Source organism: Gossypium raimondii, chromosome 3 (genome assembly GCF_025698545.1).
Source record: "Gossypium raimondii isolate GPD5lz chromosome 3, ASM2569854v1, whole genome shotgun sequence".
Classification (NCBI taxonomy): Eukaryota; Viridiplantae; Streptophyta; class Magnoliopsida; order Malvales; family Malvaceae; genus Gossypium; species Gossypium raimondii.
In genome coordinates this window covers 39,786,116-39,858,204 of record NC_068567.1, presented here as the reverse complement: position 1 = coordinate 39,858,204, position 72,089 = coordinate 39,786,116, and the positions used below count along the sequence as shown (strand labels likewise).

Here is a 72,089-nt window from a genome sequence, read left to right as displayed (position 1 = left end):
AAAATTTAATAATTTGTGTTGCCCAAAAAGTTAAACCGAGAAGTTTACAAATCAAATACAGGTATGATACCCAATTTTTGCCCGGCCCAAAAAAATGTCCAGACCAATAAGACACTCCATTTACAAATAAATTAAAAATTAATTTGGTTCAAATTAAATAACCCAATACCATTCGACCCAATAGTACTAGCTCGAATTTTCCAAACACAGAAACCCTAGTAGCTTCCCTTCCTTGGCGCTGCAGCAATTCCCCCATTGCCCCACGTCGCAAAGAATCACGCCCACGACAAAGAAATTTCAAGACTCAGACGTTCTCCTCCCACGAATGCCACATACGTCTTCCACGTACCTGCAACGAACCACTAATGGCAAATAATGGCAGAAAATACGACAATAATGTAAAAAGGGTTTTTTTATGTTTTTATTTCGGCTATATAAAGCCAAAATTAAATCTGTAAAGGGTTCAAAAAAAAACAATCATCTGAGGCAATAAACGGCAAAAAGTATTGAAGGTTTTTTTCGATATTGAAACCTTTTTTTATCTTTTTTTTTTGCTCCTCTTTTGGAAATATAAAATAAGAAAAGAAGTGATTAAGAGGTGAGAAAATTACTTGGTGTTGTCGGATCTTGGTCCACTCCGTCACAGTTGACGATCAGGCGAAGTTTGGAGGGTCTTGGAACGGCGGTGATGGCTGAATATTGGAGCCCTAGCAGAGAAGGCTAGGGTTCATTAGTTTTTTTTTTTTGTTGTTGTAAACATGACAGAAAGTGAAGATTTTTTTAAAAAAGTGTTGGTTTTATAATAGAAATGAAACGACACCGTGTAGAGCCTGTTTCAATGGCCTCAAAGTCGCGCCGTATAAGCCATACCCGCGAGCCAACCCGACCCGATCCCAAGATCCGCGCATTTCTTAATGAGGGGCTAATTACACTTTGAACCCTTCCGATTTTCTATCACTTTGCAATCAAGTCCTTTTTATTTTTCAATTTCGCCCAAAATTTTGGTTTAATTTCATTTAAATCCTGCGCAAAATGCTGCGTTCTGAAGGGCAGGAATATTTTTCTTTTTGGTCCCTCCTTATTATTTGCGCACTCGTTTTGGCCCATTTGTGTTTTACTTACTTCAAATTTACCCCTAAATTGTTGTTTCAATTGCAAATTAATCCTTTTTTAAGTTTTAATTAAATTAATTGGTTTAACATTTTTTTATGTATTTATATCAATTTATTTAACTCTTTTTCTATATTATTTTGTCTTAAGTTCTACATGTATTTTTGTTTTAAACTAATAATGAACTATTATTTTAAATTATCATCAATATTTTTAAAGCATGCCATTATTTTGAGTTTTTCATATGTTATTTTATGTAATATAATATATATACATTCTTTAATAATTTTATTCTATAAATTTTCCCTGTATTCTATATTTAAAATATATATAGCGGTATTTCTTATACAATATCTTTTGTATACTAAATTATTTTGTTTATATATGTACATACATAATATATTGTTGGTTTTGTATTGTTATATATCTTTTAGTTATCTTTGTATATATTACGGTTTTATTTTATATTGTATTCTCAAATTCACTTTTTTTTGTATTTCTTTATTTTAAAGATTTTTACAATAATATTTGTTTTACAATGTTATTATATATATACATATATAATTCATATTAAAGTATTTTTTTCATGTTGTATATTAACGTTCCATCACATTTTTAGGGAAAAAATATATTTGGTTTCATCAAAGCATTAAAACTATTTTTTTCAAAGGCTTTCAAGATAACACAATGTTCGATATTTGGGATCTTTGAGAGGATTGAGCCCTAATGTAGTGGGTTCCGATTTTCCACGTTGAACCTAATTAATCGAGAATATTCTTTATTTAAAACACATAAATAAAAAATCATTTTCGGGAATTCAACATGTTGTGTCCTAACGCATTGGGTCTGACATATTGTTTTCCCAAGATGAAGACTTTCCCAAGAAAATAAAGGCAATATTCAATGTTTGGGATTCTGAGAAATTGTACCCTAGCGTATTGGGTCTCGATTTCTTCATTTAACTTAAACAATTGAATATCCTTTTAAATTTCATCGCTTGAATTTTTTTTGGAAAAGCTCATTCTTGAGGATATGAAATATCATGCCCTAACGCATTGTGTGTGACATTTTCTTTTCCCTAAATGAGAGAGTTTTAACATGTAATTTGATTTATACAAGTTTTTTAATACAATGATCGTATTTTAAAGTCTTTTCAAACTTTTGACACTAAGACATTAAACAATCAATTCGGTGCCAATTTTGGGCGTTACGAGGGTGCTAACCCTTCCTCGAGCGTAACTGACTCCCGAACCTATTTTCTCAAAATTCGTAGACCTAAAATCATTTTCAAAGTGAACCGATCACACCTCAATAAAAGATTGGTGGCGACTCCCATTTTTTTGTTTTTTTAAAATTCAATTCCATTTTCAAACCAAAAAAAGGTTTCGACAACTTGGCGACTCCACTGGGGACTTTAGAGAGTCGAGCAATAAATTGATTAGTTTTTTTCTTTTTGTCGGAAAAATTTAAAATTTGTTTTAATTCAATATTTCCTCTTTTGCATTCATTGGTTTTCATCATGATATGCTTGCTTAATTGGTCTAAGTCTATTAGTGTATTTGCATTTTGCATTACATGGACGATTTTACCCCCTAAGTGGGAGTGATAAACTATTCCTTCGTGAGGTTTTCACCTTCGTATGGGATAGTGGATCGCTTTTGGGATACATCCGTACCTATGCCTTCGTGAGATCTACGTCTCCGTATAGGTAGAGGGAAATGTATTCCCCTGAATCGAACTTGGTCCATATGAACCTATAGTGGGTGAGGATCGAGGAATCTGCTGGTTCGGGTTCTCTTGCTCTAGAAGCCAAACCTCATATAGTGAACCTTAGGAACTCACCCTAGGTAAAATTACTCTGAACCTTAGTAGATACCTGACTAAAAGTTTTATTATTTCTTGATTGTATTGGATTTAATGTTTATACCTGATACTAACTTGTTGTGTTTTTTTTACTGCATGACATTTTGACTGCATGGCATTTCATTATAGAAAAGAGGAGTTGATTCACGTTCGGTTGCTAAATAGAGAGCTTGTCATGGAAAACATATTTCTTGATAAAAGTGAAAGACAATACGATTACCCGAATTTATTCTGAGAAACACAACAAAATGGTGATGGAGGAGTACATGACTTCGCTGTGTTGCCCAAGGATTCAAGTTGACAAAGGTTGTTCGAGAGTCGTCAATGCCCCGACCTTTTTAAAGAAGCTAGCGAGCTTCACGAGGATGAACAATTAATGAGTTGCAGCTCAGATCAAACAAAAAGGAGATAGATGAGACACCCCTTTTGAAGAATTCGCAAGATTTATCTTAGCATCCGGATGAAGAAAGAGGAGATGTCTTCGCCTAAAGTATGAGGGCAAAGCCGTATATATATCCGCTTTATGTAAAGAAATTTGTTTTCTTTAGAATCAACGTCTCTTTTTGCATTCATTTTATGCATTTACATTACATGACATCATATGCATTAAAGTCCATTAAAAGAGCCTAATTGATTAAAAATTATTTCAGTTAATCTGGAAACCAACCAACCAACCAAACACCGTTACGGTACATGGGCAAAATTGAAAAGTATAGGCTAAATATTGGAAAGGCTCGAACAGTTTCAAAAAGAAATACAGGAACAAATTTAGCAGCAAATACAAGAGCGGCTCGAGAAGATTCAGCTGAATATGATGGACAAAATGATGGAGTCTCAAGGGAGCATGATGACTCAGTTAACGCGACTGTTGACTGAGGGAAAAGATAAGGGAAAGAGCCCTATGACCAATGTTGAAGAGGAAGGTAATGATGGACCTCTCTATCCTTCAGGCTTTACTCCTCCACATGTGCAACCCCAAGATGAAGTATACCCGTGCAAATCTTCTGTCACAATTAGGCCTCAGTAGTTTCAGGCCGACACTTCAAGGACAACGAATTTCCAAGTCAAATAAGGCTTTAGCCCCGAGAATAATCCAGTCAATCCTGTTATTATTGATTTGGATGAAGCAGTTGAAAAGGAAAAGACCAAAGAAGAATTTCCAAATCAACTAGAGGAAAGGTGGAAGTGGATTGAAGAGAAATTCAGGGCAATACAGTCATGTATCAGAAATGGTTCCTGATAGAATCACCTTACAGATCTTGGAAAAGAAATCGATTGAAAGCTTTAGGCAGTATGGACAGAGGTGGAGGGAGGTGGCCATTCAAGTTCAGCTGCCGCTATTGGAAAGAGAAACAACAATGCTCTTTGTCAATACGCTGAAGGCCTCATTCATCATGCATATATTAGGAAGTGATAAAAAAAGCTTTTCTAACATAGTTATGAATGGTGAAATTATTGAGAATGCTATAAGGAGAGGGAAAATTGATGCAGAAGAGAGTAACAAGAGGTCAGCCTCAAGGAGAAGAGAAAATGATGTGAACAACACATGTTACTCTAAATCAGTTACTGTGAGTCAACCAAGAAAGGTGGTTGGTAATCAACAAAATTCATCAAAGCAAGATTCTGGCATGAAGACTGAGAAGTTCTAGTTTACACCAATCTCAATATCGTATAGGGAACTGTATCAAAATTTGTTTAATGCACATGTTGTTTCCCCTTTTCATGTGAAGCCTCTACAACCTCCGTATCCCAAATGGTATGATGCAAACACACAGTGTGGCTACCATGCAAGAATTACGGGGCAGTCAATAGAGAATTACACTACCTTTAAAAAGTTAGTTGAAAGACTCATCAACATGGGTGCTGTCAAGTTTGATGACTCATCTAGTGCAGAAAATTCGCTACCCAATCATGACTGATAATGGAGTGAATGCAATGTATGAAGGAGTGTTGGAAAACGTTCACATCAATGCCATACATGAAAACAAATAAAAAGGGACCTTGTTAGATATTCGTTCTTATAAACTTGGGAGTGTTCTAAATAATTGGACTGCAGAAGAAATCCCTATAGTATTTAGAGCTTATTTAGAGTAATGTTTAGACACACTTGTTGCTTTTAGCCTAGAAGCAATAAAAACTTCTTTGTGAAATAGGCTCATGTCTGAACGTCATTGTTTTAATGAAATACATCATTGCGATCATCTTTGAGCTAATGTTCTTTCATTCTTTAAGATTCTTTCATTCTTTTAGATTTTTCTTCCAAATCATTCTTTTATTCATTCATAATTATACGGTACAAATAATTATTCATAATTTCATAATTTCTTTGTATATTTTTTATATTTACAATAGGTCCCTAGATATCAACGACATGAATGACGTTGCTACAGACTCAGAATCTCTTTTTGAGTGAGACATGTGTTTAGAAGGATTTCATGACTTTGGAAATGACATAGATTGTAGCCTATCTCAGGACTTGTTGAGGATGGTAGAGCAGGAAGAGAAACAAATTTACCTCATGAGGAGACAATGGAGATTGTGACCTTGAGGGAACATGCATAACCGAAGAAACAAAGCAAGACATTGTTGAGTTACTTCAAGAATTCAAAGATGTCTTCGCATGTTCATACCAGGGTATGCCCGGGTTAAGCACTGTCATTGTAATCTGAACAACAACGCGATATCAGAAATTTGCAGTATGTTCAAGATTAATTTCATGAATGATGCAGTGAAAACTTTACCGGGGCAATGTCTCTCTCTTTAGTTTATCATGGTTTTTCCATTGAAGTCGAAATTCTTTCTCTCCGGGTATTGGCTGAGCTAAAGTTGGATGAAGCAGAACGGATCCAATCGCGATGTGATCAGTTGAGCCTGATAGAAGGAAAAAAGGCTAAAAGCTATTCATCACGATTAGATGTATCAGAAATGAATGATGCAAGCCTATAGCAAAAGGTTCATCCCAGAGAATTCCACGAGGGTGACGTAATGTTGAAGAAGATCCTCCCTCTACAAAAAATATTTTAGAGGGAAACAGATGCCAAATTGGGAAGAACCTTATGTTGTAGAGAAGACCTTTTCCAAAGGAGCTTTGATTTTGAGCGAGATCGATGATAAAAAACGGGCAAATCCTATAGACTCAGACTCAGTCAAGAAATACTTCACTTGAGGAAAGGGAAAGGGACCTAAGTGAAAACCTGCAAAGGGGCGTTTTGAGTCCTAAAAAAAGACTAAAGTGAAAACTCGTAAAGGGCACTTTGAGTCAAAAAAATAATAGTAGTAAAAGAGAAAAAAGAAAAAGGAGAGGCTAAGGTGAAAACCCGCAAATGACGGCTCAAATTTTAATCAGAATAGTCCATGAGGTGATCAAAGTTACTCAACTGTTGATCAAAATGGGGCATGCGGTGATCTTGCCATGCCTGAATCAGCAGAAAAGGGTACGCGACATCTTGGAGCATCGACAAAGTATTGTAGATCTCTTAACCACATGTCAAACTCAGAATGGTTTTCAGAAAGTTTGTACAGAGAAGTTCAAGCTATGATATCTGGGGCACCAAATCTTCATACTATTTATACTGAATTTGTTATTCTTGGAACACTTATTCTTTTCCGAGATATGTATTCCCAATCAATTTCTTTGATATCCTTCTTTACTATCTTTGATAATTTATTCATTTCGAGCTATGCTCAGAACCAACTCTATTTCTTATCCATTGTTATGACTTCTTTTGCAAGCATGTTGCATTAGAATAATGATTAATGGACTAATAATACTTTCACAATGGGAGTTTTGCATATTACTCTAGAAGTTTCTAAATAATATAGGAACCTGAAACAGGACTATTGTTTAGAACACACCAAGTTTAAAGGTTGGTAATCTGAGAAGGAAGAGTCTAAATTAAGACTATTTCTTTGAATTTTGTTGTCAAAAACATTGATTGAACAAAATGACAAGATGTCGTGTTGGTGACAAAGCTTAAATGAACAAGCAAGTAATGATCATCGAATAATAAGAAGAAGCTATTCTTGGAGAAGTAGATTCTTCATTTGTGCATGAGCATTTGGTACGACACCATGGGAATGGTGTAAGGGACCAGAGAGATTTAGATCCTGTATCCTTGAATTGCAGTGGGAGAGGATTGAGAAAGAGTCAGATCCTATACTCAGTGGGAGGAAGATGGTTCAAATTTTATGTCTCAAAGATTACAGTGGATTGAACCTTAAAGATTACAGTGGGGGCAATCTAACTAAGTGTTTCTTTGGAGACGCCAGCTGAGCAAGAGGGCGTTGTAGCACGTTAGTGATAAAACCTTAATAAACTTTGAGTAATGACAACCTAAGTGATAAAGAGGATCATTCTCGAAAAATGACATTCTGTATTCATTCAACAGTCATTCATACACGTCTAGTTAGGATCATTTGATTCATTCTGATCATGACATCCTAATCATTAGGCATAATTAGGTTCATAAAATGATTTATACAGGTCATGTTCCCCAGAGAATAGATTGGTGAAACTGCAAATATTATCTCCCTAAAGTTGCAGTGGAGTGGATTGAAAATAGCAAGTTTTATCCCCTTGAAGTTGCAGTGGGGCAGACTGAATATGGCGAATTTTATCTCCCTGAAATTGCAGTGGAGCAGATTAAAGCCAATAATCCTATCTCCCTAAAGTTGTAGTGGAGCCAATTTAAAACCATAGATCTTATCTCTCTGAAGTTGTAGTAGAGCAGATTGCATCTAGTCTTATCTCCCTGAAGTTATAGTGGAGCAAACAGAAGCAGCCAATCCTATCTCCCTGAAGTTGCAGTGGAGCAGATTTAAAACCACAGATCTTATCTTTCTGAAGTTTCAGTATAGCAGATCGCATCTAGTCTTATCTCCCTGAAGTTGCAGTAGAGCAGAAAGAAGAAGCCAATCCTATCTCCCTAAAGTTGCAGTGGAGCGAATTTAAAACCACAGATCTTATCTCTCTAAAGTTGTAGTAAAGCAGATCACATCCAGTCTTATCTCCCTGAAGTTCCAGTGGAGCAGACAGAAGAAGTCAATCCTATTTCACTGAAGTTGCAGTGGAGTGGATTTAAAACCACAAATCTTATCTCTTTGAAGTTACAGTAGAGCAGATCGAATCCAGTCTTATCTCCCTGAAGTTGCAATGGAGTAGAAACAAGAAGTCAATCCTATCTCCTTGAAGTTACAGTGGAGTGAATTTAAAACCACAGATCTTATCTCTCTGAAGTTGCAGTAGAGCAGATCGCATCTAGTCTTATCTCCCTGAAGTTCCAGTGGAGCAGATAGAAGAATCCAATCCTATCTCCCTAAAGTTGCAGTGGAGCGGATTTAAAACCACTGATCTTATCTCTCTAAAGTTGCAGTAGAGCAGATCGCATCCAATCTTATCTCCCTGAAGGCGGTGGAGCAGACAGAAGAAGCCAATCCTATCTCCTTAAAGTTGCAGTAGAGCGGATTTAAAACCATAGATCTTATCTCTCTGAAGTTGTAGTAGAGCAGATCGCATCCAGTCTTATCTCCCTAAAGTTGCAGTGGAGCAGACAGAAGAAGCCAATCCTATCTCTTTGAAGTTGTAGTGGAGCGGATTTAAAACCACAGGTCTTATCTCTCTAAAGTTGTAGTGGAGCAGACAGAAGAAACCATTTTATCTCCCTGATGTTGCAGTGGAGCGGATTAAAACCATAGATCTTATCTCTCTGAAGCTGCAATAGAGCAGATCGCATCTAGTCTTATTTCCTTGAAATTACAGTGAAACCAGTTGAAGCTACAAGTCTTATTTCCCTGAGGTTGCAGTGGAACAGACTAAAGATAGCAGATTCTGTTGAGAAACTACAAGTTACAAGTCCTATTTCCCTGATGTTACAGTGGAGTGGATTGAAGCATCAGTTTTCTATACCCTTGAAGATACAGTGGGTTAGAACGAGGCTACACGAAGAAGAAAACACTGAAGAAGTCGAGGCTCGGTAAGACCAGACACAATTGGGCTTTTTAGTCTTTGCTCTATTCTCGTTACACGACAACAAGCAAAAAGGGGTAGCTGTGATACCCAATTTTTTCCCGGCCCAAAAAAAATGTCCAGACCAATAAGACAGTCCATTTCTAAATAAATTAAAAATTAATTTGGTCCAAATTAAATAACCCAATACCATTCGGCCCAATAGTACTAGCCCGAATTTGCCAAACACAGAAACCCTAGTAGCTTCCATTGCTTGGCGCCGCAGCAACTGCCCCATTGCCCCACGTCGCAGCAATCACGCCCACGCACAGCAGCCCCGCACTCCGCACGTTCTCCTCCCATGAATGCCACACACGTCTTCCACGTACCTGCAACGAACCACTAATGGCAAATAATGGCAGAAAATACGACAATAATGTAAAAAGAGTTTTTTTGTTGTTGTTATTTCGGCTATATAAAGCCAAAATTAAATCTGTAAAGGGTTCGAAAAAAAAATCATCTGAGGCAATAAAAGGCAAAAAGTATTGAAGGTTTTTTTCGATACTGAAACCTTTTTTTACCTTTTTTTTCTCCTCTTTTGGAAATATAAAAGAAGAAAATAAGTGATTAAGAGGTGAGAAAATTACTTGGTGTTGTCGGATCTTGGTCCACCGTCACAGTCGACGATTAGGCGAGGTTTGGAGGGTCTTGGAACGGCGGCACGGCTGAATATTGGAGCCCTAGCAGAGTAGGCTAGGGTTCATTAGTTTTTTTTTTGTTGTTAACATGGCAGAAAGTGAAGATTTTTTTTTAAATGTTGGTTTTATAATAGAAATGAAACGGCACCGTTTAGGGCCTGTTTCAGTGGCCTCAAAACAGCGCCGTATAAGCCATACCCACGAGCCACCCCGACCCGGTCCCAAGATCCGCACGTTTCTTAATGCAGGGGCTAATTGCACTTTTAGCCCTTTCGATTTTCTATCACTTTGCAATCAAGTTCTTTTTATTTTTCAATTTCGCCCAAAATTCGGCTTTAATTTCATCTAAATCCTGCACAAAATGCTGCATTTTGAAGGGCAGGAATATTTTTCTTTTTGGTCCCTCTTTATTATTTGCGCACTCATTTTGGCCCATTTGTGTTTTACATACTTCATATTTACCCCTAAATTGTTGTTTCAATTGCAAATTAATCCTTTTTTAAGTTTTAATTAAATTAATCCTTTTTGTTTTAAACTAATAATGAACTATTATTTTAAATTATCTTCAATATTTTTTAAAGGATGTCATTATTTTGAGTTTATCATATGTTATTTTATGTAATATAATATATATATTCTTTAATAATTTTATTCTATAAATTTTCCTGCATTCTATATTTAAAATATATATAGCGGTATTTCTTATACAATATCTTTTGTATACTAAATTATTTTGTTTATATATGTACCTACATAATATATTGTTGGTTTTGTATTATTAAATATCTTTTAGTTATCTTTGTATGTATTTAAGTTTTATTTTATACTTGTATTCAAATTCACTTTTTGTATTTCTTTATTTTAAAGATTTTTATAATAATATTTTTTACAATGTTATTATATATATACATATATAATTCATATTAAAGTATTTTTTTCATGTTGTATATTAACATTCCATCACATTTTTAGGGAAAAAATATATTTGGTTTCATCAAAGCATTAAAACTATTTTGTTCAAAGGCTTTCAAGATAACGCAATGTTCGGTATTTGGGATCTTCGAGAGGATTGAGCCCTAACGTATTGGGTTCCAATTTTCCACGTTGAACCTAAATAATCGAGAATATTCCTTATTTAAAACACATAAATAAAAAATCATTTTCGGGAATTCAACATATTGTGTCCTAACTCATTGGGTATGACCTATTGTTTTCTCAAGATGAAGATTTTCCTAAAAAAATAAAGGCAATATTCAATGTTTGGGATTCTGAGAAATTGTACCCTAGCGTATTGGGTCTCGATTTCTTCGTTTGACTTAAACAATTGAATATCCTTTTAAATTTCATCGCTTGAATTTTTTTTGGACAAGCTTATTCTTGAGGATATGAAATATCATTCCCTAACGCATTGGGTGTGACATTTTCTTTCCCCTAAATGAGAGGGTTCTAACATATAATTTGATTTATACAAGTGGTTAAATACATGGATCGTATTTTAAAGTCATTTCAAACTTTTGACACTAAGACATTAAACAATCGATTCGGTACCAATTTTGGGCGTTACGAGGGTGTTAACCCTTCCTCGAGCGTAACCGACTCGCGAACCTATTTTCTCAAAATTCGTAGACCTAAAATCGTTTTCAAAGTGAACCGATCACACCTCAATAAAAGATTGGTGGCGACTCCCATTTTATTTTTTTTAAAAGTCGATCTCATTTTCCAAACCAAAAAAAGGTTTCGACAACAGGATTGGTAAAATCAAACCAATTAGTAATTAGCAGAATAAATGAGAATAAATTAAATAGTACAGGGGCTAAGTTGAGGAAGTTAGTAAATAGTAGAATAAATGAGGATTTATCTAGCTAACATGGCCTTAAAATAAATTATGCCATAATTGATTTCCATTATATTAAGCATAAAATCTTAATAGCCATTGATTAACTTGTTTTATTAATTAATGATGATTAATAAACTAAATGGTAATGGAATGAAAGAGAAAAAATCATTTTTCTCATCTTCATTCGATAATCAAAGGAAAAGAAATTCTTGAAGACTTCCATGTCATGGGAGCTCATTCCATGAATAGGTAAGCTCACCTTTAATTTTGTTTTAGATAAATTGATGATATTAAATGGTTGTTGGGAGCTAGCCCATTCAGTTGGTAGTGTAATTAGATAGAAAAAATGATAAATGGCCATGGGTAATTTTGAATGGAAAGCTTGAAAGTGATGGAATATCAACTATTGGATCAAGTAATTAAGTTTAAATAATATGATACAAAAAAAGAAAAATAAAGCAAGGGATGTAAGGCGTGGTGGGTTCATCCTTTCTTTCCAAACGGCTAAACAAGAAAAGAATTAGAAAATTACATGAACTTACCCATCCATTGGCCTGAGTTAATTGACAAAGTTAGTGAGCCATTGGTTTTGATTTTTGTTATTTTGTTAGTTTAAAATGGAAGGTGAACATGACCCAACCATTAAATTGTTACAATTACTAAGCTTTATCCAAGTTTTCCATTATTGAGTTATGATGAAACAGAATCTCGAAATTCAATACTTGATGGATATTAAGTTAGTTCATATTTAGATCATATTTCTAAGGTAGTAAAAGCTGTTGATTCAAACTTGAATTGTGTTTAAGTTATTTACTTGATTATGTGTAAATAAGGATCCAAGTGCAAGGGATAAAATTTTAGGGTTTAATTATAATATCTTACTTTTTAGTGGTTTTGAAACCTCAATTTATAATGATCAAGTCAGTAAGTATTATTTTATAATATTTAGGAGTCTATTATAAAATTATATTAAGTCTCGGTCCAATAATTTTAGCGATTGAATAGTTAATCAAGGAAAAAGGACTAAATCGTAAAAGATATAAAATTTAATCACTATTGAATTTAATTAATTAAATGGTTTATTTAGTAAATGTGGGAGGACTTATATGGTATTTAGATCATAATGGATTAGCATGGATGGTTAATGCTTTATTTTTATATGATTAATTATAATAAATAAAAGTTAAAAGTTAATTAAACATAAAAATAATTAGAACCCATCATCATCTTCATTTTCTCTTAGCTCCAAATTGAAACACCATTGAAGAAGACCGAGGAGCTTTCGATCAAACAAAAATTCTTCCATGTAAGTGTTACTTAAGCATGTTTTTAGTAAATTTTATGTTTTTGAGATCGTTGTAGCTTAATCTAACTAACTCAAGGACTATTTCATAAAATTGTTAAAGGTTTTGAAACTAGCCATTAATGATTTTTAGTTCATGAGGTTAAATGATAGGTTTATGAGCTTAGTTGTTTAATAAGACTATTTTGTAAAGGAATTTTGGTTAGTTTTGAGCTTAGGGACTAATATGAAAATATGTTACGTTTAGCATGAAATTTCTATAAATTATAGTATTTGTAGGTTGATTAAGGATGAAATTGTAATCGATTTTAAGTATTAGGGTTTAAATGTGAAAGCTATAATAGTTTGATTTTTAAGACTAAATTGAACAAGTGTAAAATTTAAGGAAATTTTGTAAAAATAAAATGAATAGGTCATATACATGAAAGTGAGCATTGTAATGTAATTGATTTTGATAAATTGAATTTAATTATTATATAGATCAAAGATTGAATCGTATGGAGGAAAATATGAGAAAAGGAAAATTGTTGAATAGTCCCTACGAATCAATTCGATAGCCAAATATAATAGGTAAGTTCATAGGTATAGAAATGTATATATATTGTTTAGGGTTTAAGGTTTAGAGTTTAGGGTTATGTATATATGATGTTTAAATCTATGAATTGGGAACTAGAATGTCATAAATTGAGTATAAGGTGAGAAATGACTTATTTGAACACTGTTGAATACTTGTAAAATATGATGTATGTGATTTCAAAATCGTTATAACTTGTTACATCATGAGTATTGAGAAAAATGGAAGTGCCTCTGACTTATGAAAGTTATGAATTTGGTTAAAATGCCCGTTTGAACGTAGTAAACGATTAAGATACAGTTTGCATGCCAATAGGGTTAGAATGCACGCTTGTACGGGTTTGCACTTAGGTGCATCTATTCACACATCAGTGTTTTTGTTTGCACTTTGGTTCCTCTGTTTGCACTATGGCACCTCTGTATAGCATTATGATGTTTTCTGGTGTGGTGTAGTTACCCGAGTACCCAAATTAATTTGCTATAGTTCATTAAGCTAGTAAAACTTGTGGCCAATCATCAAATGAATTGTTATGATATATGAATGCATATGAATGATTTGGATTGAATTCGTTAAACACATAGAATTATCTTGTGATATGAACTCATGTAAATCTCACCTATTTCTCGTATATTGAATGTCAGTTTGGCATATTTATATTACTTGTTTAAATTTCAATTACATGATTGAGGTAAGTTGATTTAAGAATTAACTATGAACTTACTATGTAACAATCCAAATTTCAATGGTGTCGGTATAGTGATTTGAGATTACTAAATCCGACATGTGAGTTTAGATATTAATAAGTAAAAGTTAGGTGTGATTTTAGAAATATTTTCAATTAGTGAATTTTATGTATTAAAGGAAATTATTAGATAAATTTTGATAAAAACAAGGTATCGAGACCTCAAAATTAAAAATCGAGTCATAAATATTTTTATGAATATTTAAGGAGTGTGAATAAGTAAGTATTAAAGTTTCGTTAGGAAATTTTAACATTTGGTAGTCAATTGAATGATAAGGACTAAATTGAATAAGATGTAAAACTGTGGAAATGGGTTAAGTGGCTTAAATAATAAATAAGAGGAGCTTAAAGAGAAATTTGACCCAAAATAAAATGGGCTGGACGGTTAGGTAAGGAAAAGGCTGAGAAACAGTGTGAATTAATGGCAAAATTGTAATTAAGTTGAAATTGAATAGTTAAAAATTGGATTAAATTAGAATATCTAGAATTCTCTTCATTTTTCTTCATCCTCTCCAGCCAAAAACACCATTGAAGGGTTTTCTTAAGCTAGTTTCTTATATTTTACTACATGTAAGCTCAATTCTTGATTATTTCTTGTAGCTTTTGTGATTTTGAGACTTTTACAACTAGGTTCTATTATCTAATTCATTATTTTTGCTTTTATGAATGATTTAGAAAGTTTCCATGAATAAGTTCGGAAGTTTATGATGATTTAGCATGGAATTGAAGCTTTAATTTCATTTTGTGATGATTTTATGGAGATAGTTAAATAGAAATTGATATTTAGGACTAAGTTATGGAAGAATTTAGAATTAGGGTTTTGTGTTGAAATTTTGAATGTCAAAGGTTGTGAAATAGTTCATAATGTTTATATAAAGTACTCATTAAGAAGATTTATATCAATTGATGGAATAATTGAGTAGGGACTAATTTGTAAAAATTCAAAATTTGGGGTAGAAGTGTAATTTTGGAAATAGAGTAAAATTGTGATAAATGCTAATAATTGAATGATCTTATAATTATAGATCAAGAACCCGAAGCGAATCGTGGAAAGGAAAAATTTCCAGAATAGTCCTTGAAATTTTTACAACTTTTGCAAATTAGCCAAGTAAGTTTATATGGCTAAATTCAATATTTTGTTATGAAAATTTCATGAATATTATGGTATATTATTGTAAACGAATGTTATAAAATTTTGATTATTGTAAAATAATGCTTAAGTAAAAGTACAAATTAGTTGGAACGATGGATTTGAGAACTTTCGTTCAGAGGCCAAGACGAATTGACGGAAAAACCATGGTTGGACCATGGCAACATGTGATATGTGTTTTCCGTATAAGACGATAGCTGGGCTATGGCATCGGTGTGATGTGATTATGAGTTTTCATATAAGACCATATTTGGGATATGGCATCGGCGTGATATGTGCTACTGTGTAAGACCATATCTGGGATATGACATCAGTGTGATACGTGATCTATATAAGACAATGGCTGGGCTATGGCTTCAGTGTGTGATATGTGACAAGGTGCAAGACCATAGTTTTACTATGACATTGTGAAAATGAAGTACTTAATTCCGTAATTGTCCCCTAATTTAATTAAGAGAGGTAAATGATAAACGGGCCTAAGAGATTAAAATTTGTTAATAAGTGATATTGAATTCAATCAAGTGAACCTATCACTGATTTTATGATTGACGGGAGGAATTAGTGAAATTGTATATTAGATGATTGTTATTAAATGTTCGATAAGATTTACTTTCTATTCCAAGGAACTTATTAAGCTTCTATAAGTTTACTTATGTATGCTTATTATTTTTTTAGATTGACGTATATACATTCGGAGGATCGGATCTACATCGAGGCTCACACTATCCAGATTTACCCCGGTAGATTTTGTTAAACAAGTTTTTGATTTATATGGCATGTATAGGAGTTGAAGTGATAATGTAATAGTATGAATAATTAAGTATGTGAAGTAATTTGAATGTGGTGGTAGTGATAGATAATGAAATTTTTCTAAGTTTCCCAAAAGTTTTGAACGGTTTAGTCCCGAACCATTCCTAATGTATGTTTTGGGCCTCGTACGCCCGTATAAGGGACGTTAGGCATATGATTGAATGTTTTAATTAGAATGAAATTTTATGGTCCGGATTTGTGTGTTCGATTGTGTTTAAGTTCGATAATGCCTCGTACCCTGTTCCAGTGTCAAATACGGGTAAGGGTGTGTTACATACTAAGCTATATAAGCTTACTCTATTTCATTTCATGTTTCCTGTTTTCTGTAGTTGGCGTTTCGTGAAACTAGGCAGTCAGATCAACTTCAAGGCTCACACTATCAAGCTTTAGCCTCGGTAGCTTTTGAATCGTTTTATCTTGGTTTTATGGCATGTATATAGGTTATTTTGGCCTGATGGCTAGAGTTATAAATTGATGTTGTAATTTTTTTTGTAATGGTTGCCTTGTCTAGGGTTGAATTTAATAAATACTATGTTTTGTGTATATGGTAAATGATGATATAAAGTGGGGTGATGGTGTGCTTAATATTGGATCATGAAATGGTTGGGAATGGTAATCTTGGATGAAATGTTTGGTATATATGCTAGTTGATAGTTGTGGTATATGCAATCATTAGGTTAAGTTGTTTCAATGGCATGGTAAGTTTTGAATATGTGGAAAGGTAAATGTATGATTGACATATATATGTATATGGTCAACTTTGTAGGAGTTTAAGCATGTTTTAGGTTTGTTCAAAGGTAAAGTTTGGAAAGTGTTTTTGGTAATTGGTACTATGATGATATATGCTTGTAGGTATGATTTAGTTTTATGTTTTGAATTTGATTGTGATGGTGCCAAATGACATATTGGTTAGACACTATTAGAATGTGTTATATCATGTTTTGGACCGAGTTTATGAAGTATTTTAGGCAAGATATAATGTACTTGAACTTGTGTTTTGGTAATGTGCATAGGTTTGGAATTCAACATTTGAAAAATGGCCATTTTGATGTCACACGGTTTTTCACACGATTGTGTGCCATACACGGTTGGTTAACATGACCGTATGCCATTGGTAATTTAGGTGCAAGATTATTGACATGACCTCATTCACTCACACAACCTAGTCACACGACCGTGTAAATGTTTTCAAAGTTTTACAATTAGGTCCGCATGGCCACAGTTAGTTACACGGCCTGGCAACACAGATGTGTGACCCTGCATTACACGACGTCAACCTTGTACACGGTTGGAGTACAAGACTGTGTGGTTCAGCTCTACACGACCTCAGTCTGTCACACGGGCAGGCCACACGACCTTGTGACCCCTATTTTTTTTGCCACACTTTTCTAAAAAGTTTCAAATTAGTCCCTGCTTATTTCTAAATTGTTTTTAGAGCTTTTGTAAGCTTGATTTAAGCCCGGTCTTGTATGTATAACACGTTTAACTAAATATTTGATTATTAATGAATGTTTTAATAAGTTCTGAATTGAAATAGCATGATTATATTCTGTTATTTACTGTAGCATCCCGTAACCCTAATCCAGTGATGGAGACAAGTGAGGGGTGTTACATTAATAGTGAATAATGATACAATTAGGTCATTGTAGTATATTACGAAGTTGGATTTAGATTCTATTAAATAGATTGTGAAATACGAGCATTTCGGGCTTAAGGTTAAAAAATGACTTAATTGTAAAGTAGGAATTTATGTTTGGTTATTTGACTATGTTTGAGTAATTGTAGAACTAATACCATTTTGCAAATGAATTATCGAAAGTAGCTAATGAAGAGGTTAGAACGTCGAGGGCTAAGGGGAAAGTGGGCAACGGATAGTGAGATCTATTTGTGCTTTCATGATTCATTTTCAATATATATATATTTTTCTATGTTTAACTTAATAAGTAACTAGAATTAAAAAGATATCAAAGGTTAACATGTTTGAAATGTATGACTCATTGATACGTATGACGTACACTAAATAACTATGTTTATAATGGATTATTCAATATATTTTTAATATGTTTAATGAATGTGTATATGCTTGTTATACGATATTTGATTGTTACCTTTGTTGGATATATATTCTATTATACAATTTCAAAATATTGATGTTAAACATGTAATAGCTCGCTTGGTGAAGTATCTGTATCTGGTTACTATTTGGCGTATAGTTGGTAAAATAAAGATAGATTTGAGTAAGTAAAATGTTTGTCTTAACTAAGTACATATATATGTGCATTACGCTATTTCGTGAACTCTTAGTTTTGGTGAGTTCTGTGATTTGGCAGACTCTTCTATTAAGTATTCGCTCAACCCAGATGCTTTGGGCAAATTCGTTAAGTTCGTAGTTGTTTATGTTTTTTTTATTTAAGTGTGGTAATTTGGTTAGCTAAGTTGAGCTTTAGTTAGAATGGAACCAGACTACTGTAGATGATAAGACTTAAATCATGTTAAGTGCACTTAATCATAAGAATTAAGAGTGTTAGTAGAATTATCTAATTTTTCACTAATCCTTGTCTCCGAGCTTAAGTATATAAGGATAGCGGTGATCTTTCTAAACACTTTCATGTTTTCTTCTTCTTCCTTGATTACATTTGAAAACTCTTAAAAAAACCTAAGTTCAGAAAACCTCTTTGAAGTAAGGTCACATTATTCAACTAACTTCTACGCTAGTACCAGCTCATTGGTAATTAATGATGAACCCTACGTTACGCTCTAAGCCATTTATGTGTTTCTCATTCTCCATGCATAGATGTTAGAATATTGTGTGAGGAATGAAACTTCCTGATTTTGGATTAAGTGTTATTAATTCTTGCATGCATGATCAAATTTGACCGATTGATGATATGATATATTTAATTATCTTTATTTTAGCTCAAGAAGTTAATAAAGGTCCAAGTGATAAAGACAAAGGACCTGCTTTATAGACTTGTGTTAGAGTTTTTGGTGAGATCCTTCTTACTTCCGTGTATTGTAAATTTGTTTATTTTATAATTCATATAAGGTAAATAATCCTCCTCTGTAATGGTTGTAAGATGTTGTGTGGTGTTGTGTGGATAATTATTATCCAAAGTCTTCAATCCGAATGTAGTTTTTTTATGATATGAAATTAGCGTCATTCTTCATGCTTAAGCCACTACCATCTGCTTCTGATATGCATGATATGATTTGAACTGATATGAGGTGATGGAGATGAGGAGATATGTTTGTGTAACCTCTGGTAGGGCAACCATAGTGCAAAATAGATTAGCAGATCTTAATAAAACAAGCTAATCTGAATGAAAAGGATATAAGGAGTTAGGGGAGAGAATGTGTGTGAATAACACTGAATGATATGTTTCTGATTCTGAATTTTGGGTATATGGTTGGCATGAGAATAGATTCATTTGAGTTATATTGAGCTGGGGTATAAGATACGCCTAAGTGATAAGTAAGTTGGCAGAATGATTCTATTTGTGTTCTGTATATGCCATTAGGCGTACTTTGTGAATATGTCTGAAACCTTTAGAAAGGTTCAATTGTGCTATCAGTAATGTTATATCTGATTTCTCTTTGGAACTCATTAAGTTCGTATCAACTTACTTTGTTACATTTCCTTCTCAAGCTTGCTGATTGAAGGAAGGCTTTGTTAGAAGGAGTATGCTAGAGTGTTATTGTTATTGTGAGTTGACCGCTTTGTTTTGTATCAGGCGTGACTCGTGGGGGTGGCACATAAGTGTAATTGGAAATGAGTTGTGTAATTGGAAATGAGTTGTAGTAAGAACCTTTATTTGTTAAGACTCTATTTTTATGAGATTTCTATGAAGTATCAATGTTTGGTTTTAAATTGATATATTCTTTTTAATGAAGTTATTATATTTGAACTTATACACCATAAGGTTTGTATATTATTTTTTTTAAAACTCTTGATATTTTCATTCAAAACTTGGTAAAGTAACAACTAATATAAGTCTTATATTTATAACTTTGTAAGAATGATATAAAGCTTTCGCCAAAATTTTTTAAACTTAGCTTTATTTTAGTAGTGACACACTGTACTCGGACCCTGTTATAAGGTCGGGTTTGGCGTGTTACAATTTTGGTACTAGATTCAAGGTTGAGTCGATTATCAGAAAACCAAAATTTGAGTCACGCCTTATCATGCATGATACACCTTTGGCTTAGTCCTTAAATATGTTAAACTAATTTAAATTTTCTTGTAGCTTTGAAAAGATGTCTGAAGGATCTAGAGAAGCGATTAAAGAAGAAATTGAAAGTCTTGTGCCTCATGTTTCAGAACAAGCACCTATAGTTGGCTTGGGAGCAATTGGAAATGCTTTTAGGAATGTTTTGTTTACAATGATGACACAAATTTTTGACTAGTTTGTGAGGAATACTAAAGCGCCTCAACCTCAACAGCCTCAGCAACCACAACCAGAAGTGGTTTTCCCAGCACAACCTACACCATAATACCTATTATGACTCTATCTATAGGAGATCCTGTGAAATAAATTCGTAAGAGGGGTGCTAAAGAATTTATGGGTGACAAAGGTGATGATCCCACTGTGGCTAAGCAGTGGTTGTCTCGAGTTTGTAGGGTGTTAAAGGAACTGAAATGTACACCAGAAGACAATCTCTTATGTGTTATATCGTTGTTGGAAGGAGAAGCCTATCAGTGATGGGAAACATTGATTAGTGTAACTCCTGAAGAGATTATTGATTGGGAGTTCTTTCTAAAGAAGTTCAGAGAAAGGTATGTGAACCAGATGTTTGTAGAACATATGAAGAAAGAATTTTTTATTTTAGACAAGGAAGGATGTCTGTAATGGAATATGAATGAGAATTTGTTAGACTCAGTATATATGCTAAAAAGATGTTCCAGTCAGATAAGAAATTGTGTGATAAGTTTGATTGGGGATTAAGATATGAAATTTGTGCTCTGGTAACAGCTTTTGAATGTAAAAGTTTATTAGCTATGACAGCCAAAGCTCATAAGATAGAAACAATTATTAGAGACAGGAGTAGAAACTTTGAAATAGAAAAGATAAAAAGAAGAATGTGTAGCCCTCCACCTCCAACAAGTTTTAAGAAGCCTATCAAACTTTTTCAACTTCAAGAAGAGATTCACAACCTAAGAGTTTCAAGTGAGAAGGATTTAGTAGACCAACTGTTTCTATGGCAAGCTCTAGAAGGTCTAGAGTAATGAGAAATGTTAACTGTGAATATTATGGAAGAATTCATGGAGGAGAATGTTGGAGATGTTCTGGGGCATGTTTTGGATGTGGATCTAAGGATCATTTGGTTAAGGATTGTCTCTCCAAGCTAGAAGCAAGCATAGAGCAGTCTATTCATGGGCTCAGAAGTTTCAGCAAGAGACTAAATCTAGAGTGACAGCAAAGTTTGGCTCAGTGTAGTGAGTTCCAAGGAAAAAATTTAGTAAGCCAAGTTATGGAGTGCCTGCTCAAGTGTATGTAATAAAATCAAAGGAATATGCTAATCTACTAAAAGTAATAAAGAATAAATTTTCTTTCCTCGAAAATAGTATTTATGCATTGATAGGTCTAGGATCCACTCATTCTTCTATTTTTATTAACGTTGTTGAGGGTCTAAGTCTTGAAATTGTATATTCTGAAACGACTGTGTTAGCAACTAATCCATTGGGTCGGAGTACTATAGTTAATAAGATGATAAAGAATTGCTCGTTGGTGTTTGGTGAATATACATTCTTATAAGATTTGTTGTTATTGAGTTTCTATGAGTTTGACACTATCTTGGGATTGGATTGGCTGACTAGAAATAATGCTATGGTAGACTGTCGTGTTAGAGGTGTGGTTTGTTGACTTCTAAGGGTAAGGAAGTATTAATGCCCAACGTACAGACTGGTTTGGCAAACAAAATAATTTCTACTATATCCACTAGAAAATTCATAGTTAAGGGCACAGATACTTATTTGGCATACATTACGAATTCATCTTAGTCAATAAAGGACATTAGTCAAGTTTCAATAGTAAAAGAATTTCCAGATGTGCTTCTAGGAAAGATTTCACGGATGCCACCTGAGAGAGAGGTAGAGTTTTCAATTGAATTAGAACCTGATATAGCAGCTATCTCATATACTCCCTACAGAATGACATCGTTAGAATTGAAAGATTTGAAAACACAGTTGTAAGATATACTAAATAAAGGATTCATAAGACAGAGTGTGACACCATGGGGTGCATCAATTATGTTTGTGAAGAAGAAATATGGAACATTGCGCCTATGTATAGATCATCGCCAATTGAATAAGGTAACTATAAAGAATAAGTATCTTCTACCCAGAATTGAAGATTTTTTTGATCAGTTGTGTCGAGCTACAGTTTTCTCTAAGATTGATATGAGATATGGATATTATCAGGTGAAGATCAGAGGTGATGATGTAACTAAGACTGCCTTTCGATCAAGATTTGACCGTTATGAATTTTTAGTAATGCCCTTTGGTTTAACTAATGCGTCTACAGTATTTATAAACTTTATGAATAAAGTGTTTTAGCCATATTTGGATTAGTTTTTGGTAGTTTTTATTGATAAGATTTTGGTTTACTCTACAAATGAAGATGATAATGAAGAACATTTGAGAATTGTGTAGAGAACATTACGTGAAAATCAGTTATATGCCAAGTTCAATAAGTGTAAATTCTAGTTGAGAGAAATGCATTTTCTGGGCCATGTGATCTCTTTTGAAGGTATAAAAGTAGATCCTGACAAGGTGAAAAAATTACTTGAATGGAATCCACCCAAAAATGTCATTGAAATTCGTAAATTTTGGGGGCTAGCAAGCTATTATAGAAGGTTTGTGAAATGATTTTCAATGTTTGCAACTCCTCTCAATAAACTATTGAAAAAGAAAGAAAGGTTTGAATGAACTGATGAGTGTCAGCGAAGTTTTGAGAAGTTGAAAGTAGTATTAACTGAAGCTCTAGTTTTAGCACAACTAGAGTCTAGTATAGAGTATACTATTTATACTAATACATCTCTAAATGGGGTTTGATGTGTACTTATGCAGAAGGGTAAGGTTATAGCTTATGCATTGTACCAACTCAAACCTCATGAGAAGAACTATCCAACCCATTATTTGGAATTGATAGGAGTAGTATCGGTGTTGAAGATATGGATACACTAATTTTATGGAGAAAAGTGTCGTGTATTCTTTAATCACAAGAGTTTAAAGTATTTGTTGAATATAAAGATTTGAATCTATGCCCAAGACATTGGATGGAACTTTTGAAAGATTATGATTTGTTTATAGAGTATCACCTTGGAAAAGCAAATGTTGCGATTGATGCTTTGAGTAAAAAAATAATGGCAGCATTAACATCACTAGGAGGAAAAGTGAGTATGGTTGGTGATGGATCATTATTGGCAGAGTTAATTGTTAATCCAACCTTTCTCTCTCAAATTCTGGAAGAGCAAATGAAGGATGGACAATTTGATATGTATAAGCAACATATGATGTCTAATAATGCAACAAATTTTAGTCTGTGTAAAAACGATGAACTGTGATTCATGGAAATAATGTATGTACCAGTGGGGAATGGCTTAAGAAAATAACTTTTAAAGGAAGCTCATCAGGAACCCTTTTCACTCCGTCTAGGGAGTATCAATATGTATAGAGATTTGAAAAGATTATACTGGTGGCTTGGAATGAAGAGGGAAATCATAGAATATGTTTCAACGTGTTTGACTTGCCAAAGAGTTAAAATAGAACATCAAGTTCCCTTAGGTAAGTTATATCCTTCAGAGACACCAAAATGGAAATGGGATAAAATTACCATGGATTTTGTATCAGGGTTACCTCTCAGTTCTTCAAAGAAGAATTTAGTTTGGGTGATAGTAGATTAGCTTACTAAATTAGCCCATTTTCTGCCAGTGCATGCTACTTATTCTTTGGAAAGATTAGTTGAGCTCTATATTTCTAAGATAATGCGTTTGCATGGAATTCCATCTTCCATAGTTTCAGATAGAGATCCAAGGTTTACTTCAAGATTCTAGAAACAATTACAGCTATTATTGGGAAATATGTTGTAATTCAGTATTGCATACTACTTTCAAACAGATGGTCAGTTTGAAAGAGTCATTCAAGTTCTGGAGGATATGTTAAGAGGTTGTGTAATTTATTTGGGTTGAATTAGGAAAAGTATTTTCCTTTGGTTGAATTTGCATATAACAATAGTTATCATGCCAGTTTGAAAATGTCTCCATTTGAAACTATGTATAGTAGAAGGTGTAGAACTCCCACTTGTTGGATGGAGCTTAATGATAGAAAATTAATAGGTCCTGAGTTAGTGTGTGAAACAGAAGAAAAAGTCTAGTTATTCCTAATCATCTAAAAGTTGTACGAGATCGTCAAAAAAGTTACGCTGATCTAAAAAAGAAAGAGATTTATTTTGAAGTTGGAGATAAAGTGTTCTTAAAAGTCTCTCCTTGGAAGAAGGTTATAAGATTTGATCAGAAAGGAAAGTTGAGTTCACGATTTGTAGGGTCATATGAAGTCTTAGAGCAAGTTGGACCAGTGGTTTATAGATTTCCTTTACCTCTAGATTTGTCAAAGATTCACAATGTGTTTCATGTTTATGCTGAGAAGATATATATCAAATCTAGACCATGTTGTGCATATTAAAGAGTTGGAGGTTGAACCAAATCTATCTTATGAAGAAGATTCCATTCGTATCTTGGCAGGAGAGGTGAAAGAGCTTAGAAATAAGAGGATTCCTTTGGTGAAAGTATTATGGAGAAATCATAATATAGAACAAGCTACTCGGGAAAGGGAAAGTTCAGTAAAAGAGTAATATCCTCAGCTATTCACAGGTATGAATTTCGAGGACCAAATTTTTTAAGTGGGGGAGAATTGTAATAGCCCGCCCTACAAAGTCTTTGTATCTGGTTAGTGTTTGACTTATAGTTGGTAAAATAAGGATAGATATGAGTAAGTAAAATGTTTGTCTTGGCTAAGTATTTAATTATGTGCATTATGCCATTTGGCAAACTCTTAGTTTTGGTGAGTTTTGTGGTTGGACAGACACTTCTGTTAAGTATCCACCCAAACCAGATGTTTTGGGGGAACTCGTTGAGTTCAAAGTTGTTTATGTTTGTTTATTATTTAAGTGTGGTAATTTGGTTAGCTAAGTTGATATTTAGTTAGAATAGAACTAGATTTCTGTAATTATAAGACTTAAATTATGTTAAGTGCACTTAATCACGAGAATCAAGAGTGTTACTGGAATTATCTAATTTTTTCACTAATCTTTGTCTCCGAGCTTAAGTTATAAGGATAGCGATGGTATTTTTGAAAAATTTTACAGTTTCTTCTTCTTCCTTGATTACCTCTGAAAACTCTTTAAAAAAACCTAAGTTCATAAAACCTCTTTAAAGTAGGGTTCGCAATATTCAACTAACTTCTACATTAGTACCAGCTCACTGGTAATTACTGATGAACCCTAGGTTACCCTCCAAGTCATTTACGTGTTTCTCGTTCTACATGCATAGATGTTATAATACTATGTGAGGAAGGAAACTTCCTGATTCTGGATTTAGTGTTTTTGATTCTTGCATGCATGATCAAATTTGATCGATTAATGATTTGATATATTTAATTATCTTTATTTTAGCTCAAGAAGTTAACGAAGGTCCAAGTGATAAAGATAAATGACCTACTTTATAGACTTGTGGTAGAGTTTTTGGTAAGGTCCTTCATACTTCCATGTCTTGTAATTTTCATTATTTTATAATTCGTGTAAGGTAACTAATCTTCCTCTATAATGGATGTAGCAAGTTGTGTGGTGTTGTGTGGATAATGGTTATCCAAAGTCTTCAGTCTGACTGTAGTCTGTTTATGATATAAAATCAGTGTCATTCTTCATGCTTAAGCCACTACCATCTACTTCTGATATGTATGATATGATATGAACTGGTACGAGGTGATGGAGATGTGGAGATATGTTTGTGTAGCCTTAGGTAAGGCAACCATATTGCAAACTAGATTGGTAGATCATGATAAAACATGTTATTCTGAATGAAAATGATATAAGGAGTTAGGGGGAAGAAAGTGTGTGAATAAGATTGAATGATATGATTTTGATTCTGAATTTTGGGTATGTGGCTAGCATGAGAATGAATTCATCTGAGTTATGTTGAGCTGGTGTACAATATATGCCTAAGTTATAACTAAGTTGGCATATTGAGTTTCTCTATGTTCTGTATACGCCATTGGGTGTACTTATTGAATGTGTGTGAAACCTTTAGAAATGTTCAATTGTATTATTAGTAATGTTATGTATGATTTCTCTTTAAAACTCACTAAGCTCGTATGAACTTACTTTGTTACCTTTCTTTCTCAGACTTGCTGATTGAAGGAAGGTTTTGTTAGAAGGACTACACTAGAGTTCTATTGCTATTGTAAGCTGATTGCTTTGTTTTGTATCATGCATGACTCGTGGGGGTGACACATAAGTGTATTTGGAAATGATTTGTACTAAAAACCTTTGTTTTATTAAGACTCTGTTTTTATGAGATTTTTATAAAGTATCAATGCTTGGTTTTAAATTAATATATTATGTTTAATAAAGCCATTATATTTGAACTTATATGCCATAAGGTTTGTATATATTTTTTAAATTGATGATGTTTTCATTAAAAACTTAGTAAAGTAACGGCTAGTATATGTATTATATTTATAACTTTTTAAGAATGATATAAAGCTTTTGCCAATATGTTTTAGATTTAGCTTGATTTTAAGTAGTGACACACCATACTTAGATCATGTTATAGTGTCGGGTTTGGCGTGCTACAAAACATGGTCGAGATATGTCAAAAAATTATAAACATTAGTGATTGTGAAATCGCATTACGATAATGGATGCTACTTTGATTATAACGTGTTTTGATGATTAATGAATAATGAATAATACCCTATAAATCATGTCGAATAGAGTTACGGGTATAGTTGGCATGCTATATGGGTCGTTTTGATATGCGGGAGATTTAACGCTATGCGCGTATTATATTGTGATAGTTCTCTATACCCTAAGGGTTGAGAACATATCACCAGCTCAAATACCTTGGGGGTACAAGCGTATTCTGGTGTGATTAGTAGGATTGATGCATTTATGCTCAATTAGCACTTCGGTGCATATATTGGTGTGTTGGTGGATTGATTCGCATATCTGTCCTCAAATCTGATTCAGATAGGTGCCAAAATGAGAAAATGAATGTGAAATATAATTGATAATTAAATGTTAAATTATATGCTAAGTATATGTGTTATTGAAATGGGAATATAATGAAAATATAAGATACGTCTTTAACATGATTAAATAGATGCAAATACCCTAGGGGTGCATCTAAACATTACATTGATACGAATATAGTTACGTGATAAATGACTATGGAATACCCTGAGAGTTTGATAGTTCATATGAATATATGTTTATATGAATACCGATAATGAAATGGCTTTAATTAATATGTATATTCAAGTTACTTAGCTTGTTTATTTTGTTTCTATTATATTATAATTGAATTTGAATTATGTTAGCACCACTAAGTATTCAATACTTAGCGTACGGTTATGTTTGTTTCTGTGTTCAAGTCTCAGATAGGGTTTTAGTATATCGAAGTCGTAAAGCATCCAAGGTAAGTAGCTCAACTCAATTCAGATCAGGTTTATGCCCCTTTGTATGTATGTATTTAGTTATTGGCATGTATTTAGGTTGAGTCTCGTGACTTGATGTTTAATTGATGGTTTTGGTATGTTTTGATAGGATTTTTTTTTGATTGTTTATCATTCTTTTAAAATAAATATGTGTAAGGTCAAGAATGTATGGAACTTTACTTGTTTGATTGACTTGTTACTTATTAAATTAATGAGTTTGAGATAATCTGAGCTACTCTAGCAATGTAATGTGACGTCAAGCATTTGGATCCGAAAACTAGGTCGGGTGTGGGATGTTACATAGAACCCATCCATTCACAACTATAAAAGTTCCCGCTCAATAAAAGGTAAAAATAGAATCATGTAAAATATCTTGAAATGGCTTCAAATATCGATATTTTCAATCCTTTATTGCTCTAAATGTTTAAACAAATTTACAATCGTTTGGATCATACTTATTATATGAGGGACATGACTTGGATGTGATGAGAAATTGATCGATTAGCCGATAAAGAGGTATATTGTGTTGTATTCACATTCAATTAAATTCAGTATTTTTATTAATGCATATATTTGTATTTGTATATGTTGGAACAATTATGGTTCTGGTTATAGAGGCAATGACAACCTAAGCTGTAGCTAGACTAAAACCATAACATGCCATATTTATGGTAGTAATCTTTTGAACAAAATATGTTGGGCATTGGACTTGTGATCTTTTCGAAGTTTTTATGGCCCATCTATGATGTTGATCTTATTTAGAAACAAATCTCAAAGGATTGATAGGATTCGAGTCCCTGATTTATTAAAGATCAGATCATGCTTGTTTGAAGAATTCTTGAAGATTTCTATACTTATAATAGTCTTTATTAGGATAATTAACACCCTTTTTTGTTAGGCTACTTCGGCGAGAATTTGATTGAAATTGATTTTTCTTTTAACAAGCTTAAAACTCTTATACATATATATGATAAGATTAAGTTAGGTAGTCTGTGTGTGAGTGAGCACTTATATTTTGTTCAAGTAAGGAACCTGTTTAGAAAGTGCATCTAGTTTTTAATATGTGGGTGAGGTTGCTACATAGTGAGTTGTAAGACTTAAATAAGCAATTCTATGTGTTTGAAGATAGTAGATTAGCTCTCAAGCAAGGCCTTGAAAATGTAGGTGGAAATCAAACTATGTAACCAATTTCATGGTGTTGTTATTGTTTGGTGTTCTTCGACAGTCACTTAGCTAAATTGGAACTTGTCCAATCTCTGACCTTATATCTTCTTGCAAAAATTAATTGTTTTCTCAATTTAGTACTAAAGCTAGACACTTGACGTTGTAAGTATGATTTTGCTATTGATTTTTACTCACTATGGAAGGAGTTTCTATGTCTAGACCCCCCAAGTTAGAATAAATTTATGGAAAGAATATTTGAGTTTTCTTTATTTGATTATTTTTATCTATTCAAATGCATTTTATTTTACTCTTGTAATACATTTTAATAAATTGTACTTTAATTTAATTATTTAATTATTATTTTCATTCTGTTTTTTAAAAATTATACCAAACATGTTTTTCACTATTTCATTATTGAAAATAAATTTTCATTTTCATTTACCAAATATATTTTCTAATTTTCAAAAATAGAAAAAAATATTTTTTGAAAAGAAAAAGAAAAAGAAATAAAAAATGTTCTCCAAAACCAAACGTACCCTTAATATTTTTAGGAATTAAAAATATTTTTATAGATTTAAAAAATAATTGATAATATAAGTTTTTGAAAAATTTAATTTTGTATAGTAATTTCAAAAGTAATTTTAAAACTTTTTTAATTATTAAAATAGTATTTAATGTATTATTAATTTAACAAAAAATTAGAATTATGTTTTTGGGAACAAAATTTATAGAAAACATTTTTAATCTATTTTTGAAAAAATAAAAAAATTTGTTAAAAGTGATGATGTAAAATAGAAAATGTTTTTTAATTGATTTTACTAAAAACGTTTTAGAGAAAATAATTAAAAATGTTTATTCAAAATTAAAAATATTAAAATTAAAATATATATAGAAAACATTTTTTAAATTGACTTTATAAAATAATTAATGCAATCAAGGAATTTTTGTTTTTAAAAAGAGACTTTATAAAATTTATTTTAAAATAAAATCATATTATAAAATTAAGTTAAATGTTATGCATGTTAATAAACCAAATGATAAGGATGATTGCGGAAGAAGGATCGTAGTTTGTCCAAGTCACAGATTTGACTTAGGGTTCTAGACATTCGAAAAGAAACTTGGATTTTGAAACAATCTAAAACACAAACGAATCCAAGTCAGATAAATAAATTTGAACAAAAAAATTGAAATAAATAAACTAAGTTAAGTAAAATAGAAAAATAAAACAATAAAGAAGAAAATAAGGAAGATAGATTGAAAAGATGGAACGTGGCGTGTAGATGTCCTAAGGAGCATTGGAAATAAAAGAATCAATAACCCCCTTTAAGTGGCTCTAATTTCCCCTCTAAGAAAGAAAACATGGCAAGAAAAAGTTTGAAGATGATCCCCATAATCTGAAAAGATTGTTAAAACTCTTCTAAAAGAAAACTCAAGAAAAATAGTTGAAAAAGGAAAACTCAAAGAGAAGTTGAATAATAATCAATTGAATGAATTGTGTACACTGCAAAGGCCTTTATATAGGCTAGCTAAATAAATCTAAATAAAACTCTTAAGTATACTAGAACTCTAATTAACCTAAACAATAAGTAGTTTGAAACTAAACTTTTTTGTTAACATAAAACTCCTAAATAACTTAAAATACTTAATAATTATAAAAAATTCAGAATAAGAAAATAATAAAATAATAAGAGCTGATAAATACAATATTAGGCTTATATATAATAAAGATTAAGCCTAAAACTCGAACCCAATATGATTTAAACTTGAATAAAAAGCCTAAAACTTGTAATTCTCGTCATAATCCCGTCCAAAAATTCTTCTCACGCAGTCTTCACCTCAAAATTGAGTGATTCAAAGTGTATTTTGAAGCTAAGAGATAGATATTCAAACTACATGAAGACATCCTAACCAAGAAATGCATGGATCCTATAAAAAACTCATTGCAAATCTGATGAATTCCCAGACATGAAAATTGGTACCTTTGATGAATGGAATTTAATAAATTTCACCCCATCTGTGCATGTATCATTCCCCCTTTCCTCGAAAATATTTATCCTCAAAGTTTGTCTTTGGTTGAATAAGAAAGAATCTTTATCATAGTTGGAATGATTTAATAGAGCTCCTCGCAAAGGATCAACGAATTCCTAAAAGAATGGAATAAATCCACTAGACAAATTCAAGTTAGGGTTAGTGAAAACATAATCATTCCTCTCTTTTAGATAGATTCTCTTTTTCTTTCCATTCTTCTTTTCAATGTGAATTGAACTCTCTAATTTTTCCTTGTATAAATTTTCACTCACCAAAATTAGACCACTAAATTGATTTTTATCGCCCAAAGTCTCTTTATTCCCAGTCTTTTTACATGAATCATCCTCACTTCTATTTAACCCTTCACAAAAATTTTGAAAATTGAATTCATCATAATACAACTCTTTAAGAGGATAATTAAGGTCTAAATCATTCAAATTCATAGACTCTAGGAAACAATTCTTACTATCAATTTTTTTCGATTCACAAGGTTCACTATCACTATCATTATAGTTCACACTATTACTATCAACTTCTTCAACATCAACTTTGAAACAAGGTGCAATGTTAGATATAGACTCAATAATAGGCACAAAATCACATTTACTATCTTTACAAATGATGTCACTTGAAGTTTCTTGCTCATTTATATCATCATTTTCAATGATAGTAGTAGATGAAGACTCCCCAATAGGCTCTGTGTCATACTTACGTTTCTCTGCTTGCAAGGATGTTTTCTTAAATGAATATGTTGGACATTGAAAGACTTTGTGATCCTTCACATTACACTAGCTAGCTCATTCTTATTGTTCTACCATAAATTGTTTAAGCTCGCAAAAGATGTTATGGTTTTTGTACCAATCTATTTCTGGAAAAGTCCATGAACAATAGAAGGTTGAAAAACATTAGAAACAACATTTCTGTATAGGTTTTTTTACAAATATGATATCTATGCTTTACCCAAGGTTTATCATTTTTAGTTTCCATTCGAGCCAAATTTTGGCTGAAATTTTGTTGAATTACTTCGTGATGAAGGACTTGAGTTTGCAATGTGTCGAACTTATTTTCCAAATGCTTTTGTGCTTCTTTGAAATCTTTCCGAATTTCATTGAACAGAGCTATACCTCATTCCTTGGTATCCATGGATGGATCATGCTCCTTGTCCTTACTACGTGTACGTACCATTATTAGAGGTTGAAATCAAAACACTCAAAGAAAAAAATTAAGCAAACATTACTGTTTTGCACTCGAAAATAAAAATAAAATTCTCAATGAGGTAAAAATTAATCTTATGAGCATTTTAAAAGTGTTTATATCAATTAATTAGAATGTATTAGAATCAAACTATCAAAGCAAACCTAGTAGTACTATGAGTCCAAAATCGACAAGACACTAAAGAATTGTGTTGCACGGAAGAAAGGAATGTGCAACGCACTTTAACCTACTAACACAAGAAAAAGTAAAATGTTAGAATGCGTAAAGGAACAATAAAAAGAAAAGCAAATGAAAACCTAAGGCGAAGAGTTAATGAAAATCCTTGAAACCTAAAAAAAATAGCGAGTCAACTTGACAAGCTTCGTTCGATGTGTTCCCGATTTCCAAAATCACAAAATTTAAACTTGAGCCTCCTCAAATAATGTATATTTGATCTGGAAATTTTCAACATGAAATTCAACCCACTGAATATTTTTAAATTTTTTATTTTTTCGTATTTTTTGTACTTTTTCAATCACTTTATTTGTGGGAAATTTTTTTTTATATTCTAAAATAGTGTCAAGAAATAATATGTAAAAATTTAGATCATTTAGAAAATGTTTATCCACTAGAAAATATATTTTTCGAAAAATTTACTTGGTAAAAGAAAATTGTTTTGAGGTTGTTTGCTGGCAATCAATTTATATGAATACAAAGAACACTTAAAACGTTTGACTCTTATACCAAATGATAAGGACGATTGCGGAGGAAGGATAATAGTTTGTCCAAGCCATAGATTTAACTTAGGGCTCTAGACGTTCAGAAAAAAACTTAGATTTTGAAATAATCTGAAAGACAAACGAATCCAAGTCAGATAAAAAAATTGAACAAAAAAAATTGAAATAAATAAACTAAGATAAGTAAAATAGAACAATAAAATAATAAAGAAGAAAATAAAAAAGATAGACGGAAAAGATGGAATGTGGTGTGTAGAAGTCTTAAGAAGCCGTGGAAATAAGAAGAATCCATAACCCCTTCAAGCAGCTCTAATTTCCCCTCCAAGAAAGAAAACTTGGCAAGAAAAAGTTTGAAGATGATCCCCACAATCTGAAAAGATTGTTAAAACTCTTCTAAAAGAAAACTCAAGAAAAATTGTTGAAAAAGAAAAAGTCAAAGAGAAGTTGAATAATAATCAATTGAATGAATTGTGTACAATGCAATGGCCTTTATATAGGCTAGCTAAATAAATCTAAATAAAACTCTTAAGTATACTAAAATTCTAGTTAACCTAAATAAGTAGTTTGAAAAACTTTTTTGTTGACATAAAACTACTAAATAACTTAAAATACTTAATAATTATAAAAAATTGAAATAATAAAATAATTAAAGTTGATAAATACAATACTGGTCTCATATATGATAAAAATTAAGCCTAAAACCCAAACTCGATATGATTTAAATTCAAAATAAAAGCCCGAAACTAGTAATTCCTGTCATAATCCCGTCAAGAAATTCTACTTGCGCAGTCTTCACTGAAATGATCATAACTTGAGATACTGAGCTTAAAATCAAGTGATTCAAAGTGCGTTTCGAAGCTGAGATATAGATCTTCAAATTCTATGAAGAAATCTTAACTAAGAAATGTCTAGAACCCATGCAAAAATTCGTCAAGTCTAATGATTTCCCAAACTTGAAAATTGGCAACTTCGATGAATGGAATTTAATAAATTTCACTCCATTCGTGCATGTATCACCAAATGAGTCCCATTCCAAAACATAAATAAAATGGTATAGTTCCAAAATAACAAAAATTATAAAAAAAAATAAGCCTAATAATATTTTATAAAAAAACATTTTTGAGTCCTCCGTATGTCACGTCTGCATCCTAACCTTGTGGGTTATCTGTAAAGATAAAAACAAAAGGGGGAGTGAGTTATGAAAGTCAATGTGAGTTTCGTCATAAGTTGACCCATAAAAATAGCAGACAAGTCAAGCAGAATATCAACTCATAGAACAAATCACAATTAATGAGCAATGCAAAATATTTGTAATTTAGAGCAACTAATCAACATAATATTTCAATGTTCATAGCCATGTAATTGCTTATGAATGCAATGCAAGTTCGGATTAAAAGTAAAAAATGTCCTACCCCATCCCTACACACCACAGTAGGAGTTCCTCAGAACTCTTCTACCTTTACACCATGTTGTGGATAAATCACTGATCATTGTAGATGAACTACTTATGATAAATATATTACTGGATGAACCATCCGTCTGTGCAGATAAAAGCTGCTAAAATATGTTGTGGATATAACATTAGTCGAGCAAGTGACTGCTGACTAAAATACATTATGGATAAACCACTGGTCGAGCAGATAACTGTTAACTAAGATACATTGTGGATAAACTACTGGTTAAGCAGGTGACTGCCGCCTAAAATACATTGTGGATAAACCACTGGTCGAGCAGATACTCTGCCAAATACTTCATCCGTTCAAATCGTCCCACCCCATGCAATACAATAAGGCATGCTTAAAATAGTTAAATACAGTAGTATTTAATTATGCTTTTAACAGAACAATACGGTAGCAAATATATGCTTGTAACAGATAAGTTTAATAGGAAAAGTACAAGGCATACTTATAACAGATTGCAACAGAAATGGATAAAATACTTATATCAGATCAAATATGGAAACAATAATTATGCTCTCAACTAATCGATACAGTAGCCCAAAACATATATTTTTCAAGGATCTAACTTAGCATTATCATAAAGCATGTTATACAAACAATCACAAGTACAGATACATTAAACATATTTATTCACAGTTCATGCAAATATATATAAATATAATATTATTTCAGTCATTTAGATAATGGATTCTAGCATTATTCATATTATCAAGGGCTTAATTGAATAAATTAAATACTAAAAATAGTTCGGGAGCCAATCAGGGACTAATCTGACCAAATTAAAAAATTCTGGGAAAAATTATAATATTTGTGAAACAAGGGACACATGGTCGTCTAACCAAGCCCTGTGAGAAGCTATAGGCAGTATGAAAGGGATACACAGTCGTGTGGTTTATGAACTACATTAGGGTTTCCAAGGCACAAGGTTGTGTGGTCCACATGCCCATGTGGCAGACCATGTGGAAGGGTTGTGCTCGTGTGAGAAGCAAACTATCTTAGTATTTGCAGGGGGACATAGCCGTGTGGTCCACCATGTGGCCTTACCCTAAGCATAGGTTTGCCCCGATTCGCTTGTAAAAGAGCACACACCTTTCACCGAGAGACTGAGTGACGTCCCTCTCGTTTAAATTTGATCTGGGGTACCTAAAATGGGTCCTTCAACTGACAATTACACTAGGATTAATGGTTGATTTCAAGATAAAACAAGATGGTCGAAAGCTTTAATAAAAAATCAAGAAAGATAGTTTAATCGACCCCAAGATTATCGTTAGATAGAAATTCTTTAAAGATTCAAGATCTAAACATTAGGATTGAGGCGTACTTACTTGATGGTCACTAAACTATCTATAAATATGACTAAGGCAAGCGTACCTATCGAACAATAATATAGCTATGGTGAGTAGAGAATATCGTATCCACAAGGACTAAGAGTACTAGTAATTACCGTCTTTTTATTATTTAGCCGACAAATTGGAGTGATTGTGTTTTAATCTAAAATTACTAAACTAATTTAACTAAGAACGCAACAGAGAATGAAATAGGAAAATAATCAAAGATAACCAATGAGATAGGCAATACCCAGGAAAGAATACACCTAGACTTCACCTATTATTATGAATATGAATTAAACGATTTATTTCACTTGTTACTTGATTCGTAGAAATCCCTAAATTATGTTAATATCTCTTTTGAGAGTAAGAACAACTGACTCTAGGTTGATTAATTGAAATTTCTTTCTAATTAAAACCCCTATTGTTGCACTAACTCGATTTATGGAGTCCCCTATTAGATTTGACTCTAATCTGGTAGATTTATGTCGTCCTATTTCTAAGATTGCATGCAACTCCACTCAATTATGCCAGATCTACTTTGAAACAGGGACTTTTGCTCCACTGAAATAAGCACATTAAACATGAATTAATATCCCAAAAATATTAAAACAAGAAATAAACATACATAATTGAGAACAAAAATCAAGTATTTATCGCGTAAAATAGAAATTAAATAACATGATTCATCATAGGTTTCATCTCGCCTAGGTATCTAGGGGATTAGTTCATAATCCTGAATGAAAACATCTCAAATTCAGAAAAACCACAAGACATAAAGAAACTCAATAAAACTTCTAAAGAAATTAAAAGGAGATCTTCAATCTTCAGAGAGATCCACTTCCAAAGTTGGCTCTGACGGTGTTCTTCAAGTGTTTTCTTCGATCTTCTCTTATTACCCCCTAGGTTTTCTTCTAATTGGTATTTATAGACTTTAGAATGCTCAGAAAGCCTAAAAATTAAATTTTTCTGTGTATTTAGGAAGCAACATACGAAATCGACACGGGCTGGCACATGGGCATGTGGCCAGCTTGTGTGCGCACACGGGCGTGTGGCCGGCCCGTGTGGAAATGCCCAGGCCGTGTGGATCTTGAAAACAACTTTATTTGTCTGATTTTGACTCGTTTTTCACTAATTTCGCTCCCAAATGCTCTCCTAAGTATGGAAACATGAATTTAAAGGATTAGGAGCATCAAATTCAATAATTTGCATAATTAATCATCCAAAAACGCATTAAGAATGGGATTAAAATATGTTACTTTTATAGTTTATCATTACCGATTCTTGGCTAGGATTTGGAAATTTCTAATAACAATTTCAAATCTGATAGAAAAATGAGTTAATGGAGATTGACTTTGATTTAGGAAAGGTAATAATTATTCAGCAATGGATTAAAATATGGTGAAAAGAAAATGGGGAGGAAAGAAAAGATGATGATATAGAGAAAAGAGGGAGGAATTCTAATAAAACAAAATCCTAATGTAATTAGAAAAAGGGGACTAAATAGCTAAGTTTTTAAACTTTTAATGGGATATAGGGTAATTTACCCTTTTACCGAAAATAAAAGGGAAAAGGGTCTTTAAGAGGTCTTTAAAATCAAATCTCCACCACTCTAAAATAATATGATACACAAATCAAAAGGTCTTTAAAAGTTTGTAATAGGGCTTAGCTTAAGGCTGTGGAGAAAGGCCAGAAAAGTTGGTTATAATTGAGATCAAATTGTTAAATAGGTGACACGGTCGTGTAAGGGTCCGTGTTGGGCCACACGATCGTGTCATACGCCTGTGTGGTTCCTTTTTAGCCTGTGTGCGATAAAAATTTCAACTCAGACTTCACACGACCATGGACATGAGCTTGGAGAGTAATCGTTTCGTCACCTACCTGAAGTGCTAATTCACCCGTACCAACATCAATTATAGTTCTAACAGTTGCTAAAAAGGGTCAACCTAGAATCAAAGGTACGCCACTATCCTCATCCATGTCTAAAATAACAAAATCAACAAGGAATATGAATTTATCAATTTTTACAAGGACATCTTCAATAATACCCCTAGGAAATCTAATGGTTCTATATGCTAATTGAATACTCATCCTTGTTTGTTTGGGTTCCCCAAAACCTAATTGCTTAAACATTTTATAGGACATGACATTAATACTAGCCCCTAAATCAATTAAAGCATTATTAATATTCAAACTACAGATTAAGCAAGGAATAGTAAAATTCCTTGGATCTTTCAATTTGTTGGGTAGTTTATTTTGCAATATGGCCAAGCAAACTGCATTTAGCTCCATAATCGACGAATCATCTAACTTCTTTTTGTTTGCCAAAAGTTCCTTTAAAAATTTGACATAATTTGGTATCTGCGAAAGGTCTTCAACAAACGGTAAGTTAATATGTAATTTTTTTTAGGATTTTAAGAAATTTACCAAATTGTTCGTTTGTATAGTCTCTCTTCGTCACATTAGGATATGGCACTCGAGGTTTATATTCTGTAGCAACTGACTTTTGCTCATTCTGGCTTACCTCAACCTTACCGTTACTTACCACAATTTCTTGCCTCGGTTTCTGTTTAGATCCAACTAACCCTTCTTCATCTCGAATAATAATTGCATGAAGTTGCTCCATTGGGTTAGTTTTGGTATTGCTAGGCAAACTACCTTGTGGTCATTTTGAAATTAACTTAGCAAGTTGGCCGTTTTGGTTCTCGAGCCCTTGAATTAATGCTTGTCGATTTTTAAGTGTTGCTTCAGTGCTTTGAAAGTGGGTTTCTAACACCAAGATAAACTTCGTCAACATTTTCTCAAGGTTCGGCTTCTTCTTTTGCTGGTAAGGTTATTGTTAGAAGCCTAGAGGGGCTTGTGCTCTTTGATTTCCTTGACCACCCCAAGAGAAATTGGGATGGTTTCTCCAACCTGCATTATAGTGGTTACTATAAGGGTTATTTTGAGGCCTACAATTATTACCCATACAATTGATTTTTTATTCTCTATGCTAAGACCGTAGGGTAAATATTCTAGTTTGTTTATTCCTCCTCCATTAGAATTGCATTGCATCACCGGATGTACCTGTGTAGAAACATATAAACCATCAATTTTCTTATTTAATTGTTCTACTTGATTTGATAACATGGTGACTGCATCTAAGTTATAAACACCGGCTGCTTTCATCGGCTTCGTCCTTATAACTTGCCACTGATAATTATTCAATGTCATCTCTTCTATAAACTCATAAGCCACTTCGGGTGTTTTATTGTTAAGTGTACCACCAGCTACTACATCGATCAACTGTCTAGTTGAGGGATTCAAACCGTTGTAGAAGGCTTGAACTTGTAACCATAAAGGTAACCCATGATGAGGGCACCGTCTCAATAAGTCCTTATACCTCTCTCATGCATCATATAGGGTCTTTAAATCAATCTGAATGAAGAAAGAGATATCATTCCTCAACTTAGCTGTCTTAGCCGGTAAGAAGTACTTCAATAGAAATTTATTGGTCATTTAATCCCATGTAGTGATAGAACCTCGTGTTAAAGAATTCAACCACTGTTTAGCTTTGTTCCTAACGAGAAAGGGAATAACCGTAGGCGAATGGCATCGTCAGAAACATCATTTATCTTTAAAGCATCACAAACTTCCAGAAAATTAGCCAAATGAGTATTTGGATCTTCGTCTTGCAAACCATCAAACTGAACAAATTGTTGTATCATCTGAATAGTGTTTAGCTTCAGTTAGAAATTATTCGCAATAATGGTGGGCCTCACAATACTCGGTTCAGCCCTAGTTAGAGTGGGTTTGGCATAATCGTACATAGTACGAGGAACAGGATCTGGATTTGCAAGATTTGCAACAACTATAGGAGGTAGCTGATTATTCTAGTTATCACCCATCTCCTCAGTAATAAAAATGTCATCTTATTTGTCTACTATATTCTGTCGACTTTTCCTTGCGTCTCTACGATTTCTACGAGCTGTACTTTCAATTTCACTATCAAATAACAATGGTCCCGACGGGTTTCTTCGAGTCATAAACTAAAGGAACTTGCCAGAAGAAAATAAAAGAAAAAAATTAAAATGAAAAAACTAAAGCTAAAAATTAAATTAAATAAAAATAAAAATGGCTAACTTAATAAAAATAAAGTGTTCCTAATATTTTAGTCCCTGGCAACGGCGCCAAAAACTTGATGGTCACTAAACTAACATAAATATGACTGAGGCAAGTGCACTTAACGAACAATAGTGTAGTTATGAGAATATCGTATCCACGAGGACTAAGAGTACTAGTAATTATCGTCTTCTTATTATTTTGCCGACAAATTGGAGTGATTATGTTTTAATCTAAAATTACTAAACTAATTTAACTAAGATTGCAATAGAGAATGAAATAGGAAAATAATTGAAGATAACCAATGAGATAGGCAATACATGGGAAAGAATCCACCTAGACTTCACCTATTATTATGAATCTGAATTAAATGATTTATTTACTTGTTACTTGATCCGTAGAAATCCTTAAATTATGTTAATATCTCTTTCAAGAGTAAGAACAACTGACTCTAGGTTGATTAATTGAAATTTCTTACTAATTAAAACCCCTATTGTCACAATAACTTGATCTATGGATTCCCCTATTAGATTTGGCTCTAATCCGGCATATTTATGTCATCCTATTTCTAGGATTGCATGCAACTCCACTCAATTATGCTAGATCTACTCTTAAACAGGGACTTTTGCTCCACTGAAATAAGCACATTAAACATGAATTAATATCCCAAAAATATTAAAACAAGAAATAAGCATACATAATCGAGAATAAAAATCAAGTATTTATCGCGTAAAACAGAAATTAAATAATAGGATTCATCATAGGTTTCATCTCCCTTAGGTTTCTAGGGGATTAGTTCATAATCCTGAAAGAAAACATCTCAAAGTTAGAAAAACCACAATACATAAAGAAACTTAATAAAACTTCGAAAGAAATTAAAAGGAGATCTTCAATCTTGATGGAGATCCGCTTCTGAGTTGGCTCCGATGGTGTTCTTCGAGTGTTTTCTTCGATCTCCTCTAATTACCCCTAGTCTTCTTCTAATTGGTATTTAAAAACTTTAGAATGCTCAGAAAGCCTAAAAATTGAATTTGTCTTTGTATTTGGGAAGCAGGGTACGAAATCGACACGGGCTAGCACATGGGAGTGTGGCCAACGCGTGTGGCTCACACTGGTGTGTGGCCAGCCTATGTGGAAATTTCCAGGCCGTGTGGATCCTGAAAATAGCTTTATTTGTCTGATTTTTGCTCTTTTTTGCTTATTTTGCTCCCAAATGCTCTCCTAAGTATAAAAATATGAATTTAAAGGATTAGGAGCATCAAATTCACTAATTTGCATAACTAATCATCCATAAATGCATTAATAATGGGTTTAAAATATGTTACTTTTATAGCTTATCATTATCGATTCTTGGCTAGGATTTGGAATATTTCTAATAACAATTTCGAATCCAATAGAAAAACGAGTTAATAGAGATTTACTTTTACTTGGGAAAGGTAATAATTATTCAGCAATGGATTAAAATATAATGAAAAGAAAAAGGGAGAAAAGAAAAGAAAAGATGAAGATATAGAGAAAAGAGGGAGGAATTCTAATTTAGATTGGAAAATAAAACAAAATCCTAATGTAATTAGGAAAAGGGGACTAAATAGCTAAGTTTTTAAACTTTTAAGGGGCAACAGGGTAATTTACCCTTTTTTCTGAAATAAAAGAGAAACGGGGTGAGGTTGACATGACTTAAACTTGGTATTGAAAGGAGAAAGAAATTATGCTTAACCATTGAGTTACTACCCACAGTTGTTCATTTTCTACTCCATTTAATATTTATTATAGTGTGGCTTTTTATCCTAGGTTGTTGAAATTAAAAAGAAAAAGAAAAGAGAGAGATGGGGTTTAAACCTAAGATCTCTAGAAACTATATTAAACACCTAACCATCAAGACCAAATTATTTTTTAAATATTTATTTCATCTAACCCCTATAATTTGGGGCATTACAGTCAACCATTTATTTAGGACACATGTAACTCTTAGAAGTTAGCTAGAAGTCAATTATTTTCAAAATTGCAATGTTCCTTATTTTATAATACTAGAGTTACACATGTATTTTAAATAAAATATTTTATTTCATAATTATTATTAAAATAATATTTTCAAAATAAAGACTTTCAAATCATAATCAAGTAATTGTACAATATTAGAAAAAGTATATTTATACAATGTTTAAAAAGTATATCGTAGTGACTTCTTATATAATTAATTATATAATTAGTTATTTTGAAGTTACAAAATATCTAAACAATTATAATAACAAATAATAAGAATTTATAGACGTAAATTGGATTTTTTATAAAATTATAAATATAATAATTAGAAAAATAACATAAAGTAAAATTAAAATTAATAAAATGTACAATTATAAAGTGAAAGTTTTATATTAAGCAATAGAATGATGGGAAAAGTTAACAAGGGTGAGTTTAAAATAATTTTAGTATAATATTTATAATAAACTAAATAAACATGGGATTAAAGAATATCATAATTTTATATCATCATCGATTAAGATGATCTTTCATCTCTCTTTGATGACATTTCCATTTGAATATGGCTTGAAATTTCCTCTTTGAAAAATTAATACCTTAATAATCCATTATTTTTGAGACATTTCAAACTTACCAATGTTAATAATACAATATTTTTGGTGATATTGTTTAGATTTTATTTGTTTACGTCCAAAATGCTATTCATAATGGTAATTCTTTTTTTTTTTTGGTGAAAAAGAAAGAGCAAGTTAAACGTAAGAAATTAAACGAACCACTCACACGGGGAATTCTCAATCAACCATAATCCTGTTCTTCTCAAGGAATATGTTTTATTCTCCAATGTCTTACCGTTGCTAAGAGTTGATTTTTTCTCCTGACTAAAGCGGAGTTGGAACTCCTAAAAGAATCATCCTGAATGACATTAATAGCTTCAAGGCTATCTATTTGAATCAAAACCCCGATCCAATATAAGTTTCAATCCATCTAAGATGTCCCAGAGTTCGGCGTCTAACACAGTACAACTTTCTAGATATCTGTTAAAACCAAGAATCCACCCTATATTACAATCACACACTAGCCTCCCAAGTTGCCTCAATCCTAATAGAACCGTCTATATTTAAATGCTCCCACTTACTTGACAAGGGTGAACTAGTGATAAGTTTTTGTGTCTTGAATGATAACAACTTGGATACAAAAGCATACTACTATGCCCAACTATAAGACACCTTGATGATTGCATTAGTATTCCAAGAGATGCCCTGAAAAGTAAAAAGATTATGGTTTTTCCAGATGCACCAAGAAATAATCCTGAAAAGGCACGACCAAAACCCCACCCTACCTGAAAGTCTGCTAGTTGTGTAGATTTTTCATCATCCACTCATGAAGGATCCAGAGTAAAATCTAAAGAGCCTTCCTACTGGAATAAGCTGATTCCAAATGTCCCTAGCTGCATGGCAATCTCTTAGGACATGTAACACATTCTCAAAATCATGCCCATAAATTCCACAAGCATTGAGGTCACCTACTCCTCACCTTACCCTTTCCACATTCATGAGCAAATGTTGTTTAAGAGCAAGCCGAAAGAAGAATCTAACCCTTTGAGGACCTTGAAACTTCTAAAGGAGTTGCCAAACAAGCTCTTTCGAATTCTAAAATCCCTCCTAAAACTTTTTATAAGCAGTTTTTAGGAAAAAATAGTCGAAGTACTGCCCTAAATGATTCTATTAGGTCCAGATACTGGAAGAGGAGACAAAATCCCTACTATCCTGCTAATGATCTACTTAGAAACCCATAGTCGAAAGAATTCCAAATTCTAGGAACTGTCATTTGTAGCCATATCACTAAGAGGACAATCCATATCAAGATTAGAAATAGAAGGAATCTGTCTAAACAAGGGTCTGAAGTTGGGAATCCAAGGATCTCGCCAACAATTAATACTTCTCCCATCTCCCACAGGCCAAAGTAATTCTCACGAATAAGAGGCCATACCTTAGTGAGAGATCTCCATAAAAAAGAACACTGCCTTCTTGATAAAGTCTCAGGCAATCTACTTTAAACCTCGTACTTCGAGCGGAGAACACAGATTCAAAGGTCGTTTGAATTGGACACAATGTTAAAGCCTATCTTCATCATAAAAGAAGTATTATGGTCCCTCAATTGCCTCAACCCATGACCTTCATGGGATCTAGGTTGGCAGACTGAGACCCAACCCACTAAGACTATCTTTTTTGCACCGTTATAAGATCCTAAGATAAATTGTCTATCCATGTGTTCAATATCATCACACAAGCCTTTAGGGGTCATCATTGACTGTATGAAGTAACTCCGTATCGAAATCAAAACCAGCTATGCCAAAGTGGCTCTACCTGCTAAAGAAAGTTGCCTAGCATCCTAACTAAAAAATTTGTTACATACCTTATCAATAAGAAACCGCAGAGTGTTATTGGTGACCTTATCATGAAAGATGGGGACTCCTAGATAGGAACTCAGATTTTGTACTTCTTGGAAACTGAAAACACTACTTATACACTTCTCTAAGACACCATCCACTCCTTTTGGAAAAAAAAGATGTTAGTTTTTCGTATATTAATCTGGTGACCTGAAACTCAGAGAACTTAGCCAAGACTCCTTTAATAACCCTAGCTTGATGTTCCTTCACTTGCCCAAAGAGAATTAGGTCACTTGAAAAGAAGAGATGTGATAAAGGTAGACCTGTACGAGATAGATGAATAAGAGACCAACTACCAGAATCAATGGCCGAACGAATACTATGACTCAGCCACTCCATGCACAAGATAAACAAGTAAAGGGACGGTGGACATCCTTGGCAAACACCCCTTGTCAGTCGAAATTTATAAGTTGGAACCCCATTCCATAAGATCTATATGGTAGAACTCGAAGTAGCTGACATAATGACATTATGGAGAAGACTAGGAATACCTGTAGCCTAGAGAGAGGCGTCAATGAACTCCCAACGCACACGATCATATGCTTACTCTAGATCAATTTTAATAGTCATCCATCTCTTATTCTTTTGCTTACTCCTCATTGAGTAGATAACCTCTTGCGCAATAATAATGTTATCAATAATATTCCTGCCTACTACAAAGCCGGCCTGCTCAAGAGCAACAATCTTCGGAAAGACAACTTTGAACCAATTTGCAATGACCTTCATAACCAGTTTGTAAAGGATTGAGCATAGGCTAATTGGATGAAAGTGTAATCCTTAATTTTTATTAGTATATAATTGTAACACTATTTAAATTATAATTAATTTAAAATAACATTTATTACTAATAATTAAAGTTGAATAAAATCTCTATTTAAAAAACACACAAAAACTTCGTTTTATATCTTGTTAATTTAGTAATATAATGAATAATAAATGATATTGTTGTTGATTCAAAGTTTTCTCCAAGCTTATGTTTATATATATTATATAGATATATATAATTTGCTATGTTATCTTTTATTAACAAAAATAATTAAAATAATTAATGTCATCTTCTTTTTATATCTCTTATCTCTATTTTACAGTTCATATTCCATATTTGTGACTATACCTTCCAACAATGTCGTTTCCAAAGTTTAAACCTATATCCTTGAGAATACAATGTGCTTTACGACTATAATCAACACTTATTATTTAATTAATATCCCTTTTAATGCTATGTTTGGTAGAAATATTATTTTTGCACACGTTATGGTATATGAGTTAGTAAAAACTAACCCAATTGGTAATATTTAGCCATTCCATGATTTATTTTAGCAAAGAGAAGGTAAAATTCTCTTATTATGAAAATATCTTTTTTACAAGAATTATTACTCATCTTTCTAATTTCATAAATTTGTTAGCTATTCTTTATTTTATGGCTTAATGATAAATTTGGCCACTAACGTTTGCATGTTTTGTCAAAATAGTCCTAATTGTATTTTTGAGCTTTTTTTTTGCCATCAACCTTTATTTTTTTCAATATGTTTTTCCTAATGATTTAATGAATAAATTCAATGTTTCAATCTTTATTTTCTTTCAAAAGGTTTCAATCTTTCATACCTTTGTTTATCGAGAAGTTTTTCTCTTGAGTTAATTTTTTTGGATAATTACGTTTGTTTTCTTTAAATTAATAGTTATTTTAAATTTAATGTATTATTTATTTTATTATTTTCTACATGTAATTACCTTATTAGGTTATCTAAAGAATAAATTACATCTCATTAAAATATTTCACATATGAAATTTCACATAATCCTGTTCACTTTTTTACCGAGACTTTCATCAAAACTGTTAAAAAACAAATTGTAAAAAAAAGATTAAAGGTTGATGAAAAAAGGGTTCAAAAATACAATTAGATCCATTTTGATAAAATATGTAAATATTAGTGACCAAATTTATCATTAAACATTATTTTATAATTAACTATTGTAATATATATGTGATAAAAAATTTGCTCTTCTTATTACATTAATAACCGGACAAGATATAATGGTTCATATTTGCTTTCTTGAAAGGATAAATAAATTCGTTTATTTTGAAATAGACTAAATTATTCTTTAGTCATAATAATTTTTAACGAAATAATTAATGCTATTTCATGCGAATTCAAATCGCTTTAAAATTAGTGGCATTATTTAAGGGGGATAAAAGAAGTCTGGCATCAGCAGGGAGGTGGATGATGTTTCGAGGGTGAGGGGGTGGGGGTCCCCGTACAGGGTTCTGAACACGGTTTTAGCATCTATAACTATAACCCTTTATAGCGAGAGAACAGTTAGAGTAGCCAATGGCTACTCGACAGCTAATTCTTAAAATACCACTTACCTCACTTTCCCTAAAACCACTTCTATTTCCCTGTATTTCCATTTCTATATACATCTAATCTTTCTCAGTCGCATTTACCAAGAGAGGAAACCCCAAGCTGTGAATTTTGGGTGCTTTGCTTTCAAAGAGATGGGGAGAGGTAGGGTTGAATTGAAGAGAATAGAGAACAAGATTAACAGGCAAGTTACTTTCTCCAAAAGGAGAAGTGGGTTGTTCAAGAAAGCTCATGAACTCTCAGTCTTATGTGATGCTGAAGTCGCTTTGATTGTCTTCTCTCATAAATGGAAGCTCTATGAATACTCCACTGATTCCTGGTATTTCTTTTTCTCTTTCTTTAACCTTCAATTTGGTGCAACATCTCATTACTACTTGTAATTCTCCACAAACTTTTGAAGATACATGTTTCCTTACAGGTTTTCTTTGTAAGAGAAAAAAGGACAGCCTTCAATTAAGTTATTGACTTGTAACATGTTGAATTAAGACATAACAGGTTCGCCAAAAGGACGCCTTTAAACGTCACAATTATTACATCAGTATTATAACTGTTCCACTATTTCAGGGATGAAATAACAAAAGAATAGAAACTGTTTTGGGGAGTATTGGCCATGTAAGTTTTTCACACATGGGAAAAACAAAAGGAGAGAAATTTGCTCTCTTTTTTTGTTTCCTTCTTAGCTTCTAGTTTGCAGGTCTAACTTTCTCAATTAGGCGAAAATCCAAAACATGTCCTTTTATGTACTAAATTATTATTACACCAAATAAATATATATATATATATATATATATAGTTAGTGAACCAGATGGTTAGAATTATTTTATTAAATATGAATCCATAATAAAACTTTGAACTGAAAAGTACTTGGCTATCGAAAATGTAAAATCCTGGGAAACTTATGCTATATGTCCATAATTTTTGGTGGAATTTTTTTATAGAATATTTGTTCTGATAAAATAAAAGTCAATTGTATATATATTCCCTAGAATCTATACTTTTCTCTATCTCTTCTCCCTCAGCAGCTCTAATAACCTAAACATCCTCTGGCTTTTTTGAACACTGATCTAAGAACTATTTTAGTTTGAAAAGGAGCGTTTGAGGGGAGAAAGAGAGGAATCTTTAGATTTTATACTTGAAAATATTGAAGATTCTTTACGGAGGAGAACCACAACTACTGGCTACAAACTTTGATATCCAGAATTATACATTTCGATGGTATATATATTTTAAGTGCTTTAACCAAAAAATACAAAAAATGGTGGAAAAGAAAAACTATTTATGAATCTTGAATATATTTCGCAATCACCAAAATATTTCCTGATAAGTAGAACAGATTTCAAGGTACATGGCTGGTGAAATTTCTTTGTAAAACCATGAAAACTAGGAAAAGATAAAAGACCCTTCAACAAAATATATAGAAATTCCCACTTGAAAGCATAATAATAAACAAACAGAGGTGAGAATTTGTCTACTTTATTTAATATACTCTTTATTTAATTATGGCATCAAAAAGACGTCAGTTTAGGTTTAGGCCTTTAACTAGTATAATAGAGGTACAGAAGATTACTAGGGAAATGAAAATATTGTACATGATCCTGACTTGTCTATCCTATAACAGCATGGAGAAGACCCTTGAACGCTATGAAAGGCATTATTATGCTGAGAGGCATCTTGTTGCTACTGAGCCTGAATCACAGGTAGACCTTTTTTCACTGTTAGCAATTGAATTTTGACAACAAAAAAGGCTTGGGGTGTACGTGCTTTCGTAGCTTTTAAGTTTTGCAAAAGGAATGAGGTGAATTAAACAATTGGCAAAAATTTCAAACTTTGCAGGGCGAATGGTCCGTTGAGTATAACAGACTTAAGGCTAAGGTTGAGCTCTTGCAGAAAAATCACAGGCAAATACTTCAAGTTAATTGCATTTGCTAAATATCTACATAATGAAAGAGAGATGCTATCCTTCCTTTACACCTACAAGTTCCTTTTAGGGTATTATGTTATGTCATTAGTTTGATCAGTTTCTTACGTCTCAGGCACTACATGGGAGAAGATTTAGACCCATTGAGTCTCAAGGAGCTGCAGAATTTGGAGCAGCAGCTTGATACCGCTGTTAAACACATTCGAGCCAGAAAAGTATGCTTTAGTTATTTATTGTCTTTTTTTTTTCCAATTATAGCATATAGCTACAACTGTTTCTTGTTGTGTTATTGTGATGCGATTGTATCTCTATTGCAGAACCAACTCTTGAATGAGTCAATATCCGAGCTTCAAAGAAAGGTAAAGGCTTTTGAAAACGTAATGACTCGTTCATAATCATTGAGAAAAATGAAAACCCTTTTTCATGCGTCATCTCTAATTGTGGTCTATGGCAGGAAAAGGCAATAAAGGAGCAAAACGCAATGCTAGCAAATCAGGTGTGATTTACCCTTATTTCCATGTTCATCATCAATGAATATGTATAGAGTTCCTTCCTACAGATGGTAAATACTTATTACTATATAGCCTGTTTTTGCATGTAGATCAAAGAGAGGGAGAAGACAGTTGCACGGCAATCTCAGTGGGGGCAACAAGACAATGGCCTCAACACATCATCCTTTGTGCTGCCACACCCACATCCCTCTTTGAACATTGGGTAACACATCCCTTATCACTCCTGTAATGCTTCATCTAAGTATAATCGTTTAGGAAGTAAACTCTTATAAACACAGATTATGACCATTTTTGCGTCCTTTAAAGTACATTTGAATTCTGATATGAACCTTCATTTTGTTTAGTCCATATCCCTTTTTTGGAGGGTTTTTCTTTTTTAATATAATGGCCAGGCTCATTTCTCATGTTTTGGGTATTCGTTCTAGAATCTAATCTCATTCTTTAACCATTTGTCTCATAGTAGTTGGGGCTTAATGCCATCCCCTTTTTTTACAAAAAAAATTATGAAAATAGCATGAGTAAAATGGCATGTTTTCTATAGTTTATTGCAGTACTGCATATGGAGTTGACAACGATAAAATATACCTCAATCATTACATAATTATTAAAACTTATAATAAAATTAATAAAAAAGTTATGTGACACCCTTGTTGTAATATATTTTATTATAAATTTTTATAATGATTTAATTATTGAGGTAAATTTGTATTGGTGTTGTCCATTCCGTAAGCAACACTGCGTTATTTTGATAATTAATTTGTAATTCATTCTATTATTATTATTGCTATATAAAACCCTAATATCATGGGACGTTTTTATTTTTAAAAAGAAAAGGTTTGACATTTATGTACGACTCATTTATATAGGATATAGGACCTTGGAATTCGGATAATAGGGTAACTTGTCTCTAAGGTGATTATTAGTATTAGTTAATTATTTCAGTTGTCAGCCAATGACTTGTATCTTGTCTCTTATAAAGTAGACGGATGAAGACTGATCAGTTAGGTTGATTTTAGTATTGTCTATAAAGTAGCGACCAGAATAAGAAACTGTAAGTAAACTAGTTTTTTTACAACGAATGCAGTGGCATATACCAGTAAGAAGCAACAGAAGTTAGGAGGAATGAAGTTAACCTCACTGTCGATCTCGACCCTATCTATTCGTGGCATCTCGGATGCTTTGCTGCATGAAAATTGGCTGAATATAACAATGCTTCTCTTCTCGCTATTTATCTAGTTTTGGTTTGGGTGATTATGGACATACATCAAAACGTTACTGCAAGCTAGACCAAAGAGATAAATTATTTGAAACTCATGCGTTTAATGGTTCTTTTTAGTATTTAATATATATATATATATATATGGATGATTAATGTATTTGTTGAAATATTTTGGAAGAATTTCTTGGTTATTAATTAAAATTTATGTCTTTTAAATATAAAAATTATGTTAGGTTATTATTAACAAAGAATCACAATTATTCAAATATATATCTATTGAATAATTATGTTTATTATTAAAAGATGTGACTATCTATTTGGATAGTTATATTTGTAGGAGAAACGAAAATTATTATAAATAGGACTCAACATTCACTTAAAAGAGATACCAAGACAAACCAAAAACTCAAAACAAAAATTTCTCTATTCCCTTCCATCTTCCGTTTAGTCAATACAAAGTATCGGTATTTATTGAGTTTCGTTGTATCTTCAAGATTTATTTATTTATAACTTGAAAATATAAATAAAGGCATGATTTTATTAATTTATATTTACCCCCCCCCCACCAACAGAGTTTTCATTATTAAATATCAGATGTTGGCTTCCATTGAAAATCCAATTTCAGCATCCGTTGACCATCGTTTCTTAGAGCTAATGAGGAGTTTATCCCGGATAATGGTAGACCGTATTTTAGACAGATGTTGAAATATTATTTTACTCATAATTATATTTGAAAAAGAGTTTCACTATCTGAAATTGTTTTAAAGAAATATAAAATTACTTTTCTACTTTTCTTTTTCCGTGCTAAATGAAAATGGTTAATGTATATTTACCTTAAAATTTTATACTATGCCCATTTTACTTGCTCAAATATTTAACTTTTGACTTTGAAAACTATTAATTAAATTGGTATTTTTAAGTATTTAATTGACGTTCTTAACTTTTATAATGGCAGCCAATGAAATAGTTACACGTCCTAAAAATTAAAAAAATATATCTTTAAAAATTTAGAAATTTTAGGATTTTTATTTTATTTCACATTAATGATAAACATGAATAAATGGATATCTAGATTTATTTATAGCTATTTGTTTAAGTTCATTCTAAACCTGTATTTTAATAATTTAATATTTTATAATTACACAAAATGATAATATAAAAAACTTGATCTTTAAAAAAATCAAGTATTTTAGAATTTTTTATGATTTTTTAATTTTACGTTTTTATGGTTTTCTAATAATTTTAATAACTTTTTATAAATTTATATTTTAAAGATTACCTGGATTTTTATATTATTATCTTTTGAAAATATCGAATTACTAAAATGCATGATCGAATGAACCTAGACATATGACTATCCGTATTTATTTGAATCTAGACACTCCTTTATCCAGGTTCATTATTCAAATGAAATAAAAATAATATTTTTTAAATATTCTAAAAATATATATTTTTAATTTTTTTAGACACATGTCACTATTTTATTGGTCACCAGTGCAAAACTTCATGGTGCCAACCAGAGACCTTAAAAAGGTACCAACTTGATTAACAGTTTCCAAGGTTAAGTACCAACTAGTTACAAGTAACCAAGTTCAACGGCTAAATTTTACATTACCCCAATTGGAAACTATAACAGAGAATCATAAAATGTAAGAAATAAGGCTAAAGGGTCTTTAAAGCAAACTTTATCAAAAATATCAATTAAGCCACTATTTCTTTTGTACTCAATTGAGTCCTCGAATGATAACATTTCAATCAATTAAGCCCTTTTACCATTAAAGTTAACACTTTAATCAATTAAGCCCTTTTACCATTAAAGCTAATAGTCAACTGTTACAGAGTAACAACAACCATTTTCTAGGCTATTTTTGCCACGTGGCATGCCAAGATTGTGCTACATGACAAAAATAGGCATTTTAAAGAAAAATCATAAAAACATAAAAATTATAAAGTGCAAAAATTATAAAAATATAGAAAATTGTAAAATTTATTATAATTGAAAAAATTATATAAATTATAAATTTTATTAAAAATTACAAAAATATTATAAATAAATATAAATTATAAAAATATATAAATTATGAAAATATAAAAAATTGTATAAAATATAAAATTATAAAAATTATTAAAAGTTTTAATAAAATTAACAAAATATTATAAAAAACATAAAAAGCATAAAATATTTAAAAATATTTGGAAAAAGTTAAAAAAAAAAACTATTTTTTCCATTCGCACACGACCATGTTAACACTACAACACCTATTAAAAGTTATCAAATATTTATTTGATCCTGCATTTGTCTATTGTGCTCATCCACGGCGGATATACCCGAAGCCCCCTTTGTCTATTGTTGATGATAGAGGAGTGTTTTGGGATGTAAGCTAAGGGGAGGGGGAATGGGTTGAGAAGACAAATGATAATCGAGGTTGTATGTAAAATTATAGACATTTTTTATATTTTATATATACTTTTTGTAATTTTATATTTTTTTGAATATTTTTAATAATATTACTGTAATTTTCTATTTTTATTTTTTTGCACTTTTCTATATATATTTTATAATAATTTAAATAATTTTCTAAATTTTAATTTTTTCATAAACTTTTATTTTTCATAGTTTATATCAATTTTAAAATTTTTATTATTTCATTTTATTAATATATTTTTCCATTTCTTATAATTTATATTTTTCATTTATAAGAATTTTATAATTTCCTATTATTTTTACTTTTATATATTTTTTATTTTTAAAAATATTTTTATAATTTTTATGATATTCTATAAAATTTTTTTGATTTTTATATTTTAATATTTTAATTAAAATTATCAGTTTTCACCACTTGGCACAATCTTGGCATGCCATGTGGAAAAAATAACTTAGAAAAATTGTTGTCTTTACTCTGTAACGGTTAACCATTAAAGTTAAAGGATAAAGGGATTAATTGATTGAAAATTTAATGATTGAAGACTCAATTTAGTGTAAAAAAAAGTATAGGGGCTTAATTGATTCTTTGGGTAAAGTGCAAGGGCTTTAAAGACCCTTTAGCCATAAAATAAAGGTTAAATTCTACTATTAGTCCATGTACTTTGCAAAAGTTGTGGTTTTAGTTCTTGTTATTTAATTTTTATCAATTTTAGTCCCTATACTTTTCAAATTTTGAAAATTTAATCCTGGCCTAAATAGTAGGAATTAAATTCGTTAGGTTAAGCTCAATTACGAAGTCCTATATTATGCATACATTTGTAGACTTAGTCCATATTCTCCAATTAGATCATCTAAGTCCCTATACTTTTTAAAATTTGAAATTTCGGTCTTGACGTGAATGGCAATAGTTAATCCATTAACTAGATTTTTAGTGAGTAATATGTGGAATAACAAATTGACATGGCATTTGTGACACCACACACCCAACTTGATCACCAACTCAAAGCATGAGACTCCATATTCGTTGCTGGAGTAACTTTGACCCAATCTAATATTCCTTTATGATACAAAACAAATTTCTAAACAATTATAAGGGCCCAACAAAAAATAAACTAAATTAAAAGAGTTTTTAAAATGTTTTTGAACACATTTCAATTCTAGGCCTGCTTAGGAAAGTAGATGTAAACCTGCGGTACGTTTTAAGGAACTTACATTGAAACATCAAGTTAGGTTGCGATGCGAAGCTAGGGAAGATTGCAACGTCCTTTCAGACTAAGTGTGGCCACGACAAGGAACATCCAGATCATGATATAGGGTAAGTATGTCGTGATGTTGTGACGGAGGACTTTGGCATAAGTCTTACCAAAATGTACCTAACGTCACCATAAATAATGTCATTACACTCCTATGACTTTTGACACTAAAATTACAAGTCTTAAACATTATTAAGATTCAACTAAGTACATCAAAATCTAAAGACAACTATATGCTCATAAGATATCAATTTCAAACACCAATTAGGTTAACTTGGCATGCAAGCAATTAATCCTTATCTAGCATATTCATTTCAATAACTAAACATCATATGAGAACATATAAGGTTATGTACCTAATATCATAGTAAAAAATTACAATATGACCAAAACATCAATACCCTAACAATGCTCACAACGTTGCTTTAACCAACTTAGGTACATGCCTTTATAACTACAAAACATAACAAAACTTTACATAGGTAGGGTTGAGCTGAGGTATGAGATCTGGATGTTGTTAACACTCCCCAATCAATCCGAGACCTAATTGTTGCTTGCACACGAAAAACTAATAATCCATACACTGAGCAAAGAAGCTCAGTGATGCTAGCATAATTTGAAAGTAATGCATAATTAAATTAAGTATATAAATTAACTAATTTTCTCAAGTATACATTAACAAGCATTTTCTCAAGAATTTTCATAACATTTCTATCTCATTTTACCAAATCGAATATATCGATTTGCTCATAACCTCATTGGCCCCTAGGGATCATAAATACGCAAATCGCAGGATCTTTCACATGCTATCGATTGTTTGGTTGGCATAAATGTCCAAAATGATAAACTTAATCATAGATATTCAAGTAATTTAATTTAATTCACATAAAAATTGAATCATTATCAATCCAATGCTTATATTGTAGTCCATATTAACTGGACATACACTCAAGACAGATATACAGATCAAACCATCAACGCACCATATAACCACCCTAGATCATCAATATATAATCGAAGTAATATGATCCTAGCACTCATCAGTGTATCTGTTGGATCTAGTGCCCTAAGTGTAGTATATTTGTTTGCATACTTGTATATTTTTCAAACAAATTGTTTTAATAAAATTATCCATCAATTACATTAATACCCTTTGTATATTGTCATCAATGGTTTTTGCATGCAAAGCAAAATGGAAGCAAATATTATCTCACTAGTTATCTAATGTTTAACTAAAACTAAGCAATATTACGTGGTTAGATTGTAATATGAAAAGATAACTTTTATTAATAGATGAACCTTAACATGTCCTTAGTCTAACTGGAAATGAGCAAACCGATTGAAAGACTAATATGATGTCTATCAAGTCCAATTGGGGAGATGTTTTGTCTTGGGCATCAAAGCAAATGACTCCCAAAAGATAGGGGCATAGATGTGACTAACTAGGTTGACAATACATCAGACAGGACCAAAGTAGAATAGATCCTAAATTTGTTTATGGATTTATTCACTTGTGACGTTCATAGTGTGGCATACCTTAATCCTGAGTGGATGGTGGACTATGTATATATGACTCGTATACTTTGAGGTATGTAAAAACTTGAGTTCAAATAGATTATGAATCAAAAGTTGGTGGGTTAGGTATACAACTTATGTAGTATGTAGCACCATTCACAATAATGGAATTCATAGCCCAAGAAATGGGTAAATGATATCCTCTTATTGGCTTTACATGATAGATGAAAAGTAAATGCGGCCATGGGTCATTTATCTTTGTGATAAATGACTAAATTACTATTTAATAGTAATTGAATTTTTATGAAAGAAGATGTAATGGTTACCATAATATAAAATAGGATCATATCGGGATAACATATTTATCCCAAAGAGATTAAGGATATCTTATGAGGGTAACACATTTATGACAAAGTCATTAAGACAGCACTGATCGAACAACTTTCGTAATGGTATTTAATTGGAGAAAGCTAAGTCATAATATTATAGTGGAATGACTTCGTGACTAAATTAGTTTATAATTAATAGGCAAAACGTTGGAACTTAATTATAAATCATTTGAGCCCTAATTACATATGTCCTATCGGTCCATTTTCTAGCTTGTTGAAACTAGAAATGAATTGCATTTAGAATCAAATGAACATAAATGAGTAGAAATGATAAAGTTAGAGAAATGAGTTACATTCGAAAATGAATGTGGTTTCTCACTAAGCATGGAAATAACCTAAGAATTAATTTTAAAATTTTTGAATTATTATTTGATAATTGAAGTTCGAGAATGGAATTAAATTAATTGGTCATTGTGAATCCTTTGAATATGAAAATTAAATATATTTTCTCATAGATTCTTTTACGATAAGTTGTTATCACTTTAATGCAATTAAAATTGGTTGAGAAAATTATTTAATTAGAAAATTAATTTTAATTTAGTAAATAATATTTATTTTGGGAAATAAAAAAATGTATTGGGTTGGATTAAATTATAAAGTGATGGATTAAAAGCCTAAGAAGCATGTATAATTGGATCTAATACAAGAGGGGCCCCAAACCCCTTATAATATGCATGAGTGACCGTGCCCCGTCGTGCATGCACCGAGGCTGAGAATCAACACTAGAATAAACAATCTAAGTGTGGTGTGCTGCAAGTGTGACAAGTCAATTGTAATATGTATTGTTCTAATGGAACACCGAGTATTCGAAGGATTGAACCAAAGGGAGTTCCAAGACTAAGGGATTCCTAAAAAATTAACATGCAATTGAGGCTAGTTAACTTCTCTCTAAGTTTTATATTACAAAAAATCATGGTCAAGGTGATCACGCTAATTAATTACCTAAAATAGAGAATGACTAAGTTGTAAAACAATCAAAATTATGAAATTAGCAAATTAATAACAGACAGAAGTTGGTTGACTTCCATGTTGTTAATTAACCTTCGAATTAGGGATCTAAATCACTTGCACTCCTAAATTGGCTTAAATTTACCTCTCGATCTCAATTTTACCAAGTTAGACAAATTAGTTTAGTTTATCCCTCAACCTCACAAACTAATTTGGGACTATCAAATTGGTGCTCAATGGGATCTTCTCTTGGTCTCACTCATCTAAATTTTCCCTTAGGGGTGTCAATCCTAAGTTTTGAAGTCTATTCGATTTAGTCCAAATTTTACGATTTAACCCCTAAACCAAAAATTAACTAGCCAAAATTTTCATCAGCCCACCACCCAATATTTAGCTACTCATATTCATTTCCAAACAAGCAAAAACAAAATATTAAAGCAACATATTCATTAAACTAAACACAAAAGAAAGTTGAAGAAAGCTTAGGCCTTTCTTGAAAAAACTTGAAGAAAGTGATAATGGCAGCAATGGTGGCAGGTAAAAACAAAAAAGTTCAAATTTTTATCAGGTAAAATAAAACAAAGCTAAGTTATTTAAACCTAGGGATCAAAGTGAAAATACAAAGAAAGTTTAAGGTACTAAATGGAAATTAGAACCAAGCTACAGTAAACTTAACCAAAATTTATAAAAGTTAAAGCCTAAACCCTAAATTAAACAAAAACAACTAAACTTTAAGCTAAAAAGATGATAAAAGTTGTGTAATATGAAATTTGTGTCTTTCTTTCAGCCAAAAGGTGGCTTTTCATCTGATTACAACCTAATTTTTGTGACCGAAATGCCCTTCAGCGTCTAATTTTGATTGGTGTTGAGGTTGGATAAGGAATACCCCTGTAGTAATCTTTTGTCTTTGCTCGAAAGTGGTATCACAATACCTAGGTTTTGGTATCACGATACATGGTAGTTTTGAAAAGAGGGAGTCCTTAGGTGTCTCGATCGCGATACTCATAGTTGGTATCACGACACCTCTGAAGATAGTCTCAATTATCTTTAGTTCAACATTGTCAGGGGCGTCACTACTTCTATGCTTTGATATCGTGATATCCTTCTTCCAGGTGACGTTTTCTTCACGTTCGTGCCACCATCAACTCCTAACAACACTCAATCAACTCGTTACATTCCCTATGGCGCATTTGACCAACTCAGGTCTCAAAAATAGCATAAATCACACAAATCACTTATTCAAGCGTAAAGCTAAAACTTAATAAAAACATGAAAGAGACATCCAAATTTCTTTAGAATAAGCTCTTCAAGTGTAATGGAGAGTCTAATTTGACGTATCAAATTATGACAGATCGAACTCCCCCTACTTAACTCTTTGCTTGTTCTCAAGCAACCACACAAAACATACAAAAGACGACCCTTGGACTAAATGAAGCAAAAAGGTAACATGGTAGTTAAATATTGAATTTGTAAAAGAACTATCTCACATGTAACCTAAGATTTATATTTGGCTAACTCGAATACTCTTTAGGCAAATAAGCTCAGTTTAATAAGTTAAAGGGCTACCAAATCTAGAGGCACTTATATTGAATATGTGTACAATTGTGTTATTCATCAAGATAGACTATATAAATACATCGTAGACATAGAAGTGAGAATGAAAAGCATTCATTAGAGCAAATATAAACAATTCAAGAAAACCGTGCAAAGGAAATGTTCAGTCACATAGGTCTTCTAGGCTTGTAACAGTTAGAGGCTTAGGACAGTTTGGATTCCAACCAAAAGATAGCTCAAAATAGTTTCAAGCACTAGAAAATGTGAAGCACGTGACATTGTCCCCTAATCGCTCCCAATTTAATCACTAAGCTTGCCTCTTTATTTCTCCTTCTCTCAACTTATTTATCTCTCTAAAGATTCAGAAGATACTATTTAATATTGGTGCATATAGGAAGCTAGCAAGTACTAATAAATTCTAAAATGAAAGATTTCTTTTAAGGCTCGAAAAAGGTTTTTTGTTTGAGTTTTTTTTCTAAAATTTTCACTCTTTCAATCACAATTGCTTTTATTGCACTTACTTTGATTTTAACCTTCATTTACATTTATTCGTTTAATTTTCTTTTTTCGTTCTAAATCACTTAACAAGGGTCTATATACATCGTATCAAACAATATCTTTTCTTTTCTCTCAAGAATGATTTGAAACCATAAAAATGTCTTTACCTAACCCTCAACATATATGGCTCGACATCTATTTCATAGTGCATTTACAAGCGAGGATAGAGATGGGTTGAGTTTTTACTAATTTAGGCTTATTAAGTAATTTTGTCTTGTGTCTTATTAATGAGAGTAGTCGGGTATTTATACATGTTATCAAAGCTCACGATAGGACCTTACTATTTTGTCTTGACTCCGCCATTCTTAGCACTGACATTTCATGCGGGCTTTAACCCTGCTAGACACGTGTTTCACTCTAGGTTGCCTGTGGAACACACGGTCCTTTATGTTCCTAGTACTGACATTCCGTGCGAGCCTCAGGCTTGCCATGCAAGCTGAGATCACGACCTTCCCTTAGTTTGTGCAAGTTAGATCCGTGAGCTTGCCATGCAGGCTGGGTCCATGAACACCGTTTGCTATCCTTTCGCGGTTTGCTTCTCACTCCATCATCTGGTGGACTTGTCTAGGTCACGGGTAGATGACTTGGATCCTATCTGGGACTCAGGTTGGTGGTCACTAATGTATAACAATAGTCCCCCTTGGTGTGTTTAAGAGGGTTTACAAAGTGGTGCTTTTTAGATCCATCATATCGAGTTGAAGTGTGGCTTGTCGGGTACGTTGCGAGCTATTAGAACCTAACATTTACCTCACCATATGTATGGGTGGATTGTGCTCGCATGGATCTGACTGTTGAGACTTTTTGGTGATTGGTATTGTCATATGGCGAAAATTTTTTCTTTAAGAAGGGTATGCTTAGAAACCCTAAAATTCATTCTTAATGCTTTTGAAATCAAAACCAATCGAAGATTTCTCTCAAGATAAAAACCCTTTTTCTGTTTGTTTCTTTTTTTTTATCATTGACATGCCAAGAATGAGAGGAGTTGGTAATTGAATAGTCCCAATCGATCCACCACTAGAACGACCATCGAGAGTTCCGGTGATGGACAACTTTCACGTTTGCACTACGAAAATAAAAGAAATGCAACGAGTTTTGGCCGTGTGGGGGATAAAGATTCCTCAGTTTGCCTACGAGTTTTCTATCCTGGAGGGTTCATACGGGATGAGCGAAGTCACCGAGGATAGCTTTTTGCTCCCCCTTCACGCGTTTGAGGTTGGGTTCAATTTGCCGTTGCACCATTTCTCCTGCAACCTGCTTAAGGAATACAAAGTTGCCCCTTGTCAACTTTTGGGTTTCTCATGGTGGATCATTGTGGCTATTTCATCGATTGCTATTAGTGTATTAAGGTTTCCTTGCTCACCATTTTCCAGCAGTTGTACTAGTTGAAAAGCCACAACCGGGAGAACTCATCGGGGTTCTACTACTTCTTCCCCTAAAAGAATGTGAGGAGTATTATCGTAAACCATTATTCCAACCTTTGCCTAAATCAGGGGAAGTACATCCGAGTCCATAGTAAGCTCGACGATGACTTTGGATTTCCTATCAAGTGGTTTTCGCCAAGTCGAGACATGTGCTCGTTTCAATAAACCCTTCCCACACCAAAAGCCCTAACTAAATTTCAAAGGCTTTACATTGGACGTTCGCTAGTTTTTGAGGACCTTATAGTAGCAAGGAACGTGTTTTACTATTGTTTAGAAGGTTTTAGTCCCAATGGGTAGAGGCGTGGTGACAATGGGGAGGTTGCCTAATTTGTTGGTGCTCAACTTAAAAGTAATACTTGGCCTTGTAACTCTACGAACGAGTTGGATTTAATACTGCAAGGTTACAAGGAGGAACCACTAAATTTCTTCTATCATTTACGAGAGAAAGGTGGTAGGCTGAATGTTAATTTGCTAACTCTGCTGCGTCTTTACGAGAGGAAGGTGGTAGGCTGAATGTTAATTTGCTAACTACTTCCACTGATCTTAGACTTGTTATTGATGTAGGCATCAATCGCAGCTCTGAGAATAGTTCGGGTGAGACTGACAATATCTCTCGTGAAATCAACGAGCGATGGACATCGATGCTTTGATAAAGGGTGCGCACAAGAAGCGCAAGACCGCAGCGGGGGTTGCTTTCACCAGTGAGGAAGAGGGGAACAGTGGTCGTTTGGAGTAGTGTCATAAGATATAGATGGATCCTGCTACTCCTACAACTACAGCGGTTAGTATATTTGTTTATCCTTCGGCGACCCCACTATCAGTGCCTCTTATCAGCTTGTCGATTCCTGTTGATGTGGACTCCCCTCCTATTGTTCCTTATGTTGCTCCAGCCTTTCCTGCAAATGAAGAGGCAACAGTTGAAGGTAATGTACATTTGTTTGCATGGCTTGGTCATTTGAGCGCGTAAGAGTATCCTTATGATCCTATTCATGTGGCCCGAAAATGGAAGGCTTCCCTACCTAAAGTTGCGAGGAAGGATACACATATCGCAGTGTCATCAGGCAACGTATGAAAACCCTCATTGTCCAACCTTGGTTCCTCTATACAATTCCTACTTTCTGAAGCTAATATGGTTGGGTTGGAGCTAGATGAGGCCTATCAAAGTGAGCTCGCTGAGACTAAGGCAGAATTGGAAAGGGTTCGCAAGTTGTACATCAAGATGATAGAGGAGAATAAAATTATCAACAAACAAAATGAGGACCTTTAAGAGCAGTTGAGGGTTTCTGAGGTCAAGGATGATACGTTGTCATGTGATGTGGCTGCTGAGAAGAAGGATAAAGAGGCCACGCAAGCTAAACTGGATAAGGTTACTGCGGAGCACATCGTTAAACTGGATAAGATCATTAGGGAGTGCCACGCTAAAGTGGCGAGGACCAAAGGCAAATAACTTAAGGCCCTAGAGAAATTCAAGGAGGAGACCAGCAGGTATGTGTGTAACTCCATCTCTTAGTCGAAGATGAACATTTTCCTGCACACTTAGGAAGGGAGGCTTTTGGGTCTCGCAGAGTTGACTTCAACGCTTTCTGTGATTTGGATATGGGTGCACTAGGGTTTGACGTGTGTTTTCCTCTGAGTACTGCATGGGACTCGTTCATGTCCACTTGAAAAAATTTACTAGATTTCTACTTAGATGAGGACCTAGTTGAGAATGACAACGTGACTCCTCCTATCGAGAATAACAGTGTGGCCCCTCCTACTGAGAATGATAATGTGACTCTTCCTACTGGGAAAAAGAATGTGGGCCAGGTTGTTGATGGGGGAGAAAAGGAAGCTAATGTATCTTAGTTATTTAGCGGCTTGTATTTCTCCCATAAAATGAAGTAAAAATTTATTTTCATCAATTATTGCTATAATGTTATTTTTTTACGGGTCATTCATATCTATTGTGCGACTATATTTTTATCAATAAGACTTTAAACAAATTTTCAAAAATTACTGGCTGCGACCAATTTTACACTTAGAGAAAATTTCCAAAATCGTTAGTTAGGAATATTAGTCTGGGAGCTATTTTGAGCTTTAAGGAAATTTTCTAAAATCAACAGCGTAGAATATTTGTTCGCGAGTTGTTTTGGACTGAATGAAAATTTCAAAAATCATCATCTGAGAGTTTTTAACTCTCGCTGACTGTTTGGGGAGCTGTGGTTCTAAACCTATGAGTCTTAATAATAATATTTGGGAGCTTTTAAAATTTTCCAACTGTTTGGGGGGGCTGTGGTAATGAACTTGCAAGCTTTAATAAGACAACTGAGAGCTTTTAACTCTCGCTAACTGTTTAGGAGACTGCAGTTTTAAACTTACGAGCCTTAATAATGACAACTGAAAGCTTTTAAATCTTGTTAACTATTTGGGGGTTGTAGTTTTAATCCTGCAAGCCTTAATAATGACAGTTGGGAGCTTTTAACTCTCGCTAACTATTTTGGGGGCTGTGGTTTGAAACCTACGAGCCTTAATGATGACAGCTGGAAGCTTTTAACTCTCGCTAACTGTTTGGTGGGCTACAATTTTAAACCTACGAGCCTTAATTATGATAGCTAGGAGCTTTTATCTCTCGCTAACTATTTAAGGGGTTGTGGTTTTAAACCTACGAGCCTTAATGATAACAAATGGGAGCTTTTAAGTCTCGCTAATTATTTGGGGGTTCTGGTATTGAACTTGTGAGCCTTAATAATGACAGTTGAGAGCTTTTAACTCTCGCTAACTACTTGGGTTTTCGTTGAACACAAGTGTCAGAAAGAAAATATCTTTTGTTGGAGGAGCAATGAATTATACATAATATTTTTTTGAGGTGTTTAGTGTTCCATGTTCACGGTACAATTGTGCCCTTCATCCTTGCTAACTTGTATGCTCCATAACCAATTTTTTCTATGACTTTATATGGCTCCTCCCATTTTGGAACCATTTTCCCTGCTGCGATGCTGGTAAATTGGCTTCGGTATTTCTTAAGACAAGGTCGCCTACTTGGAATTGTCTATTTTTAACCTTGGTGTTATAGTAGCAGGCCAGCTACTAAGCATGTGCTGCATTTCTGACTTTAACTGTTCCTCTGAGTTTATCAATCAGGTTAGGGTTGAGTCTGATAGCCTAATAATTAGCTTCTTCATTAAAGTGTTAGGTTCTATGTGAAATCATACCAATTTCTACAGGGATTATAGCTTCTGCTCCATAAACAAAGGGAGAAAGTTGTTTCTCCTGTTGCAGTGTGGGGTATAGTTCGTAGGGCCTACAAAATTCCAAGCAGCTCCTCTAACCATGCACCCTTAGCTTCTCCACCTTCTTCTTCAAGGCTGTTAAGATTTTCTTATTCATAGCCAGAACAATATGTAGGTCGGTGTAAAAGCCTTTAAATTTCTCTTGGAACTGTGTGCCATTTTCTATGATAATCAAATGTGGCATGCCAAACTTACACACAATAGACTTCCACAGGAAAGACTTCATTTGCCTTTTAGTGATGGTTGCCAAGGCTTCAACCTTAATCCATTTAGTAAAATAGTCCACTGTGACCAGTATGATTTCTTTTGTGTTATAGCTATAGGGAATGAGCCAAGTATGTCAACTCCCCATGTTGTGAATGACTAAGGGCTTAACATGACTTGAAGAGGTTCTGCTGGTTGTTTTTGCACTTGGGCATATCTCTAGCAGGAATCACATGTGTGAACTAATTGATGTGTGTCTTTTGGATCGTTGGCACTTGAAGATTTTCCATGCAAGCAGTCTACCCCCAAGTGATCAACCCAAATCCCATCATAAATTTCTCGTATTATGTATTCAGCCTCATGTGGTGATAAATATCGTACTAGTAGATGTTAAAACCATTTTCTATATAGTAAACCCTTTAAAAGGGTGTATCTATTAAACGTAGGACAAAACATTTTGTTTTAATTAATTATGCAATTAAATGAGTTCGCAATATTCAAGTACTTGATTCACAAATTAGGAGTTATGTAGGTATTTGTAATTTGTAATAGTGACATACCTTGCAACTTTGCATTGTAGTCTCGCGAATTCCTTTTTGTCTTGGTTATCTTGTTCTCCTCAGGAAATGTGAACTATCAGGGTCATCCAGGTTTCCTCCTGATCTATGCATAGTATTCGCGGTGTGTCATAGCTCTAGGTCTCTCTATGCTTGATTAGAATTTTCACTCTTCCTTGATGACAACAGAGGATGCTAACTTGGACAAAGCGCCGGTACGCGCATTGTCACTTCTCAGGAGTTGTTTAATCTGAACTTTGTCAAACCCAGTGAGCAGCTGGGCTACAATAGTATGATATTTTTTCAGTACCTCCTCCTTTACATCGTATTCATTGTTCATCTATTTTGCCACCAGCTGTGAATTTGTGTGGACATTTAGGTCCTTCCCTTCTAGTTGGCGTGCTAACTGCAATCCCGATACCAGAGCTTCATACTTAGTAGTGTTATTGGATGTTTGGAACCCAAATGATAATCCATACTGCCATTCATTGCCACTGGGATCACCTATGAGCACACCCGTTCCTGATCCTATTTCGGTTGTGAAGCCATCGACATAAACTAGAAAAATTTTTGAATTATCAATTGCATGTACACTTTCTAGAGGTAGGTTAACTACTAAACAACGCACAACAAGTGAAAAAGAAATCTTATTATAAAGTGTTAAACTCATCGTGCCTTGTTATAAAATATATAGGAGATTGAATTGTTATCAATGTTCACACAACATACACTTTTTATAGGATATTTATTATCCAATATTTCAAATTGTAAACTATATTACCTGTTGTGTCAATAGCACTTACGCTTTTATCATTGTTCGCAGAGTGAAGTCCATTCCAAATTTAGCTAGCTCGAATACTCTAGCTTGTTACCCTTTCTGAAGTGTCTGCTTTGGATAGTACCACCTTCATGGGCTAGTTGGTCACAACAATGATCAGGTGGGCCTGGAAGTACGACCGCAACTTGCGAGCTACGATTATCAAAACAATAATACACTTTTCTATTTTTGAGTACCCTAGCTCACCGTTCTGGAATACTTTGCTAATGTAATACAGTAGAAATTAGAGAATGCCCTCTAATCTAATTAACACCGCTGCAACCGTCTCTTCCGAGGTAACCAAGTTTAGATAGAGGGTGTTTTCTACCCGAGGTGATTTCAAAAGCAGGGGGGTAGGTAAGATACAACTTCAATTCTTCAAAGGTTGCCTGACATTCTTTAATCCACAAGAAAGAGGTTCTCAAGGCTTTGAAGAAAGGGTGACACTTGTCTGCATTCTTGGAACTAAATCTATTGAGTGCCACTACTTTACCTGTGAGGCGTTGTATGTCATTTATGGTTCGTGGGGGAGGCATTTCCATGACCACTTAGATCTTTTTCAGGTTCAATTCTATCCCTTTTTTCTGAAATCATGAAGCCCAAAAACTTGTCTACTCGCACATCGAAAGTACATTTCTCAAGATTTAGTTTCATGTTGTGAGCCCTTAGGATTACAAATGTTTTGGACAAGTTGTGCACATGTTCCCTATTAACTCGCTTTTTACTAACATGTCATCCACGTATACTTCAAGCCCGTGACCTATCTGGTTTCTGAATATTCTGTTCACTAACCTTTAATAGGTTGCTCCAACGTTCTTAAGGCCAAAAGGCATGACCCGATAGCAGAAAAGACATTCTTCGATGATGAAAGCCATCTTTTCTTGGTTGTATTGATCCAAAAGAATCTGATTATAGCCCTAGAAAGCATCCATGAAGCTCATGAACTTGTGACCTGCGGAAGCGTCGACTAAATAATCAATCCATTTGCTTTCTTCATAATGACCACATTCAAGACCCAATATGGATTCTCTACCTCCCTGATGAAACTTGCTGACAATAATTTAGTTACTTCTTACCTTACTGCTTCTACCACTTACTGTGCAAGCTTTCATTTCTTCTACTTCACTAGCTTTGCTTTTGAGTGGACATTCAACTTGTAGACGACTACCTGATGGTCTACTCTTGGCATATTTGCTGCTGACAAGGAAAAAATGTGTAAATTATCCTTTAAACACCGAGTAAGCATGCCCATTTCTTCTACCACTGATGTTGATCATATTTTGATAATTTTTTCCTCATTGTCACAAAATAGTTGCAAAGTCTCAGTATGCTCCGCGATCTTGGGCTTTTTGCTTCTCTCGTCATCTCTTACGTCTAAGTTGTCTAAATCTATGACCTGATTCGCTAACACTATCCCCTGCGAACTCTATATTTCGGCAACGGGCTCCGTTTCTTGATTGACAGACAATATACGACATTGCCTCGCAGATAGCTAATCTGAGCATAGGAACCCGACCATCGTTTTTGTCAAAAACTTTATTTTCATGCAGAACATTGTGACCACCATCTTTGCCATCCTTATTACCGATCGCCTAAAGATAGCATTGCATGCCATTAGGTGGTCTACCACGTAGAATTGAACATACTCTGCAATTGTGTGCTTGCCATCTCGTAAGGTGACTCGTAAGGTGATCAAGCCTTTCATCTCAACAGGATGGTTCTCGAAGTCATATAGCGAACTAGCTTTTAACAACGCTTCTTCTATCAGCCCCATCTTTTGGTATACATCCCAAGACAACACCTCGACTGCACTACCACTGTCTACAAGTATTCATTTAACTCGGATACCTACAACTATCGTCGAGACAACCATCTAATCATTTCCCTCTTCGTTGTAGATCAGCTTCTGATCATCACTACTAAATTCAACACTCCACCTTTCCTATTGATGCGATCTCTTAGGAGCATTGACTGACATCGCACTTTTTATGTGTGTCCTCTTCTTTGTAATGGAATTTATCCACTCTTCATTCGAGTCTACAATCATGTGGATGATACCTCTATCCTCTTGCTTACCTTTAGGATTGTTACATGAGCCTTAACCTTGTTAGGGGCGACTCTGATTTATGAATTCTGTGAGCTTGCCATTTTGCACTACTTCCTCTATAACATCCTTTAGCGTGTAGCAATCCTCGGTTTTATGCCCCATATCATCATGGAAGGCACATCTGTCCCTTGAATTTAATCTTCTCGCCGTGCTCCTCATTGGGGGCATTTTGGTTAAGATGCTAAGGCTTTTGACTTGGCTGAAAATGTAGGTATGAGTGGCATTCAAGGGGAAATAAGCTTCAAACTTGCTCTAGGGAATGTAACTCCTGGTGTGCTCTAGTTGAGATTCTTCGGGGGCCTTAGGAGAACACCTTGAGCTTTATTTCTTAATGGCCTATCATTTCTTACTCGCAATGAATGGCCAGCAGGGCCCTGTCTGATGCGAGGTCCTTGTTCCTGGATTGTCTATCTCCCATTTGAAAGGTACCGTGAGATTCCCTCTTGATTTCCTCCGCTTATGCAGACTTGTGGGCTAGCTTGTACAAGTCAGCCAAAATTTGTGGTCTGTTATCAGTAAAGGAATATTACACATGATCATTTTGTGCTTCCATTATGAAAGCGTTTATAGCCGACTAGTCCTCTAAATTCTTTGTGTTGAGGGTCATTGCATGGAACTTATTCACATAATCCTAGAGGGATTCACCCTCTCTTTGCTTTATTGACATTAATTGCATAGGTGTATTCATGATTGCTCTGTTGGCTCTAAACCTTCCTAAAAACATTTGTCCCAACTATGAGAAGCTCTTAATCGAACCCTAGAGAAAGGAAAAATACCAGTCCTTGGTGCTTCCCTTAAGTGTCGTTGAAAAGGCCTTGCACATTACCGCATCTGATGCCCCCAGTACATCCATGTAGTCATTGTATTGCATTAAGTGGGCTTACGGGTCTCTCATTCCCTCAAACATATCCTTTGGGACCTAGAAGTCACACGACAAATTCACTGTTGCCATCTCAAGGGCCAATGGGTTATTGAAGCAGAACAACCAATCCATGTCTCGAGATTTAGGATGCAACGCCATCACATCCCTCCATAACTTATCCATCTTATTTTTCCATTCTTTCACCTGTATGCCCGAGATCTCATCCTGTGTGTTCACATTATCGTGAAAGCCAGAGTTATCAGAATGCACCTTTCTTCTCAGCTCCTCGTTCTGCTTCACCAGCTCCTACTAGAGAGCTTGTTGTTCCTCGAACTGCAACTACTGAGCAGCCATTTACTCCCTTATGAATCTCATTTGCTCCTGGAGGGCAAAGAATTACTGAAACGGTGCCTCTTGATTAGGAGGGAGTGGCAAACCCTAGTTGGCGAAAACATTCAAATCTGGAGGGTAGAAAATTCCCCGATGAATAGCATTGCCAAAGTTCTCTGGTCTATCAATAAACCATTCGGCAAACAAATTCACTTTATTGTGTTGACCGCTAAAGCCTAAGGCTTCGACATGTTTTGGTGAAAGGTTGAAGGGAAAATTCTCACTTGGATGAGCTATTTATTTTCTTCAACTAAACAAAAGAAAACCAAACTTATCGAAATCTGATGATTGGAAGTTTCTCCATGCTCACTGCACCAATTATTGAGTAATTTTGTCTTGTGTCTTATTAATTGAAGTATTTGGGTATTTATACATGTTATCACAACTCACGATAGGACCCTACTATTTTTCTTAACTCTATCTTTCCTAGCACTAGCATTCAGTGCAGGCTTTAAGCTTGCTGGACACATGTTTCACTCTGGGTTTCCTATTGAGCACACGGTCCTTTATGTTCCTAGTACTGACATTTCATGTAGGCATCAGGCCTGTTGGACACGTGTTTCCTTCTGGGTTACTTACAAAGCACGTGGTCTCCTTTCTGTAAGCTCCTTGGACGCATGCAAGCTGAGATCGTAACTTTCCCTTGGTTTATTGGAGCTAGGTCCGCGAGCCTACCATGCGAGCTGGGTCCACGAACACCCCTTGCAATCCTTTCGTGGTTCACTTCTCACTCGATCATCTGGTGGGACCTGTCTGGGTCACGAGTAGGTGACCCAAATCCTAACTAGGACTCGAGTTGGTGGTCACTAATGTATAACAAGGCTCAAGGTTTCAAAATTAAGGTTCATTAAGAAAGGAATATTTGAGGCTCAAATTATAGGAACTAAGGGCATATAGCATAAAGGTCCATTAAGCTCTTAGCTAATCAAACAATGTCTTAGGTCTTTCCCAAGCATTTCACAAAACACAATTTCTATCATGCCTACATTTATTCAAATGAATAACTGTTGATTCAAACGTTATTTATCTACAAGTATCTATACAATTTATCTATCAATTTGTACAATTCATACATTTTTTCATGAAGAACAATTACCTCTAGTCTATTAGGCAATTTAATCTATTGGACTAACTTGTCTACTTTTAAGAGAATTGAATTACCTAGTATCAATAAAAATTTGCATGCTTGACAGTCCAACATACTTTATTCAATATTCATAGGCAATGACCAATTGCCCAATTATAGTTCAAGCACTATGTAAAAACAATAACATCAAAGAGACACAAGAAAAATATTTTTGATTTTTTTAACAAATGACATTAAAATAAAAAAACATGCAATCAAACATACAAAAACAAAGAAAAATTAAATGTACAACCCCCACACGTAAATTACATATTGTTCTTAATCTGTATACCCCCAAAAAGATAGAAGGTTACCAGACTTCCCTAATATCGTGACTGTTCATGATTGCTAGCTAGGATCATCCACCTTCTTATTCAAGTTCAAAATTTTCTTGTAATCCTCGGATGGGTGGCCTGCTAGAATGGCAAAAATGTGCTGGTGTACACAATCGTATCAAGTAACAAAGTGACAAGTATGTTGAGTTATCGTACCCACAGGGACTATATAAGAAAATATTTATTAAATATAAATTTAAACAAATTGGTAGAGAAAATATATTGATTTGAAAGAGGTGATCTAATAACTAAGAATTAGCTAAGTAATCAAATAAAATAAGAAAGTAAGATTTCAATGCACGATTTTTAGAAAAGGTTTTAATCAATATGATATAATTATGTTAGATTAATTTTATTTTTAACTTAGAATTATTAAAACTATGATCATGTTATTATGAATAATTCCATGGCAACATGGTCTTTTGTTAACTATTGCACATACATACTTATTAAATTAATCAATCTTTCAAACATATATAAGAAAGAGTGAAGTAAATATATTTATATCTTGAACAATTTAATCACAACAATCTTACAAGTTATGCAAGGCAAGAATATTGTTTAATACGGTTGCTAATTTAACCCACATTTACACTTAGTATATTAAACATGCACCAATTAGATGCCCTGTCCATTAACTACAATTTCAATCTAATTAGTAATTAATTCATTTGTTACCTTACATTTAAAATGCAAGCATAACATAGGCATGATTCTATCTAATTGAACAAATTATCAAGGCCTATAACAACACAAACACGTTTTTAATAATTTAAGTGGGTAGAATGCAATTAATCTAACACAAACAAGATTTAAGTCATTTTAATTAAAATAGAAGCACTAAAATAATAAGCATTCATGTTTATGATCAAAAAATAAACTTAAAAGATAAAGAAAAGGGAACTAGAACGCAAATCTTGGTGATTCTCCAAAGCTAGACTAGCATGCTTCTCTTCCTCTCGGCTTATTCTATCGATCAACGAACTTAAAAAATTCTTGATTTCTACTACTCCAAAAGGTGTGCTAGCTACTTCTCAATAGGGGAAATCAGCAAAGGAAAGGGAAAGAAAATGAAAACGATTGGAAGGGAAAAGAGAGAAATGAGAGAAGAGTGATGGATGATTGTTGGATGAGTGAGTTGATGAGAGTTTAAGAGGTGAGGAGAGATATTTATAGTGGGAGACGACAGCTTGTATTAGCTAAAACAGCAGTCAAACCTCCTTCCCATGGTCAGCCCTTGATAGTAGGGAGAGGGGTTGAGATGGCTTTGCTAAATTTAGCTTAATGCCACAAGTGAAAACGTTCCAAAAGTGGAGGGGTTAGAACAGGTTTAGGAGAAATTTAAGGGCTATTTTGAAAATATGATGATCATTTTAATTAGCTGATTTGGGTAGCAATTGGGTCAGCATTGGTCTGCTCTCTTGGACTCGTCCATCTTCCCTCTTATGTTGATCAATTCAAGCCTTTTTCGTCTACTTCGAGTTGTTAGATTTTTCTCGATAAAATTCATTTGGACCAATTGATAGAAATAAGTCCTAGAGCATGAATATGGGTCCTCCGTGGCTGTTAGTTCATAATCTTGACCACCCAAGGTTCCTCGGTACTTGAATCATTCAAGGTGACTTCCGAACTGATTTTCCACCCTTTGTGCAAAACTGCCAAAAATTAATCAAACTATGCAAATTTAATATAAAAATAAATAAAATTAAAAATGAAATATAACTTAATCTCAATTTAATTATTTTATAATAAAAACATAAAATTCGAGTAAAATTACTTAGAATTTGCATGAATTCAGGTTCAAAAGGTGCTGAAAAAGTATATGTATTTTAATGTTTCCACCTGTATAGAAAAAAAAACACACAAAATAAAACCAAAAACAAAAGCAAGTCTAATATTTGTCCAAAAATAAGTTCATTAATTATTTAGTTACATTCAGAATAAAAATAAAATTATGCAAAGAAATGCAACTAGAAGTCTCCCTCGAAGTTGTTCTCTGACTCCATGATCATATTTCCTTTTCCCTTCCCATCGGTCCTCTTGTAACTCTGAATAGGTGTCGATGGCACAACTCATACTCGTTGGGGTCACAAAAGACTACCCTTTTAGTGGCGGGGTGCTCATGAGCAAACTATTGGAAAATCAGGTTTGAAAAACGCAGCGAAA

The 72,089-nt window shown here is 33.3% G+C and overlaps 1 protein-coding gene and 1 non-coding gene across 3 annotated transcripts; both read left to right on the top strand.

Moving 5' to 3' along the window:
- The first annotated feature begins 38,995 nt into the window (after positions 1-38,995).
- LOC128040316 (small nucleolar RNA R71) lies at positions 38,996-39,102 on the top strand. The gene has a single exon (XR_008194972.1). It is a non-coding gene; the product is annotated as a small nucleolar RNA R71 (small nucleolar RNA).
- Positions 39,103-46,407: 7,305 nt separating this feature from the next.
- On the top strand, positions 46,408-50,284 carry LOC105794260 (agamous-like MADS-box protein AP1). 2 transcript variants are annotated; one of them, XM_012623345.2, is made up of 8 exons: positions 46,408-46,863; positions 48,163-48,241; positions 48,378-48,442; positions 48,578-48,677; positions 48,780-48,821; positions 48,917-48,958; positions 49,047-49,176; positions 50,059-50,284. In XM_012623345.2, the coding sequence occupies exons 1-7, from the start codon at positions 46,679-46,681 to the stop codon at positions 49,167-49,169; spliced, it is 636 nt and encodes a 211-aa protein (XP_012478799.2). In that variant the 5' UTR covers positions 46,408-46,678; the 3' UTR covers positions 49,170-49,176; positions 50,059-50,284. The 2 variants fall into 2 exon arrangements, with proteins under 2 accessions (XP_012478799.2, XP_012478798.2); XM_012623344.2 differs by having other exon boundaries at positions 46,412-46,863; positions 49,064-49,176.
- Positions 50,285-72,089: the final 21,805 nt, after the last annotated feature.

What these genes read in the sequence shown, in the direction of transcription:
- LOC105794260 (XM_012623344.2), top strand. Translation starts at nt 46,679, where the DNA reads ATGGGGAGAGGTAGGGTTGAATTGAAGAGAATAGAGAACAAGATTAAC. An exon ending in CTCTTGCAGAAAAATCACAG is followed by an intron (nt 48,443 to 48,577) that starts GCAAATACTTCA and finishes CTTACGTCTCAG; the next exon opens with GCACTACATGGGAGAAGATT. An exon ending in ACGCAATGCTAGCAAATCAG is followed by an intron (nt 48,959 to 49,063) that starts GTGTGATTTACC and finishes TTTTGCATGTAG; the next exon opens with ATCAAAGAGAGGGAGAAGAC.